Source organism: Cebidichthys violaceus, unplaced genomic scaffold, assembly GCF_023349555.1.
Source record: "Cebidichthys violaceus isolate CVI_PGR_0920_01 unplaced genomic scaffold, fCebVio1.0.p SCAF_144, whole genome shotgun sequence".
Lineage (NCBI taxonomy): Eukaryota > Metazoa > Chordata > Actinopteri > Perciformes > Stichaeidae > Cebidichthys > Cebidichthys violaceus.
In genome coordinates, this window is record NW_027176312.1 from 218,884 (window position 1) to 290,972 (window position 72,089).

Below are 72,089 nucleotides of genomic sequence, written 5' to 3' on the forward strand. Positions count from 1 at the left end.
ACGGCCGCTCCGTAGGTCTGATAACGTCGCTCGACACGCCGCTCGCTAATCGCTCCATTAACAGCTGCTTCCTCCGCAGACATGCAGACTTTAACTGGACAACAGCTGCTAGTAAAGACAACAAGGTCAGCACCACCTGTTATCAGTTCTCCATGTTAAATTAAACTCGTAGTCAATCGGTAATCAATGTTGTTGTTTATGATTTCCGGGAAATGGTGACGTGATAGGGGTGTGACAAATCAGGGAAGTATATGTCATTTCAGTGCTCGAAAACGCCGGCGTAGTGTGGATGCTCAGTGTAAACGTAGCAAAACATATGCGTTTTCAAATGGAAACGGAGTAGTGTGGACATGGCCTGAGCCACATAGGGTGATCAAGGGGTATTGTGGTGCTCAAATACAAAAAACGGCAGGGAGAGTCCTTACAACATCCTCCTGTTCAGGCCAATGCAACTTCAACTTCATAGCTGGTACAGGTATGCAACTTTTCAATACATCACCAACAGTAGTGGCTGTCAAGTTTTTCCAGTTCATCCGAAACTTTAGCGTGACTATTAAAACACTCCTATTACAGTCAATGTTCTGGTAGGTAGGTAAGTCACCTTTCATATAATCAATCATCCAACACAATTTAGAAGTCCAGTGAAGTGGCAAACCTTTCAAACCCTTAATTCCCCCCTGAAATAGACCAGGCCAAAGTTTCCTTTTTCAATTTCCTTATACTGAAGCACCCTGTTGACTTCCTGAAGCCCTTCTAGTTCTTCATGTGTTTTGGTGTCGACAATTTGCAGATTAATTTTAGACAAGCAGTAATTATATTCTTCTGTAAGAAAGAAAAATGAATAACAGCCAATAAACGGTTTATTTTATAATGCATACCCAACATCACAATAATACACAAAAATCCACGGACCAATCAGAGTCCTGTGAGGAGCTACTGGCAGCTAGGGGCGTGGTTTATGTGTGTGTGGGAGGACACGGAGAGGAAAAACAGGTTAGTGTAGATGCTGCAATCAGTTATATATTTAGCATTTTTCATTGAAAGAAAAGCAAAGAACGAAAGTGAAACCAAGAGTTTGATTGACAGACAATCACCTCCTTTCATTTTTTCCAAAAGTGTCACAAACTGTTTGGTGAGTGAGGTTACACTACTATGGAGGATAAAGACAAACAGGTAAAACAAACAAAATGGATACTATTAACTACTTTGCAAAACAGGTAAATTAGTATGTAACTATTCAATTTGTAAGCACCTCAGCTAACTAGTGTCTTTAGTGGTGAACTCCATTACTGTGCAATGCCATGTCCTCTCCAGGTGATACTTTCTTGCAGATACTGATATCGTGGTAGTCAAGGTTGATTGAAGAGACATAATCTGGATCATTAGGATCCAGACTTGCTCCTCCTGCAAAGTACTAATTTTGCCTAACATTGGACCGTATTTTTGTCCCGTTCCCAATAGGCAAGACATGACATGGTTGGTACAAATAGATTACTTTGGTCTTTTTATTTCATAAATTACCAATAATGGAGAATATTTTTGGTCATAATTACAATTTAAAGTCCAAATAGAAAATGAAAATAGATAATATTGAAAAGATTATTATTTTACCACACCACTAGGAACAATCAGGTCCTAATTAAAATTGAAAAAGCTAATTCAAAATGTAGAAGAGCCCTCCTCTCGCACCAGGGATTAACGCTCTATACCGCTCTTTGCACCAGCACAAGCTCCTGACCCCGTTCTCTCCATCCTTCCCCTTCCACTCCATCACTAATGCTTAAGTCTCCACCACCTCCGTCCAGGCTCATTACGTGCACAGTGATATCTTCTCGCCCACACTCAACATCTCATCGTTTCCTCTTCTCCTTGACTAAACTGATAGTTGGGGATTCCATAATCAGAAACATCCATTTCTTCAATGCAGTCACACACTTTTTCCCCGAAGCCACGGCCTCCGACATCCGGTTAAAATTGCCATGCCTGTTTCATGCGCTCTCAACCTCTATTCGGAGAATTATAGTTCAACTTCCACACTTGGCCGTAGACTGCAACAGTTCAGCAGAGTCCTCAGCCTCCACATTGGCTCAGTCCATTCGCAGGGCCCACAGCGTGGGCTTCATTGACAATTTTAATTTGTTTTAAGACCACTCTTACTTTTTAAGACAGATGGTATCCGTACCCACATGCTTGCAGCTAATGTGCAGCACGCTGTGGGATCCTGACCACCTGATTTACACTCCACTCGCTCACCCCTTCCTTTTCCTCTCCTCTAAACTGCCAACTCAGAGCCGAGTTTCCCATGACTGCTCCCCCTACTGGCCCAGCCTGTCATTAACCCCCTCAGATGTAGTTCTCCCCATTCAGACTATCGTGACACACAGGCTGCCCTGTTCACACCGCACTCTCAAAGCCATATACAAAAACAAGCTCTCTTACATCCATCCCAGTGATGTTCACATAAGCTCTCAGCGCCAGTTTATCGTTTACAACTCCACTTCTGTCAACTCCATGCCGTCTCTGTGGACTCAGCACCACCGTACAACCACTCCGTCATTACGTCATCATAACAAACAGAAACACAAAACATTGTATGTTCAATACCCGGTCACTAAACAACAACTAAAGTCTAATCATCAATTCATTAATTGCTGACATTAACTATGATATCCTCTGTCAAACTAAAACACTTGGACTAGTATGCACTCAACCAAACCACCCCTACTGGATATCATTACCTGGACAAACCATGCCCTGATGGCCGCGGTGGAGGAATTGCCACTCTTTACCGCCAACACATAAAAACCAGTCTGACCACCCAAAGTCTGTGTTCATTTGAACAGCTGACATTCAAACTCTCTGGTCCTGAACCCCTGGTCATTTCAAATATCTGCCTTCCCCCCAACCTGAATCTGAATTCCTTACCCAGCTCTGCTCTATTTCACCTTCCATCCTGCTGCTGGGCGATTTCAACATCCACATCCACTCTACCAACTGTAAAATAGCCACAGAATTTAAGGACATGCCTGGAAGCCTCAACTTCACTCAACACATCAACTTCTCCACTTATACCCAAGGTCACATATTTTACCTAGTCTGTTCCACTGGAATCACCATCCACCACCTCTCTGGCTCTGACCTCACCATCTGCGACCACTCAGCCATCATCATGGAGATCAACATCCCAGAACCCAAACACACACGCACCATCACTCTCAGTAATACGAAGTCCATCTGTCCCTCATCACTGTCCACCGTCACCTCCTCTGCCACAGACCTTGTCAACCTTTACAATAACACACTATTGTCCTGCCTCCATCAGCTCTTCTCAAAACCAGAACTGTCTTTTTCACGCACAAGCTGAGGTAACCCAACTAGGAAGGACCTAAGGCTACTTCTACTCCTGGCTGTCTGATGTCCGGTCACAGGAAAATAAGATGGATGAAATAAGACTTCAGGCGAACCCAGCGACAGGAGGTTGGAGGAAAAATAATTGCACGAATAATAAAAAGGTTATTACACCTTGTAAGTATGTGAAGTTGCACCTTGAATCCCTCTGAAATGTAGAGTAGAAATATAAAGTGTCAGAAAATGGAAGAACTCAATCAACATGTACATCAAAACATCACTGATCAAAAGTATAGATATTTCATTAGTACAACTAGCCTATAAATGATAAAATAATGATATGTGGGGAAACCTGACCAAAATGACGAGGAAGATGACTCAGAGACATTGTCGTTGTCAGAGACTAAAGAAAAGTGATTTATTTACACCATGCAACCATGATGCATGTGGAACTCATAGTTAACTTGGCTGAACTGAGAAACTCAGAAATCAACATTACATGCTAACAGCTACACACATATCCATCCCCCCTACCTGACAAACAGAAACTCTTTAAATAAACACTACAATTATCAGCGTAAAATAAACCTGAGAAGTGCTTATTTCTCATTTGTACTGAAGTTAAAATCTTCAGTACAAATGAGCCAACATTCAGCTAAACCTAAACAAACCAACTGCTGCTATGCAAACCAAATATTATGTGACAGCCCCCAAATGTTCGGAATATTTGGTTCAAACATGATTAACGGGGGAGGGAACCTTATCTGAAAGCAATGAAGACCATAAACACACCATGTTATTACAACATCGGATGACTTTAATCCACAACTCCAGTCATATTATAACACAAGTCTATTTTACACTGCTCAGTTAGCAGCTAAGAAAAAAACAAACAGTGAATTGGATGGGAAGCCAGAATGTGCAGGGAAGAACTGAGTTTAGCTGCTGGTAACATCTTGAACTACTGAGAATAAATGATGCAGGACTCCGTTTACACCTGATGATGATTTAGTTGAAAGTTGAGCATTTAAGTACAAGTGGATGTATCTAACCCCCCCCCCCTGTCTGCTGATGAATGTCCCCCAAACACAGTGCTTTTCAACCATGTGTCAAGACAAAAGTGTGCAGTTTTTCATTCAAAACAATATAGGCAAGAAGCAATCGCGATAAACCAGCGTCTCTCGTGGTTTACTGGAATGAAAGCAGATGCTTGGTCCTCCATCACACCACACTGAAAACCTCTGTTCTACACTAGGTCATTTTTGGTCAGGAAACAGGAAAGGTTTGGTTGGTAGAAGCTGTGTCCCACTTCAGAGGCTGCCTGCAGAAGTATGTCCTTCAGAGGACTAAAGCTAAATCACAAGTTACAATACTTGACCTCACAGAGACCACCATTAACGATGCATTCAGGCAGTCCTTGTCAGCTCGTAAAAGTGGACATTTCAGAGTTGATTTGCCATATCCGTATAACGTCCATTTCACTGATGATACACACGACAATATTCCGACTTGACAAGTTGACAAAAAGTAACCAGTGCAACAGATTTGGGGATATTGAGGACTACAAACAATGTACCTGTTGTGTTCTTCAAATGTATACAAAAAGAGGCTGCATCTCAATGGGACTTCGGAACAGGACAGTCAATATACCTAATCATGAAGTGTGGACTTCACAGGCCTCTGGACTTCACTAGTCTCTGGAGTGGGACACAGCTAGAGGAAATGTTAACTTGTGTTTTATGATGAGAAACTCTTGAACGTACATTATCTCAGGAGAGGCACTAATTTCCTCCCTCGACACTGACAACACATGGAGAGCAGTGTTTCCAAACAAAGAAGATCACATCAGGCAGGTTATGCATCTGATGTTCTGTTCCTGAGTAAATGCAACCTTTGAGTGAGAGAGAGCAGAATTCTAAAAAAGCCCAAACCAGAGAGTGGCTCCCCGGCTGACTGGAGATCAGTGGTAATGTATTTACAGTGGAAAAGTCTGGAGGGGGATAAGCAGAGAGAGATGATGTCGGAACAGAGGACACAGCAGAGTGCTCTCTCCTTTTCTCACCTCTTCTCCCAAGGTCTAGAGGAAGTTTTCAGGTCAACACAAAACAAGAGAACAACCAAACACAAAGCTCACTTCACTGACTTGTGGGACCACAGCTGGGTTTCATCCAAATGTAATGATCCCAAGTCAGCAATGAGCCGTTTACTGCTGCAAATCGTAGCTAACCGTGGTAATTTATAGACCTTGGCAGGACATCAGCATTTTGGAGGGTAGAGTCAGGGGGTCAGAGGTCAGACGTAGAAAAGTCGTACCCTGGAGGTGCTGACATGGAGGTCGTCATCGTAGAACTTGGTCTCAATGATCACATTACCACTGGAAAACAAAGACACAGTCTGAGGCATTCACGTCCACTACTGTGTCATGTACACTTTATAACATTATAAATTCATGAATGTGACTGCAGAATCAACAAAAGGTTTTCAGGAACATTTCAGCTGATTACAACGTGGGTCCTAAAACTGTAGTTTTCATTCCTGTCTGTTACAAACACTACACTTATCAAGTCAATAAAGAGGTCTGGTAATAAATAAAAAGTCTGACAGAAGAAACTCTCGCGGGGACAGGTTGATTGTCCAGATGATTTAAGCCACAGTTTCTATTTAAAAATGACCATCGTAATTCAATTTACAAAAAGCCTATCAATAAATCATGAGTAGAGCAAATTAGTGCATAAATAAGGCTTCCTGAGACCAAATAAATGCATTTAGGCAGAGTTAACAGGTTATCTCATTCTATTCATTTCCTTTTACCAGTTTAACAATATATAGGTCATTGACAAATAGGGCTTCTAAAAAGGTAAGTTTAAAAAATATAAAAAAATGGATGTAATGCATATTTTTGTGTCTGGAACAATGTGGTGAAACAAGTCTAAGTTGTGAACCACTTTTTCATAGTGTTTTAAGTAGTTTTTAACAGTATTTTTTAACTTCACAGACTAAAAAAGGTCAGGTGGCGCATTAAGGTGGAATCAATATGCTCTTGTTTTTTTCCTCTCATCAGTAACAGAAACTGAATGTAAGCTAACTTTTCTTATTAGATTCAATGTTAGAAGTAGACTACAATTATCAGAAAAAAGCGAACATTCAGGCTCTCTCATGTGGCTCAAAGGTGTACTGCACATATAAATGTTAAAGAAAAGACTGGAAGAATTTCTGCAAATTTATTTGGCAACCATAATAAAATCTCCTGAGACCCACCTGTGGGTCAGGACCCAGTCTTTAGGAATAACTGATCTAAACCACTTTAAGTTTATTAATTTAAATTCAACATGCTTTATTGGCATGAATGTAACAAGGACAATATTGCCAAAGTGTAAAGTAATAATAACATTATAAAGAAAAAGAAAAATGTATAATTAATAAAATCTGCCCATAAAAGCTGGCCATTTTGATGCTTTTGTAGCTCGTACTGTGAACATAGCACAGGAAATAACACTACAGCAAGAATAGATGGTAAAAGTTGAAGTGGGTCAGGACACTGTTAACCTTTGTTTTCTCTTTTCTAACCAGTGGCTTGTATTTCTAACCCATCAGACTTTACTGTGGTGATGTTACTGTGTTCCCAGATCTGAACTATTAACTTGGTGTATACAATGTTATCAGAACCGATAAAAAATGATGGACAAAACTATGAAAATAAAACCCACACTGTGAAAAGTTTCCTTTTAACATTCCCTGCTCATTTGTAAGATTGTACAAATTCGCCCAATCCTCCAATCTTCAGGTCATTAGAAATCTGAATACATTGCCAGAGACTGGTGCTGGAAGTTTACACTACACAGGTTGTTTCTAACGTGCACACATTTTAAAAATAACCTGTAAGTCACACGTACACTGGTTTTTGTTTCCTTTTGTGTTGGTTAGACGTCTCACAGCTGTACAAAGTTAAAAAGAAGATTTGAGAAAATAATATCTACTACATGCGTCAGCAGTACGGGAACCTCGAACAGAGAAATGAGCTGTTTGGAGACTCACGTTAAAACATTGGCTGGCATCATCTGGGACTCTGGAGCTGCTTCTATCAGAGACTGCCATGTGTTGGTGGAGTTGGGTATAACAAAACCAAACTCAAAGAACCATTCTGGACAGAGACACAGAAAGACACAGAGTCAGTGTTGCCCTTACAATATACGATATCATTACTAAAAATCCTGATTATAAAGTAGTTAGTGTACCATGATGACCTAAAGACATTGTCAGACTTAGAAACTAGCAACATAAACATGTTATGCTGGTGTGTATTGTGTGTTGTCTCCTGGGGCTTCCTGTAACCTCACCTCTGTACAGCAGGGCCCCAGGGAGAGCACTGCAAACACACAGTAACAAGGAAATGACAACAGCTAACAGTTCTCTGTTTTTTTAAGATATATTTTGCCATTTCGGCTTTATTTGATAGAGACAAACAGGAGAGGCAGAGCAGAGGGAGGGGATGACATGCTGGGCCAGATCGAAACCAGGCTGCAGCGGGAAAGACTCAGTCTTAACCTAACCAGTATGCCCCCCACAGCTGTCTGTTGAGGACCTGAGGTTGTTATAAAGCAACTGCTGTATCTTATGACACATTTTAGGGAACAAAGTATTTTTGACTGCCTGTGTCCAAATATTTGAGTTTTCACACTTTGGAGTGAAACATGCTACTGAATTTAAAAAACACAACAAGCCATTTCTCACTAGACACGTTTGGTAGAAACTCCCCCGCTTAGTCTTTGGGTGGGTAGTATATCGGTTTCATCACCGTCACCAGTGTCACGTTCTATTTATTTATTTATTAATACTGTCTTTACCGTGATAAATACACACACGTTTTGGTTTTAGTACACACACACACACACACCCATTGAACTACGTCACTCCCGCTAGAGCAGCAAGGCTGCAGCCGCTGCTATTCTGCCACTGCCAGGCCTCAACAAATAATTTTCACTGTATTTTTTGCAGAGAAAATATAGGCGACACACACGGTTAATTTATTGTCATTGTACAACATGGTCGAGCAATGAAACCCCCGGACTACACTGCCTGTGTGAGCAGCACGGAACCTCTTGCTTTTTATTGCGGCCCCCATAAACAGGTTAGAGCAGTCACACCGCCCACGTGAGAAACGTGGCTCAGGTGTGGCTCGGCTGCGTGCATCTTTGAGAGATTCAAGGTCTCGCCTATTTTTTCTCTGTGCCTTGGGGTTCACAGCAAAAAAAGACAGTGAAAAGGAACTTTTGTAAATTTATTGACATCATATCAGCAATAATACTACAGTTTTGATGTATATATCTGTACAATTTGTCATTGACATGGAAAAAGTAAAAACCTAATTTTAACTTAACATTTCCTGTAAATAAAATCCCCCACACCTTTTCTGTGGACAGAGTACCTTCAGTTGTTTAAACAATATTTGCAGGCGTGTTGTATAAAATGCAGTGACTTGCACGGCTCCATGCATTAATAGAGTAGCGTTTTTTAATTGTGGATTGCTATTATTATATACAAATGAGCATACACTTTTAAATCTTTTTCTGTCGAACTGGAAGAGACCCCTATAGACCCATTTTTAACTTTTTTTAGGGGGGACAGGGGATCTTTAGGGGAGGTATCAGGTCAACAGTAAGTGCCACATAGAAGTGTTGGACATAATCTGAAAGCTGGGAACCAGATGATTAATTTATTTATGCAGCTCAGCAGTGTGTGTCAAAAATGAATGAATGAATGAATTAAAATAACTTAAAACATTATGATGAAAGTATATGATGGTCATTCCCATGCTTTATTATGTCTCATCAGTAGTTACAGCAATTGTTTGGGTTGATACCATTTGTTACATAGATTTGGTGCTCAATTTAACAATTTGTTACCACTCGAGAATTGATATAAATTATCAGAAATGCTTCCAAAATACCACATGAAGGACCATCATATAAAAGTCATGAACTTTTGACATTTGGAGATTTCTGTAAGAATTAAATTTTTTGGTGATTGGATGACGAGCGTTTCTGTTCTGGAAACTGCTCAGAAATCCCCTAATTGTCAATGTCCCTAGGAAAGCCATACATCCTCTGAATGCCATAGGTCTGTAGTTTGTGGCTGTAAACCTTCACAAGGCTGTGATTGTCCTAGAGGTCACAACAGCTCATTTTATACAGTGACATCAACTTTAAAAAAAATGGTCTCACTATGTGAAATGGCCACTATCATCACAGATAAATATAATTTGGCTCATTGGATCAGAAAGAGTCTCAGCTTTCCAGAAATACCCAATTTAATTCAATTCAAGACTGTCACAGTCTGTATCATCAGCATATTTTGTAATGTGCCGATTTTCTTACAGAGATTGTGAGTCTTTTGCAGGAACAGGGTCATGGTGCTAGAGTTAAAGACTTTATATCGTGTTGCCAACAGTCATTTCTTCATCTTGATGTTAACAAGACAAAAGGACATGATTAGGGTTGTTAATTTATTTTCTGACGAATAGCTGACCCTCGTTAAGCAATCATTAACTGTTAACCAACAATATGTATGCCTTGCATGCAGGGTGCTGTGGTTGATGTGCCTATCAAGCCGCCCAGCTGTAAATATAACACAAACAGAAGGGCGACTGTGGCTAAGTGGAGAGCAGGGTCGTCTTTCAATTAGAGGATCGCGACTTGATGTCGATGTGCAAGACACTTAACCCCAAAATTGCTCCTCAGTGTGTGAATGATGACTTGTAGTGTAAAGAGTGGTCGAAAAGACTAAAAAAACTCTATAGTACAGTTATTTTACGATTTATGGATTAAATCCATCATTTATCGACTGCATTCACCAGCTGCAGTGAATGTGCAAAACAGGTAACTGAGCCTCCAGTTCCCCTGTCTGGGAACCCTAACCCTAGCCTTCTGGGAGAGTTGTCAGCTCTGTGTCTGCCTGCATACTCTGTCCAGTGTATTGCACGCTTGGCAGAATGTTAGCGAGTGTCCAGTCGAGAGAGAGACTGTGTGTGTGATTATGAGTGTGAAGTCAGCAGTAATATAGCTGTGAACGTAGCAGTGTATTGTGTGTACAGTTTGTCATGAATAAATGCTACAACTCCTCAAGGCCCGTAAGGAGACCCAAGTTAAGTTTCTGTGTCGTGTTGCCACCTGCTGTTTAAAGTGAAGGGGGTTAGCCCCCTAGAAACAGGTCAGGTTCAGGCACATTTTTGGTGCGCTGACCTTTAAGGTGGACGTAATTCCTCTTTCAGCTTTTTTAAACTCTTTTTATTTTTTATATTTCTTCTAAATGGAAGACTTGTACCATCCTTGCAGTTCTTTCACAGTGTACTACTGCAGATCATTTGGCTATGGCAGGAAGTGGACCAAAATGTAAGGCTCTGCATTGTGTTGCTTCAAGTACTGGTGAGAAGTTGAAATACAATCCAGGAACTCCAGTTTGAGCAGTACATGAGTCATCAGATACCACAAAACAGCACTTTAGAATACTTTGAGACAGAATGCATTTCCATCCACCAGCTAGAACCGCTCATCCTAGAGGGTTGCAGTTGCAGGGGGGCGAGTAGTAGGGTACACTCTTGACAGGTCGTCAGTCAATTACGGGTTTTGCACATAGAGAGGGACAAGATCAGTGGAATAGTGTAAAACCATTGGGATTCATAGTGCCATTAATGGTCAAAACACCCGAAGGTACCTTTTACTGACTGACCTTCAGGTTCTGTACCTTTAAAAAGTTCAGATTACCTTCTAGACACTGTCCTTTGAAGAAAACTTTCTGTTCCAGTCTGAACTTTTCCAGTTTCTCTGAGGAGGAAAAGTTTAATTCTCTGGACACGGCTTTACACTTCAGGATCTTCTTCGGGACACGAGCTGCAGAGACAATGACACTAGAATTAATAATAATAATAAAAAAAAACCTGAGTCAAATTCCTTGTATGTGCAAGCATTCTTGGCAAAATAAAGATGATTCTGATTAACGGAGAGCTATAGATTCAAGACCTAAAACTTGTTGATGTAATAAATGTGACCCATAGCAACCAGATGTTTGAAAAGCAAACACGTTCTTTGTAGGTGACCTTTTGTAGGCTTCCATTGTAGGCTATCAACTGAAAGAGGCCTGTGACTGTATAGTATCAAAAAAATCACTTCTTTTACATGGAGAACAAAATGCTTTACAATGGCTCAACCAGACGGAATTCTAAGGGCAGAAAGAGACAAAGATCCCTCTGATCAAAAGTTCAATAAGAGTAGAAGAAATCCCAAGTCATCAAAATGTGTGCAGATGTTAACAGGACTAGCTTCCTGTTTTAGTGTCAAGTGTTTCACAATAATGCAGCCTGTAACAAGCTGGAATATACAGGCAACGTGTTGCTTTAGTATAGCTTTTCTTCAAACTTCACAACAGAAATAAGGGTCTAGGGTTGGCACTGTCGGAATATCAGATGGACATACTATGGATTGACAAATCACAGTTTAGACCTCTTTGATATAACCACTGAGTAGACTGCCCAACATATAATACTGTTTTGACTATTTTTCCCAGTTTGAATCATTTCATTCTTCTTCTTTTGGGGCATAAAACTATTTTAAATGTAAATAATACATTTGTTGTAACTTTCTTTGTGTCTTCATTTAGTCATAATTGAAGAAAAGAAGAAAAACTTAAATACAACAGGCAGTGTACATAGTTCAGTCAACCAAAAAGATCTGCATGCACTAAAAAGTGAATTGCATTGTAAAACTGTGTGCATGACCTCAGTATATTATGTGGCATAGTGTCCTCCATGAATCCTTTTTGCCTTTCTGAATATTTGCACTCTAGTGCATAAAAAATTGTTTTGTATGTCAAATGTCATTCTTATTTTTACACTAGCATATGCTACATTGCATGTCACAAATTACCATTTCTGTATGGGCCACGAGAACTTTTTGAATCCTAGTTTGTTTATAACTACGGTAAGAATGGTGGATAAAAGATAAACCAGAAAGTAGATCATACAAATCTGGTTTAAGTTCAAACAAAAAGGCTTCGGTAATAACACTTTTTAATGATTCTACATAATTGGGGTAAACTCAATCTCTGAACCCATCGGTCTAACAACAAATAAGCCTCTGAGGGGCAAGGGGCTGTACTTCAGGGGTTCCGGTGTAGCTAGCGGATATCCGGGCCAAGACTTCCTTCTCTGTGTGCTGCAAACTGTTTACAGTCCGATTAGTGACTTGAGACTGGAGTTAGAATTGAGAGACGACATGTACGACCAAGGTTGTTTCACAGTAGTCAGTTTACAAGCTAATTTTAACCCAATGAAAAGCTAAATCATGGTCAGACTATAGCCGGTGGGTTCCCAGATTGCATTTTGGTCAATGCTTTCCATCTCTTTTGCTCTCCACCCGGATGGTTTACCTGTATTTAACCAAAGCCTGCCTCCAACGTGATTTGGCAATACTACTCAGACTACAAATGGAAACAAGAATGCTGCTGATGCCATAATATTGTTCAATTGCCTACAGATCCATGCATATGAATGCAGAATCTGTTCATTGACATTAGGGTAACTGTCTCATCTACCTGTTCGATGGCTTGTTGCCCCCCGTGTCTCCACATCCACAGATCTTATGTAGTTGATGAGCAATGATTAACAAAAAAAAAAGGGTGGGGGCCAGGAAAACCATATCGACCAAGACAACTGGCTAACAAAAAATAGCCCCAAAAAACCAAGCTGTGCTACGATACATATACTGTATGTGTGTCTAATGTACCTTCATGTTCTACTCCTGGAACAGAGAGGTCCTCAGTTCCCTGCCACAGCACTTTGCCCGTCTCTGCATCTCGAAGGTTCATCCAGTTTCTGTCAGGAAAAGTTTAAGTGGCAACAACCAAACTAAAGAATAGACTAAATAAACTGAACTGAACAGTCTTTGAACATTTACTAGCACTCATGTTATCAACCTTCAGACATCCATCATTTGACATTTTAAGTTAGTAGAGTTTACATCAAATAAATGAGAAAAGAGAGCCAGAAGGAGTGAGACGGTGCCTGGATGCGGGCAAGTGATGTGACCCATGACCAGATTATCATCTGGGTTATAAAAAGGCAGCGCAGTGAGAAAACAGACACTTCATACATTGATGTATGTAACGTGGACCTACCGATGAGCATTCAACCCGTGTTGAACCCGTTCATATGAGACAGCTGTCCCTATGTTTGTCTCTGTTAGTAATGACTTCAGTCTGCAGTGCAGTTCATAAACTTCACTGATAAACCAGAGAATTGCAGAAAATTTTTGTATCATGTCTCTCTCTCCCTTCAACTTTTTTCAATTCAATGGCTTTATTGGCATGCAGTCCCATATTGTGCAGCTAAGTGCTGCATGTCATGTAGCTCTGTGAAGCTCTGTGTCGTATGAGTAGGAACCGAATAATCTACTCAGTAACCATCCCTCCAATTACATTTCAACAGATCACATCACACTGTGTGTGTGCATGTCTTTAGGTAATTCACTGTCCCTCAATTTGTGGCATGTTAACATATGAAGCTCTAGTATAAGTTCAGTCAGGAAGACTATACTTTGCATGCTTAGGCCTGTAGTTTATTTCTCATACATCTGCCATTCACCCTTCTCACTCATACTCATTCATTATTTCATTGCTGTCATTGTTCAGGGCTGTCAATCATGATATCAGCTGTTCTGATCAGCTGGTCTTCTCTATCCAAAAGCACAGTTATCCTGCTGCTGTCTCTTTTTAAATATGACTGTCTCTCTACCTTCAGTACGTTCATGCTGCTGTTACACACCCCTCCACCTCCCCATCTCCACCCAATCTTCACAGATTCATCCAGTTCATCAACTCATCATTCTATCAGCCTCATCAGCCACCACCACCAGTGTCTGGACTCCACAGGGGGATTTATCTTCTGCTGCTCAGGGCAGATGCCCCTCCATTACAAATCTCCCTGTAGAGTCCAAGCACTAAAGACTCTGTCAAGACTTTATCATCACATATCATCTGTTAATAATAAACTATTATCTTTTCTTCCTCTGACTTGTCTCTCCTGATTGAAATGCTGTGTAGGAAGATATGCCTTGTCTCCTTTTCCTTGGAGTGTTTTTTTTATGTTGAGAGGTCATTAGGCTCTTAAATCTAAAATTAGGGTTGTCAAAGTAAATGATGTGTCTGATAATATTCTAAACTACTTTGGCTTTTAGTTTCTTCTATCCAATGTTCCAAACAGGTTTCTTTACATTTGGTTTTCTCTGATTGGTGTTTGTAGAGCAGAGTTGTTGTGAGACTGGTCCCAGTTTTGTCTGAAAGGGGGCAGTTAGCCTCAGTACCAACTGACATAGGGGACTCTTTTCTGGGCTCAGCTGTTGGACTTGGAGGGCTTTGGAGTGTGGGTGTCTCAGGGATTTAAAGTGGTTTAAACGTATGAGTGCTCTCTTTTGAATTTTAACTATCAGTGTCGCTAATTCTGCTCTATGTGCATTTGTTGGTGTTTTTCTGTGTATGTGTAGAAGTTACCTTATGTACTTATGTATAGTTGACTGGATACAACTGGTGTACTACATATAACCTGTATCCCAGTAAAAAAGAGGAAAACACTGTAGATTTAACACTACATAGTTTTTATAATAGCTCAGGTGATATTCCAGCATATATACACATATATAATATCAGGCTTGTTGGTCTAAATTCATCTGAGGAAGCATAAAAAGAAGCTGTGTGGAGGTGAGTGAAGAAGTCTTTGTCTGGATGATTCAGGCTATAGCTGTCCCATCAGTCTGTCAGTTGGTCAGCTGTTGCTGACCTCCACATTCACTATAAACACAATACAGCCGTCAATCGAAGAGCCTGAAAGGACCCAGTATGTGACTGCACTGTACTTTACAGCTTCTCATACTGCGTCTTCACAATCATTTCAACAACAGTCTAAGGACGACCCAATGAATCACACTTTAAATGTATCCATCTACTTATCTACCTATCAATGTACCTTTTTAACTGCGAAAACATATACTTTTAGAGCAAAGAAATGGACTGTACTTTTATTTATCTTTTCCAGTCTTCCAACCACTCAAAGCTCTTTAATTCTACATGTCATCATTCTCCGATTCACACCCATTCATACACTGACGGCAGGGGCTACCATGCAAGGGGACACCTGCCCATCAGGGTTAAGTGTCTTGCCTAATATATGATGCTAGTGGAGCCGAGGATCGAACCGCCGATTCTCTGATTGAAGGACAACACCACTTAGCCACAGTCGCAACATGCAGGCAGGTAGGTAGACAGGTAGGTAGCCTGTCCAATCATTATATTGGGGCTGAATGAACTATTTGGGTAGCTTATTACAGTCCTGCGACAGCCACAGATACCAGATTTTCTTTCTTTTGATTCATTGATTGCTGTCAGGAAGTAATGAGAAATTCAACCAATATAACAGGAATGTTTTTGAAGAAGATTACCAACCCTAGCTTTAAGTGATTTCCCTTCAGGTGTGTAATGTACTTTACATTCACCAAGCAGAGATGCTGCTGCAGGAGCAGGAAAGAGTCATGTAAAGGCCAATCCATATATTTTCATTTTTCAGTCTTAAAATGGTTGTCCTGGTTTATCCTCACTAATATGCTATGCATTTTGAAATTCAAACATTGGCTTTGAGCCTGGCTTGGTATTCGAGACAGTCCTGTGCAGCACTGTTCGAAAGATCGAACCATGTTCTGGCTGAGATTCTAAGTTAATCAGTGTGTTGCCCGCTTATTTCGGTTAAATCAGAAAAATTCTCCAGAGGAACTGTTGAATGACACTGTGGCAGACACTGATGCCACCTCATTTTATTTTTGGATATCAGACTGACAGACAGCAGTAAAGAATTATCATCCCACAGCCTTCTGTTCTAGAAGATTCTCCACTCAGCATCCTGTTACACTCAGAAACTACTTAGTGTCACACACACTTGACTCCACGCCATCTGTGAAACTCCCCATCGTAACTGCCTCAAAACACACAGCTTCTGAAGCTCCGGGGCCTGCCATGTTAGCATATCGTTACATGAGTGATGAGAACAGAGTTTCATTACAAATGCACACAGCAATCTGAAAGGGCACCATTTCTCTGTAGCATTCAGAGATTCACCCTAATCTCATATGACAATTTGATCATATTGGTCATAAATCCAGTTGGTCAGGATGACATTTTAAAAAGATTCAGTAAAACACACGTATGTTTAAGAGGGTTTGTTCCACTGTAGTAATGACCAGCATTTTCACCAATGTGTCAGATATCTTACTAGTTAGGCTACAGATTTGATTATTTAATTTGGATTTATTAACCCTTTCTTTCTGCAAGACATACGTGTGTTAGGGTTCATTTTTATTTCCAACAATGAAGACATTTAATTGTTTTATGTCTCTAATTAATAACAAAGCCCTCAGAGTGTATAAAAGGGTATAAAAGTAGTCTACCAATAATCTGAAAAGGCCAGGGTGGACTGATCCTATATGGACTAAAGAAAAAACATAAAAAAAGATGATTTAATATCATTTGTGTTTTTTTATATAATATATACATCTAACTTTTAATCTCAATCAACAAAACACTCAATTCCACTTACATTTATTCAGTTGATGTTATTACAATTTCAAATCACATCTCAAATATCTTCACATTTATGTCAGTTAATACCAAATTCTGCAAATAGCAGAGATTCATGAAACCCCTGAAATGCTTGATTAGTGACTATACTGCTTAAAGGGCTTTTTGTAATATGTATTTATCTATTAGGGGTGTCCATGACTAAAAATCGACATAGTCAAAAGTGATTTGGTCGAGTTGTAGCTATAGTTGACTGATCGTCAAATCATGTTCTTTTTCTTATCTTGGTTATGGATACAAGATCTAGACACGGTTTCTTATCCTGCTTGCTTTTCCTGCTACGTCCCTCCTTTAAAAAATATGTAGCTCTGATAGTGCTACATTGTCCCATCGCTGTTGCTGGGACAATTTCACTGTGAGATTAGCAGTCGAATCAGGCTCCTTAATAGGACCCCTAATGTATGTATGTATGTATGTATGTATGTATGTATGTATGTATGTATGTATGTATGTATGTATGTATGTATGTATGTATGTATGTATGTATGTACGTACGCACGCACGCACGTACGTACGCACGCACGCACGCACGCACGCACACACACACACACACACACACACACACACACACGTTTAATCCTTGTCTATTAGTGCTGTACCACTTCCACCATCCCCCACCTCTCCTTCAGGCTTTCTAGTAAAGTGTGCTGAGTTGAATGGTTTCTCTAATCCTCTAAATCCAACTAAATCCAATCTCCTACATCAAACTCATCATCCTCCACACCTTCCAGAATAATCCAGGCCACACTGAAATGTCTTTCTCACTCTTTCACCAGGTGTCACGTCTCATTTCTAAACGTTTCACTGTAATCAAAAGAGAACCCATGCATCATTTTAGCAGGATGTCCACAATGAAAGTGGTCGAACAGGGATGGCAATGAAAGAAGTGGGCAACTTGTTCTGCTTTAGGAAGGAAAAACCATGATCCACATTTTACTGTTTGTATCTGATAATGTGTGCCCTTTTCATTTATTCTCTCTCAAATCACTTCCTCACAAACTGACCTAAAAAAATTGATTGAAGCTCCAACAACATCATATAAGGTTGTACCATTGCCTCCTCAGGGCCTGCTGCAGGTTGTGTGTGTGTAAACCACTAGGGTCCCTGCACATCAGAACACACACAAGCTAATGAGCCCCTAGTGAAAAGCTGCTGTCACTGATTAGTCTGCATTTATTTTAATAGTTCAAAGTATATGCAGTTTTCTAACCCCCAACCTCTATAACTGCACATCCTACTGCACAGATTCAAGTTTTCACGTCAGTCAATTAACACCAGTGGGACAGTGGGATATATTCTTGCCATCCATTTGTTTGAAGGCAACCCTGCCACAATACAGACAGGTAGTGTTTCACAACTCACACACAGTATCCGCATGTCCAATGGCATCACCTCTATGTACATGGCTGTGACAGCTCATTATTACTGTACCTCATGTTGGGCTGCAACAAGGAACTGAATAACTTATTTTTTTAAATCAAAGTTTTCTTATCAATTACTATAATGTTCTTTTTTTTTTTTTAACTTGACAAATGCTAATGATGTCAGTTTTGTTTGCTATTCGCAACAGAAGGTCAACCAAACATATCCTCAGTTAGACTTGATAAGATGGAAGCATGTTCTTTTAAAATTGATTAGGTTAACTTACATGCAGTAATCTAAAAAAAAAAAAATAGATGAAATATTGGTTGTTAACCAGAGGATGTTCCCAGTGCCATTCAGAACCAGATCAAAGGCCTGTTTCATGAAGAAGTTTCAAGGTTTACACAGCAGATTTATCTAAGTAACTTCTGTTCAGGGCACACAATCTACTACCAATAAGTTAGTGTGACTCAAGAGCAAAGTCAGATAAGCATCCTATGGCTCAACTATTGCAATTTAATTCCTTCTCTCCATTGTTATTGTTAATAAGATACAATAACAACAAACAATCATTTTATATAACAGGCTATATGCTAATGAGGGACATAAGGTTAAACTGTGCTTAAGGCATATAATTAGCCTTTTGAAGAAGTTCAGGGGAAAACTACTATTCTGTTCACTGTTGCAACAATCAGTATCTCAGGATGACAATAAGTTCAGTCAGTCTTTGGGTTTGAATATGTGAGACTACAAATAACTGATTACGGCAGGAGCTACTGCTTGTGTCAACATTTTGGTTGTTCTGCTCTTGAGAAACACTGACAAACAAAGTGAGAGAATTTCACAACTAGACCGTCTGCTATCTTTGCTGTAGGGCTAGTTATATATTCTTATTTGTGTTCTTCATAAGGATTTTAGATAGCACATGATGCCTTTCAAGTCTCGAAGAGAAAAAGAAAAAGATGTACTGTTTAGTCTCTGTGTTGGCTGTAATAAGGCAGTATAGACAGAAGGTAGTAAATCCTTGTGCCACTAAATCATGGATTACCACACTACAGCAAGAGGCCTGACCTTACCAAGAAACATACACAAGCTTGCACCTTCATCTTTTGTATGGACTGGGAGAGTATTATATAAATAGTTTAGGTATTTCAATATGCATACTAACTAATTTGATTATGTTTTCACTGGCTGGAACACTGGGTCTCCGTTGCAGTAAGGGTAGCATGCTGCAGTGCTCTGCTGCTTATTCTAGAAGGAATTACTGGTACTAATTTGGTCTTACACAGTCCAGCCAGTAATATGGAAAGCATCAATTGTCACGTTGGCTCCACCCACACACACCCTCCCATCCTAGATACAAAACTACAGTTTGCATTCATAAAAAAAAAATTCAACAAATTTGGTATAGTGTAGCAGTGGGGAAGAGAAAACTTGCAAACATTGCAAATTAGTTGGTGATGCTGGATGTTATTTGGCACATATACTGGGAAACAAAAAAAATAGACGCGATGTAAGCAGGCAATCTCTTAAAGTTGTCATTTCAGACTAAATTAATCTCACAAAGCTGCCTGATCGCGTAGCGGTGGTTATATAGAGGTAGGCCACAGTGTGTGTATGGTAGATCCGTTAGCTGTTAGCCAAACAGACTGCAAACTGTTATCTCCTCATTGTAGGCACAGAGTAGCAGATGGGGGGGGGTTGCAGTCAACAATGTCATCACTAGCGGCCCAAACCGGTTAAACCGGAGAGTAGTGAGTGAGAAGTCAGAAGCAGTCAATGGATAAAAGAGGCAATAAAAGGTATTTTGAGAAAGTGTGAGTCACCACAACCACGAGACGTTCTTAAGCATGCAGTTACAACTGGGTAGCCAAAATATTAAGCAGTTTACTGCAGCAGAATGCGAGATTAGCCTTGGGCAGACACAGAGGTACACACTTACTCACTCACTCGTGTAAACCACACACGCAACCGATCGCATGATGCTCCTTGCAGAGATAAAAAGTTACAAAGAATACTGTTGATGAACTGACTTCAATCTCTTAAGACAACATTTTGCTTTTGGATTATATTTCCAGGAGGGTTCTAGTTAATGTGACCATCTGTCTGAGGTTACTGAAAAATGTAAATGATGTCAAACAATGATGTTTAGGTGCGATGGAGGTTTAAAACCAACAATATCTCAGCTTACAATCTGTATCATCCTCCTGCTTTCCTGTTTAACTTGGGTCCAAAACGGATGTGGACGCGGTTCTGTTTCTACTCCCTTAGGTGTTCATGTTTATGTTTACATAATAGTCTGCATATTCATACGTTTTGACTTAGACAATATGTCATGGAGACCCTTGTGGATCCATGCAGTCACGCAGAAGTGGAAAGTATCATTTGGGCTTAAATGCTTAAGGCAAAACTGAACTGCTGTCCAAAGTGTTGAACCTGGAATCTCCAAGCCATTAATTCTCTGACAGGCAGGGCTTCCGTTGCAAACTCTAACAGTAATAAAAACTAATAACAGGTTTAATGTTCCAGATGTCATTTTAGAAAGCTTGTCAGTAAATTCAGCTGGTTATTTTTTGGGTCGCACGCTTTTTGTATTATTTTGCAGAAAGAGGCTAGGCCCAGTCACTCTCTCACAAGATATATAGTAATAACTCAGTAAGTCATAAGGTGCCCAAAAAGTGGCTTCAGCCCACACTTTTATGTTTTGTTTTGCAATGCTAGTTTTGTTGTATTCAATTGATTTACATCTGGCAGCTGGTGTTAAGAAAGCCCTTCACTAAGAGTAGCCTACATGTTTTTGAATTATTATATTATCTTATCTAACCATTAACACACTTAAAAATATAAATCTACCAATGTACAACACATCACACGTCTCTATGAGCTAATATCTAATGAAACAGAGAAACTTGTGACTTATCTTAAGAGAACAATTTCAACAATGCATAATTGCTTTTATAATTTAGTTATTTTTTAGATCATCTTTCCCTACGCAACCTATTTTCAAACAAAATCACACAAGTTAAATAGGTGCTGAAGCATTAATAATCGGCAGTAAATCATAATAATATCAGCCAACTAATGGTATAGTAAAAAAACAAGTTCCTGATACCATATAAACACATCCTTATTGGATGGCCACATTCTTCTCTCCCTCTTCCTATGTTTTCTGTTGGCGGCTCCTTAATATACTATCTATTCAAGGCAAATTACTAAAATTGAAAATAAAAATTGTCTATTGTATGTGTGTTGGAGAATATAACATAAATCCTGGTTCAGGTGCCAATGGGCTGCCATGAATTCACTTGTTTCCAAAGTCATTTCACTCGTTTTGAAAGTACTCATAAAACAAAGGACTATTTTCAAATGGCAGCAAAAACACAAATGTGACAGTAAGTAAGAGCACACGTTGATCTCACTGTGACACAAACACACATTCAGATCTCAAAACACTATCAGAATAAGTATACGTGACCTTCGGAGAACAGGATAACACACGAAATACCCTGGTCTGATTGTAAGAAGTGGCGCTTTGAAAGTGACTGATTTGTGATGAAGTTTGGCTTCACTTCCATAACGTCACACAGCTTCCCAAATGTAAAGTTACGTTGCTGTCAAACAGCAAACAAGCTATAGTTAACGCGAGCAACATATAAGCTAATAGCTTATGTTACTATTGGTAAGTACAAATATGACAGAGATCAGTCGCTATCTATCAGCTACGTCAATGTAAATATTGCTGCTGCAGGACGTTACGTTAGAGCAGCGTACAGCTGCACACCGAGCAGCTAGTCTGCTAATTAGCCACAGCCCAAAGACACTCAATGTAGCCAGCAGGCCGTCATTCAAATGGAAACTAGCTGGTTCGTAACTACAAGAACATTTTCATTTTGTCACATAGCATAGAGACAGAGAAACGTTAGCTGACGGCAGGTTAGCCACAGGAGCTAACCTTACTGTACAATCCTACTCAGTCACATGTCACTAGCATCTTGCTTATTAGATGACGTTATATTGTACCAAACAGGACAGACAGTACTAACTTACGTGTCTAACCTTCACAGAACATCAGCAAAAAAAGGATACAGTTTGAAGCCCTTCAAAATTTCCTTGGCCCTGTCTTCGTCTGAAGACATTTCTCAAATCGTCTGTTTTCGGTTCTTACAGAAAATCCAGGATCTGCTGAAATAACAAAGCTGCTCTTGAAATAAGCTTCCCTAGTTAACTAACTAGTCTTCCAGGTAATGATTGCATGAAACCAGCATAAACTATGTGTACTTAACTCTATATTGTTGGACTGCAGGTTAAATCTGATCCGATAAGGCAATCAGCTAAATATATCCAGCTAACTAACAGACAGCTAGCCTAGCCAGTCAACGGCACAGGGTAGGTCCTAGCAGCCAATCATAGGCCGAGAATGAGAAGCATGGGTGGGGCAACACTGGATAGAGACGCGTCACCAGGGGCAACGCCGCACACACTAAAGACTGATCGGGGCCACGGTGACAGGGTTCGTGCGTGAAGCACCACTTATTTCTCACTTAAAATGGAGGGGAGACTTGAGTTGCAATACTTCTTCCATTTCTTTCAGTTACTCAGAGACTATTTGTGCTAGCAACCAAATCTTATATCTTGCTGCTAATTACGCAATGCAATTTAAATATGGTTATGTGACCACAATCCGAATCAGGTTTATTGGCCAAATATGCGTCCACGTACAATGACTTTGTATCCGTTTATCTCTCTCAAACTAATTACACAGAAATAGATACTAGGGACATTGAGAACAAAGCTGGACAGATAAGGGTAAAGAATAGACATGACTAATGTGCAAAAAAGTAGTGGAAAATAGGCCTATAGTAATTTAATTTTTCACTACTTTTTTGCACATTAGTCATGTCTATTCTTTACCCTTATATATGTATACACATATATATGTATATATACGTATATATAACAATTACCAATAATAAAAAAGCAACAAAACGTTGATATACAAGTAAAGTATTATGTAAGGTGTAAACAAAACAAATAGTGCATTGGTTATAGAGGATTGTCGCCAGTGTATAACTGGTGTTAAGTATTCATAAGAGTCAAACCCTGTGGGAAGAAACTGTTATTGTGTCTGCATTGTCTTTGCGTTTAGTGTTCCATAGCGCCTCCAAGAGGGGAGAAGCTGAAAAACTTTGTGTCCAGGGTATGAAGGATCTACAGTGTTGTTTCCTGCCCCTCTCCTGACTCTGAAGGTGTATAAGTCCTGAATGGAGGGCAGGCAGACAGCAATGATTTTCTCTGCAGTCTGTCCGTTACAAGGTTACAAGGTTATCTTATTGTCATTGTACAACAAGATTGGACAATGAAATGCAGATATTGCTACACAACAAAACACAAAAACACATGAAAAGGTGGAGAATTAATTAAGGAGTTTCACAGAGAAAAGAAGCTGCTTTGAAGTCTGGTGGTTCGACAGCTGATTCTTCTGTATCTCTTTTCAGACAACAGGGAACAGGGTGTGGCTGGGGTGGGTTTTGTCTTTTAATATCCTTTTAGCATTTCACAGGCTCCTCTTCTCACCAATATCACTGATGCTTGGTAGATGGGTACCAATGATGTTCTGGAGATGCACTCTGTTCCTGTCCTGTTTGGTGGCTGTTCTAAACCACACAGTAATGTGTTCAGAGAACAGACTGGATTATTGTGATGTAGAATTGTGTCAGCAGCCCCTGAGGCAGGTGAATCTTCCTAAACTGATGTAGGACATACATCCTCTGCTGGGCCTTTTTATATGATTGAGAGGAGGGAAGCTTACTTCAACAGCAGCTGTGGTATAGGTCCTGAAGTTGTTTCTAATCACTCTGACAAGCTGGACTGTTGATGGAGAATATGTGGTAACAAATGGAAGATTAGAGGACACCACTGTAGGCTTGTAATGTTTATATGTCTTGATACACTTTCTAAGAAAAGACCTAGATTACCACCTGCTGGCCAAATCAAAGAATAGCATCTTTGTGGCGTGTTTAAAATCCTCCTGTCTGGTACATATTCTATGAAACCTCAACAGTTGTGATTTAACTAAGCCAGCATAAGCGTGCTTCGGGTGGTAGCTCGTTTTGTAGCGCAAAGCATGAGTGTCTGTCTCTTTAAAGAAGACTTTAATGTCCAGTGTGTGGGTTTCCTGGAAACATGCACCTTTAAATGTGGTGGTATCCAAAAAATCCACAGAGGTCAAACTACTAGTAGATTTGAGTAGATTAGAGGTATTATGGTTATTCAGAGTGTTTAGAACCACATCAAAAATCCTCTCTCACCTCCAGATGTCATCTAAAACCTGTAGTAACATAGGGTTTTTTTTGGACATGATGCTAAGACTGAGGTTTCCCATTTCAGCCATGAAGATGTTGGCATATGCAGGGGCCAATTTCTTAGCTGTGGCTTTAATTTGTAGGAAACATCCCTCATTAAATTGAAAGTCATCCAAATATTCTGGGTTAGGGTTAGGGGGTCAGGGGATTGAATTCTGGCGCCATGTAACTGCATACATGAATACTTTGAAGGCAAATCACGTCAAAATCCGAGAGAGCAAATGAGATCCACGTGCGCACGTGTCCTGTGCATGCAAATCAAACAGCCACGCACATACATTACTTTGGTGCTTTAAGGTGGTTAGGTGGAAGGTTTCTTCCTTTTTTCTCCCCGTTAAAGGTTTTTTTTTTTTTGGGGGGGGGGGGGGGGGGGCTGATTCACCCCCGGTGTGTGAAGGAGTGATACCACAGGTCCTTCCTGCTGCTGTCAGGCTGCACAACCAGCTCCCAGTAGACCACACAACACCAACAACACTAAAAATCTGTGCAATAGAAACACACTGTGCAATAAAAATACCCTGTCTGTATATATATTTCTTAGTATTTTTGTATTTTTAGTTATACTTACTGTGGATCTTGAACATTTTGTACTTTTACCTATTACTTATTTACTTATTTATATTACTTGCTGCGGTTGTTTTTTACTCTGTATCTTGTGTGCACTGTCCACTTTGCTGCTGTGATCCTGTGAATTTCCCCACTGCGGGACGAATAAAGGATTATCTTATCTTATCTTATCTTATCTTACAACTCAGAGGTAATTTGTTCTGTAAACTTTTCAGAATGTAGAGGCTGATGAAATACAAAGTATGTTAATAGTGTTTTGAAATACAATAATTAAAAATGTGTTTCTCTTGTAAATAAACTGGAGTCAAGTTGCTCAGATTGATTTAAATTCCTTCCATCATTCTATACATACAATGTGTGTTTGATAGTCAAACCTCTTGTGACAAACAGCTCAAAGAAGCTCTTTGATCTTAATTGATTAAAACATGATGTGATCATATGTAATCATACTGTTGTGTTTACAGAAGTTAACAGATAAAATGTAGTTGTATAAACTATGAGCAAGAATTTGGACCCGGTCAAGGATCTGGAGCCAAGGTTAGGAACCACTGTTTGTATATTAACTGTTTGCGAAGTGAGTTCCCAAACTTAAATCAAGGTCGAGCAGGTTAAAGTTTTGCAAGCAGAAGAGCAGTGATAGTAGTCGTGCACCAGGGAATGCCCTTCGCGCTCACAGCATGTTTTTCTCCTCGCAGGCTGCAATTTTGCTCGCACGAGCATAGATATTCTGCGCGGAGTGATGTAAAAGCGCTCGCCAAAGTAAAATGCATGCGCTGCTGTTTAATTTGCACGCGCGAGACCTCTACACACGTGTAGATCTTATTTGCGCTCTCGGATTTGACAGCCTTCATATCAGAGTGTTTTACGTTTTTGTTCTGGGCGTTTTTTCAGCGGACAAAAGAAATACTTTTGTGAAAAGACAGCAGGCAGAATGGGCGGATTAGAGTTGGGATCCGGCTCTGGGAGGGGCATGAGCATTGCCATCGGTTGTTTATGTTCCTGGGTCACGGCGACTTGTCTGTCTGGATCTGAAGGGTGCACAGACCCTGCGCCTGAACCGTCAGAGTCGTCTGACTCTCCATAGTCGTTAAAGTTGCCATAACTGTGAGGACGACTTACCTCCCTTCATGTGGGGGAGGAAGTCAGTCCATTCCAGGTGCAGGCATGAACTATGCAGGATGTATCGCTTGGGAGTATTCACCCCTCCTGTTTGGGGAATTGGAGAATGAGACACCTGGGTCAAGCTAGCGAGCAGACTGGGGTGCTCTGTAGCTGTCCCTGGTGAAAGACTGCATCACTAGAGGCTGCTATGTTCCTAGCAGTGGTCTTTGAGTTGAATGGAGTGGCGTGTCCAGAGAGTAGTATGGGTGTAGTCTGAGGGTTAGTATGGATTAGTATGGATGTAGTCTAGACTACATCCATACTACATCCATACTACTCCGTTTTCGTTTGGAAACGGAGTTTTCAAATGAAAACGATCTCCGTCCATACAGCGTTTCAGCCATCGTTTCCGAAATGATCTCCGTCCACACCACACGCCTGGAAACGAATATCACGTGACTCTTCACGTACACTGGGCATGCGCCGATGTAAACAGGAAGTAGATTGTCGTATTTTGTAACTAAGCAACCAGAGTAGTAGTCTTTAATGATCGTTAGTATGTAAGTAGTAGTAGTATAAGTACGTGTTTGATACTTAAGATCTTCTCTCAAATCTTCCTCTATAAACTCAAACAGATACAGTTCGTGGAAAGTTTAATACGTTTTATTTTTCAGACTTAACGTTAGTTACAGTGCTGTGGGTCTCTCTCTCCCTCTCTCCGCTCACTGATCTCTCTCCCTCTCTCCGCTCACTGATCTCTCTCTCTCATGCCGCTCACTGATCGCTACAATAACAGCTGTTTCCTGACTTTAGCGTTTTTGAGCACTGTAAACGGAGGACTTTAGAAACGATCCCAAAGCCGGATAACTTTGAAAACTCCGGGTAGCGTATTCGTGTGGACGGACGGAAACGCATAAGTTTGGAAACGATGATGTAGACACCCGCGATCGACTACCAGGTTAATTTAAAGCGGACAACTGATTACAGGCATTGCTGACCTTGTTGTCTTTACTAGCAGCTGTTGTCCAGTTAAAGTCTGCATGTCTGGGAGGAAACAGCTGTTATTGTAGCGATCAGTGAGCGGTGTGAGAGAGAGAGAGAGAGAGATCAGTGAGCAGAGAGAGAGAGAGACCCGCAGCGCTGTAACTAACGTTAAGTCTGAAAAATAAAATGTATTAAACTTTCCACGAACTGTATCTGTTTGAGTTTATAGAGGAAGATTTGAGAGAAGATCTTAAGTATCAAACACGTACTTACGATCATTAAAGACTACTTTATTACTCTGGTTGCTTGGTTACAAAATACAACAATCTACTTCCTGTTTACATAGGCGCATGCCCAGTGTACGTGAAGAGTCACGTGATATTCGTTTTCAGGCGTGTGGTGTGGACGGAGATCATTTCGGAAACGATGGCTGAAACGCCGTGTGGACGGAGATCGTTTTCGTTTGGAAACAGAGTTTTCAAACGAAAACGGAGTAGTATGGATGTAGTATGGATGTAGTCTAGACTACATCCATACTAAAGGAAGTCGGCCATTTTGAATTTTATGACGTTTTTGGACCGTTTCATGGCATCGTACTTTCACGAACTCCTCCTAGAGAATAAACCCGATTGCCTTCAGATTTGGTCAGTATGCTCTTGAGACCTTGGCAGTGAAACGATACTCAAAGATCAAAAAGTTATCGAACTATGTGTCCGTGGCGTGGCGGCAAAAAAACACCATTCGCCATGAAACAGGAAGTTGTTGTAACTCGGCTGTACATTGCCTAATCTGCTCCAAATTTCTCAGATGTCATAACATCCTGACCCTGAACACATGTATATGACAATTTTGAATCATAGTAATAGCGCCACCTAGTGGCAACTGGAAGTTGTACGTTTTGTACTTTGACATCCTGCTCCTCACTGATTATTCCGATCCCTCTAAAGTTTCGTCAGAAAAGCCTTAAGATGTTGATAATGGTTCATTGTGAAGATTGTAAGAAGTTGTTGAAGGGCGGCGACATGGCGGCTCGGCGAATTTCGATCCTTCGCCATGAACGAATAAACTGATGTAACTCGACTCCGCATCATCAGATCTTTACCAGATTTCACATGTTTGATTAGACTCCAGGCCTGAAGACATCTGCAAGCCAATTTTGAATCATAGTCATAGCGCCACCTACTGGCAACAGTAAGTTAAAGTCTTTATACTTTGGCTTGTTTCTCTTAGTTGGAAAATCAGATCAACATCAAATTTGTTCCACACAAATGTAAGAAGTTCATAATGCCAGTTCTCTAAGCTTTTGATGTTTCGTCGAACGCCGTTGCCGTGGTAACGCAGTCTTCGCCGTGAAAAACGATGGTCATTTGGAGAGGTTAAAAAAGCTCGAAACACAAGCAAACTTGACACACAGATCACAAGGCCAAAATGTAGTTCTATAATATGATTTTATTCAATCAGAGTGTTAAATCGGCTCAATAGCGCCCCCTACAAAATTTCGACGAAGCAGCCCTCGCAGTACGTTTCACATAGATTAACAAAATTTGGTAGGCACATGTATCACATGTGGACTTAAATAAAAGTCTCTTGGGGCCATGCCCTAAACCCAACCGGAAGTCAGCCATTTTGAATTTAGTCTGAATTTCTAGTGTCGTTTTTTCAATTTCCAGGCGCTCTACTTTAACGAACTCCTCCCAGGGAATTAATCAGATCAACTTAGAATTTGGTCAGAACAATCTAAAGACCTTTGTGATGAAAAGTTACTCAAAGCTTGTTGTTTCGTGAAATGCCGTTGCCGTGGCGACGCATTCCTCGCCATGAAAAACAAAGGTGTTTTTGAGGGGCTAATAATACTCAAAACAAAATCAAACTTGTCACACACATTTAAAATCCTGACTGTAGTTATCTGATGTGATTTTAATGCTTCAGAGTGGCAACTCGGCTCGATAGCGCCCCCTACAATATTTTGACGATGCAGCCCTCGCAATACGGTTCACCTAGATGTATAACATTTGGTAAGCAGATATATCACATGTGGATTTGAAAAAAAGTCTTAGGGGTCCATGCTCTAAACCCAACCGGAAGTCAGCCATTTCTAATTTTGTATGAATTTCTCGTGTATTTTTCCCATTTCCAGGTGCTGTACTACGAACTAGTCCTAGGTAATTAATCAGATCAGCTTAGAATTTGGTCAGAACAATCTAAAGACCTTTGTGATTAAAAGTTTAGAATTCATCAAACATGGACTTGGTGTAGCAGCCATTTTACATGGTTCGCCATCATCCATCAAGCTGTTGTAACTCAACTGTACTTTGTCAAAACTGTCCCAAAGTTGACATGCTTGATTACTGTCATGATTTTAGGACATCTGCATGTCAATATTAACTCATAGTCATAGCGCCACCTACTGGCAACCACGGACGTAAGCAGGATTCTATAATTACAGCGGCCCAAACACTGAACTTAATAAAAGGGTTTGTGGTCACACCATGAGAAAAAGACTTCTCTGATCTAAATATGTGCAAACTAAGATGCTTGGAGAGCAAAAGTTAGACAAAAGTGGTTCTCAAACCATGTCAGCGGGCATTAGTATAAATGATCTGTCCAGAGCTTCTACATGAGAATCAAGTTAAATGTTATAATGAATGCTTCACACTACAATCTAAAGTTACAGAAGAGCTTAAAATGAAAACAGTGTTAAATTGAAGTGTTCAAGTAAAAGCAAATGACACTACTGTTCTGTTAACTTTCATGTAAGTCCAAATACAATCAGCAGGACACTGCAGGGAGTTGAACCCCATCCCAGTAAACTGACAGTTTGTTATGTTTCAAACATTGAAGCGCATTCACGCACATTCATTTTCTTAATGATCTTAACAGGCTTACATCTATGATTTTATTGGGGGTACACTTAAAAACATTTGAGGCTTAAGACCTGGCAACATGATCTTGCCACGCTGCTTGTCGACGCATTAAAAATCATCTAACTCGTGCACACGGTGTATGACGGTCACAGAAATGCATGGCCGCGTCAACCAGAGTCCTGCCAGTACCCTCGACGTGCGCGTAGTTGCGAGGGCCCGATCAATGCTGCTTGCAGCTTTAATTGATTTTGTTATCACATTTTAGCAGAAATTTAGTTCCACCCAAAAAAAACTTTTAATGTTTCATAAAATATCCTTCCTTAATTAATTTGTGGACAAGATCTTGATTTTTTTTGTTTATTTCAGTCGGTATTTTCAATTATGAGGACAAATAGACAGATCTAGAATTCCCTAGGCCTTAGATGGCATAACTGTACCATTTAATGAAAGATCTCTCACCACATGCTGAATTTTTTTGTTATTTGTTCAAAGTTAGTGTTTTTCATTGCGATGTCCCTGTGGTCTTCACACGACTACCATTCACTTCTGACAGGTCACATTCCTGTGGTGGGTAATAGAACCGATTTTATCCAAGTTCATTCCCAAAACAGACACAGTCACATTTTTCAATACATCTAGTTGCTTTGATCACCTCGTGTCTGCATCATCTGCCAGTTGGGATAATCTAAGTTCTCTACCCAAGGACACTATGCCTTGAAATTGACCGTTTTTAATAAGTACAACCATAATTTGTGTATCAAATCCTGGAGGTGCATTCAAAGGATTGGAAGATCCTCCATGATGGTGGACCAGGAACGATTTCCACGTCAAGCGAGGAGAGAGGACATTACATTACATTATGGTCATTTAGCAGACGCTTTTATCCAAAGCGACTTAGAATTCAGTATCTATCTACCGTAGACGCAGCTACGGGAGCAATTTTGGGGTTAAGTGTCTTGCTCAAGGACACATTGACATGAGACTAGCGGAGCAGGAGCCGGGGATCGAACCGCTGACCCTCTGATTGAAAGGCGGCCCTGCTCTCCACTTAACCACGGTCACCCACACACAGGACGCAAGGAATATATTGAAATGTGCCAAACCTATGCTTGTATTCACGCACAGTTGAGGGAGCCAAAATGGCACCAGTGTCAGACACTCTTTTTAGAAGTGGGCCATCACTTAGTTCAGAACTTGGATTTAATTGTCCCTTGAAGTAAAAATTACTGAAAAGAGCTGCTTGATTAAGTCATTTTATTTCAAACGTATAAACAAGCTTCTGACCCATTTCTTTGCTATTTTATGTTAGCTTACACAGCGTAATATTGCTAGCTTGGCTTTGGCTCAATGTTGTGTCCCATGTAAATGAAGAGGAAGAAATGAAGACAGTAGTGGAGAGGGTGAAAGGTGTGCAGGACTACACAAAACATCATGTGACAACAAGACACATGAAAATATTACATAGATTCTACCTTTGTAATAAATTGTTACATCAATTTAAAGCAGATATTTCTGCAGCTTGTTCTTTCTGTGAAACATAAAATTTAAATTTTTCACTCATTTTATGAATGTCACTCAAAAATTCTGGATTGAAGTTACTTTACTGTTTTATCTAAGTTTTAAGATTGACACCAATATTAGAAAACATGGTCTTGTTTCTGAATTGTAATATAGGTTCACAATCTATGAACAATGCCCTCAAGCTTATTGGTCTTGTCGGAAAATACTTCATACATACAGCTATGTTATGTATTTTTGTTTTGTTTCATAATTACCAGGTCTTGAAATGGTAATTTGTCCATATGACAAATTTTCTTTATACAATGGTAAATGGACTGTACTTGTATCTTTTTTCTAGTCTACCGATCACTCAAAGCTCTTTAACTCTACATGCCACCATTCACCCATTCATACACTGATGACAGGGGCTACCATGCAAGGTGCCACCTGCCCATCAGGACTATCTAATCATTCATACACCACAGAAACAGCCTATGGGAGCAACTTGGGGTTAAGTGTCTTGCCCAAGGATACATCGACATGGACTAGCGAAGCCGGGGATTGAACCGCCGATTGTTCGATTGAAGGACGACCCTGCTCTACCACTGAGCCACTGTCAGTACGATGTACTGTAATATTTGAAATATTTGAAATTTCTGAAATATCAGAAAAATCTGATTCGGGACACTGAAGGGAGTATGAAGACTATATTTCTTCAAAGAAGGGGTGAGAAAAGACAGCGAGAGAATACTGTTAGAGTTTGAGGAAGATATTCACCCAAAGATATCACTGGGATACATAATCTACATTGGGAGTTTGTACCAAAACCTATAAGATGCTTTAACTGTCAAAGCTTGGCCATACACTGCCCTGACATGTAAAGTAAAAAGGTGTGCAAGATGTGTCGAGGATCATGGGTATGAGCACTGTGGGAAAGAGGCAAAGAGGCAACCAAAATGTTACAATTGCGGACGCAACCAGCGTGTTGGTATATGGTGGATGTGAAGTAAATAAAAGGGAAGTAGAGATTCAACAGGTCAGAATGCAAAACCTGACCACATGTTCCTCCTCCTTCAATTGAGTGTTAAAAAAACAAAGTTACACCAAGCAAAACACTAAAAATGTCATGTCAATGTCATAACTTCTTACATATCTTTCAACTTGAACTCTTACTAATGAAGCTCTAGCGTAAGTTCAGACAGGAAGACTATACTCATGCATGCCTAAGCTTATTTACCATACATCTGCCGTCACTCCTCATGCATGCACACATTATTTCCTTGTTGTTATTGTTTGGGGCTGTCAATCATGATATCAGCTGTCTAGATCAGCTGGTCTCTAGCCAATAGCACAACGACACAAGGACATCATTAGCCTATCATCTTGCCGCTGTCTGTCTTTAAATATGACCGTCTTTCTACCTTCAGTAGTTCATGCTACTGTTGCGCAACCCTCCACCTCCCCATCTCCGCCCAATCTTCGCAGATTCATCAGCCTCATCATCCTATCAACCTCATCAGCCACCATCACCACCAGTGTCTGGACTCCACGGGGGGATTAATATTGTTGCCGCTCAGGGCAATCACAACTCGATCACAAATTTCCTAGTCGAGTTCAAGCGCCAAATAATTTCTGTGTAACTCATTAATGCATCATCTGTCATAATAAATGTTAACTACTAATCATTCACTCGTCTCTCCTGATTGAACTACTAATTTCTGCTAGCTAGCTTCAGCTTCACAACAGTGATGCTAGCCCACTGACCAATCACACCGCACGCTAATGCTGACGTACTTGTAGGCCACCGAGACAGCTCTGACAGGTCAAAGAATACGCCCAACATGTCAAACATGCTGGTCAGTCACCACTGGTCAGACTACATCATGTAGAGACAGCAATCAGGTTAATGTGGATCCCAGCTCATACCGGCATTGATGAGAATGAACTGGCTCATTCCCTAGCTCAGCAAGCTCTGAAACAGGATACAATCATGGATTTAGCTTTCAGTTAAGTCGAAGCTAAAGCAGTAATATGGAGCAATATCATGTCTGCTTGGCAAAAGCATTGGGATGAATTAAATAAAGGGTGTCATATACTATGAAATAAAGCAAAAAGTGGGAAGGATGAAAACAATTGGAAAAAAACTCCAGAGAGCAAACAATCATATCAAGACTGGGGTTATGGGACAGGACTAAATAAAACAATGCAATCATTGGCAAAACCCAATGATTGCATTGTTTTATTTAGTCCTAATCCATCAGATCTGTGTGGCTGAAGAAATGGTTGAACATTATCTGTCACTGCCAGAAGAATGAAACACAAAAGCTGAAGAATGAATTCAAGAAATGTGGGGTGAATATATTTATCATTTCAAAAGGAAAATATAAAGCCTTGTTTGATTGTTTTTAAGAAACTGGATTATTGAATAGATCATTTCGTTTGTTTGTTCTAAAAAATGGAATATGAACTCTGGCGCCCTCCAGTATAGTAGATGGCGGTAATGCGATTTTAACGACAGTTGCCACCCGCCAGTAAATAATTAAGAAGAAGAAGAAGAAGAAGAAGAAGAAGAAGAAGAAGAAGAAGAAGAAGAAGAAGAAGAAGAAGAAGAAGAAGAAGAAGAACTAGCGTAACGAGTACTAGCCAATCAGAAGCGGAGTAGGGCGGTTCATGATAGCGTCATCCTAATGATTAAAGTTGGTTTCCGGCCTACGTTACAGGGGTAATGCTTTTTTTTTGGTCAATTGTATAAACCAAGTAGTAACATATAAATCGAATGGTCTGATATATTAAGGTTCAGCGGATCTGCTGTAACTGAAACAAATCATGGATATCCCCAATCCCCCCGAAGGTGAGCAGTAACGTTACGCTGCAACGTTTTGTTATTGTCATTGTACGTTAGCTAGCTAACATGCTACCTCGAGCTAACGTTATTCAACACAATACATTACCGCTACATTTAGCCTTTCGGACAACTTCGTAACGTCAGTAGGTGTGTGTAACGTTACACTGTGCCCCAATAAACAAGGGCAGTATGAACAATGATGAACATTAGCATTGGAGCGCAACAGCTAGGCTTTCTTAACGCTAACGGTAGTTTGGAAGCATTTTTTAAGTTAACGTTAGCTTACTCCCACGGCTAAATTCATTTAACTTATTTTTCGACCGATTTCCTTCTTTTCCCTTTAATTTTCGAATACGTAACACTATGTGGCATGGTGAGCAGTAAAACGGACTAAGACACATGGGTTTGTAGTGCGGACTGTTTGTGGATTAGGATGCCCTCTCCTCAGGCAAACGTTAATTTAAATTTAGTTTTTTTTAACGTTAGTCTTTAAACTGGTGGAGACCAGTTTAAAAACTCAGGTCTCATTAACATCGTTAGATGCCTGTACACAGTTAAATATGTCCATCTTTAGCAGGCATTTTGGTGTTAAAGATAAAAAGCACAAGATCAGCAGAAATGTTCACCCCTTGTTAAGATGTTAACAACAATCATGGTTTGTGCCTCTTCGGTTTTTCGGAAAGATTAATACTTGGGCAGCAATCTTCGAAAACCCAGAAGATCGTTAAACTCCACTCCCACTGGTTTAATAGTTATAGACTCTTCTAACCATGTGGGTGTGTACAAACCATGTACAAATATTCTGTCTGCTGCACAGTGACCGTTTTTTAAACAGTTTCCTAATCGATACATGGATGATACTGTTGCCTCAAGTAACTTATTCTTTTGCTCAGTTTTGAATGACATGAACCAAAATTTATAACGATTTCAGTTACATTTGGGCATATACATGGTGCTTCATATTGTCACACATTTTCATATACAATTGTGTTTATTATATTCAACTGGTGTATAAAACAAGCAAGGAGATAGTCCACGTCAGGAAAGTTCCTAAATAGGAAACAGAGATTCATTTTTAATCTTGCAGTAGATGGGATTCTTCTTTCATTCAAATTGGTACAAAACAGGTGAATGTTGTCAGAAAAGCACAAGTTATTGTCATTTCTTGCAGTCTTTTTGGTTTGTCTGTTTGTCACCACTTTGAGACAGATCCCCAGCTGCCTCAGCTCTGTATGTGTTCCCTCTCCTTTTTTTTTGGTGCAGATCAAGAACTGAGGAATGTCATCGACAAGCTGGCCCAGTTTGTCGCTCGGAACGGGCCAGAGTTTGAAAAGATGACGATGGAGAAACAGAAGGACAACCCTAAGTTCTCCTTCCTCTTTGGGGGAGAATACTTCAGCTACTACAAGTGCAAGCTTGCAATGGAGCACCAACAGCGTATGTAGTTAAAAGGACAGTTTAGCATAAAACCAGAATTTGCACATAGATATTTTTGTGATGTTGGAATGTTATAGTAGTCTTCGCAATGACTCAAAGCTCTTTACAACACAAACCAGCATTCACTCATTCACAAACGCATTCATACACTGGTGGCAGAGGCTACCATTCAAGGGGCCAACCTGCCCATCACGAGCAATCACCATTCACATGCACACTCTCACGCGGATGGCACAGACATTGGGAGCAATTTTAATTCACTTTAATTCAGCTCACAGAATGCTGTACACATTCTGGTAATACTGACCTGAAACATCTCTGTGAGTCAAGTAAGCAAAGTATCTTTTACTAACAACATTGTCAACTTCAGCCAATAATCATTTTCACCGAACAGAGCCTGAACGCATCATAATGTAAATGAATGGAATCTTCGTTCGTTGTCCATTAGCCATGTTACCAGCTCTCCTCCGGTCATTTTCAACACATTTTGGTTGTTTACATTGTAACATTATAAGAGATCAGCCAACAGAAAGCATGAATGTCCTGATGGCATATTTTACTGAATATCTGCGGATAACGATTGTCAGTAAAACTTTATTTCACACTATGATTGTTAAAATAATTAATCATTAGTCATTAATCCGTGGTTCACATATGTGCCGAACCGTGAGGGGGATCGTTACGGATCACAGATCAATCCGTTACACCACTACATATTTCAGATGGCTTTTAGTGGCTGAATCCAAATAGAAAATATACTGTACTCGTTCTGCCAGTACTTAAAACTGTAAAAATAATAATAATCTCTGGACATAATCTCTACACCCTGCTGCTGTGAAATGATCAGCAAAGTTATTTAACTGTAGTATTATGTACTTACTCATAGTTTTGACTCAGCAGACTATTAATACCACTTGTTTAAGTAGAGGAAGTTAAAGCTCCTTACTACACCTACAGTTTTTTTTGGTCACATTAGGATGATCAGATTATCAACAGCCTGGTAATAATAGCACCGTGTAGTGGAGGGTTGCATGGAGTTTTTCCGTCAGCAATGTAATACCACTGAAATCCATTACTGTATTAACGTTTGCTTTTCTCCACTTAGATCCTTCTGCCCACGATGGGGAGGAGTATAAATCTGAAGGTATGTATTGGGAACCAGATTTGTTAGACAAATTCAAATTCTAGTTTGTTTTCAGTTACATTTTTCTGGTTGGTATGTTTTTCTTTTTGAGTATGTGCTGTATTGTTTTGTAGTTAGAGTGAAGATATCTCTATCTTGTTGATGGTGCTCATCAAATTGTGCTTAATCCTCCATTTTCAGTCAAGTTTGATTAGATAAACAGAAGGAGACTAGACAGTTTAACAGACAAATGCAGAAAGGACAGCTGGCAAGAAATCGACAACTGTGTGGGTGTGTAAATTAACATCATCTAGTAACTACATGTGTGTATTCCATTAAATTAATGTGCTGCTTAGATGTTGTATTATTCTTTCATCTGCAACCTGAAAGCTGTGAAACGGACTTTTGGGCAAATAAAAAAAAATATGAAAGCATAATTCAAAGCGGGAAAACCTCAGCAAAGTAACACTGCATCCAGTCTGTGACTGTAAGACAGGACTCCAACATGTTGCACTGCAACACACAGCTCAAGAAGCTGTCACACAATGAATATATGAATAGAATATCTATAGATTTTTTTTTCTATTCGCTCCCAAATCCGTTTTACACCTCCGGGGTTGCAGCTGAAACAATAAGGCTGAAATATTGTCACACGCTATAAGAATAGCTTTGCAAAACATTAATTAATTATAGTCTATCATGCTCTCGATGAAGCAGTGATATTATAAATCTGTTAATTTTCGCATACACACTGTTGTTGATTTCTTGCTAGCTGTCCTTTCTGCATGTGTCTGTTAAACTGTATTGCTTTTAGTCTGGATTATAACTTTAACTTATTTGTATTTGTGTAATATTATATATTGTTATATATTATTATATAATGATCCATGAACAGAGCTCTGTTAATCTCTTATCTCAAATGTCAACACTCCAGAGCAGGTTAGGTGTTCAGCATAAGTTACCATGGTGATCTATCCCGGTAAGAGGTAAACCTCCCTCAAAGGACTCAAAACCCAGTTAACCCTGAAATGACCTTGCTAACACCAAATCCTGCTTCGAGGTACAGGGCCCAGAGGCCTGAAATAGGCCGCTCTGCTGATGGCGTACTTGTCCATGTTTGTGATTGGTCAGATGCTGCAAACACCGCCCCTTTAAGTGAACATACTCACAGCCAGATTGAGATACCGTGGGTGGATGATCACCATTGTAGGTGTATTTAGCGGGAATTGAAAGTGGATGATGTGGATCCACTGGCTCTCACTACTGGGCTGGTGTGTGCATGGCTGATGTGTGCATCCTGATATGGATGTGTCATGATATTCTGCCTGCTCTTTTATCTGGAGAGCTCCTGGATAGAATGACAAATGCACAGTTCCTGTTATATTATACTGATATCATTTGGGGAAAATGTCATAAGCCGCCATTTGCCATTGAGTAGCTGCAAGAGAACGTTACAGTAACAACAAATCACAAGGGATAATTCCAATTCTGATGATGGGGAAATGGATTTCATGAGATTTTAAAATATTAAGTAAAGTCAAAAATGATAGGTCAGAATATATCGTATGTCAAGCTCACTGAAGTCATAACACCTTACCATACATACGCTATCTGGTGTCTAACTGAGGGCAGTGGGGCATTGACAGCTTGCATAGCCTTAATGAATCACATTAAACAAATCCTTAGAAATTGACATTTACATGACCAATATAACTGAACCCTAAAGCAGCCTACTATTTATTGGCTCAGGACATCAGGACACAGTTAGAATTCTATATGATTATTTTTAATAATGCATTTTTGACTTGCATCTTGATTTGTAGGCCAGGGATTCTGTGTAACATCAAATAGTTGTATTGGTTTTAAAATATTGCCACATTGTGGGAATGGGATGTCATCTCATTGCAGTAGTTGAGTAACATATTGTAGCTATGTTTGCAAATCTTGGTGCCTGTGATTGTTGGAGGTTCTAACATATTTCCTTTCAGCAGTCGTTTCTGCAGAGGTTCAGGGCTCAAGGAATGGTTAATGCTGATTGCATGTCATTTAAATTATGTTCACTCTTCTGCTCGTACTTCAAATGTTTCATCAGCTTGCTATATGTAAGCCGATGCATCTTATTTGACCTTTTTAGATGTCACTTTGATTTAAATACTTTTATGTATATGATTTATGGACTGCATCCTTCTCTTTGGGCATCTGCATCACATTAGCAGTGGCACAGCATCAACCCTCCCAGCCTCGGCCCCGAAATCAGAGCTTTACCAAACTTCCAGACTTAAAATTTTCATATTTTTTTGCAGAAATGTACAACCCAGGCACCAAAGACGTGGTTGATATCCCTCCTCCAACAATGCCGATGATTGCTCCGCCTCCGATTCCTCCGCCTGCAGCACCGGCTCTGGATGAGCTCATCCAACAGAGCCAATGGAATCTGCAGCAGCAAGAGCAGCATCTGCACACACTCAGACAGGTACAGAGCAAGAAAGAAATGAATAAATCTGGCACAGTGTACATCTTCAGTTATCTTTTTTTTTTACTCAAGTGCTAGTAACCAGAAGCCAGCTAAGGGATTTTTGCAGTCGCAAAAGAAATAATTTTGGTGAGGTAATTTTGGTATTGCATTAGCATACAGCCTGCAACATACAGCGCAATTCTTCACAAGTTATGGTGTTTTTTTGTTTATTCATGAAGAAGAACTGAGTTTTGATAAGAGTAGTGACCCAAAGGCCACCGTAGTTCTCTGACATGCTTGGAAAGGCAGGGGTGAGTGGAGGGTTATTTAGTTGGTTGCAATCTGCAACATACCTCTAGATACCACTAAATATTACACACTGTTCTTTTAAGTGAGGGAATAAGGGAGTAACAATCCTGGAACTTAAAAATAACTTATACTGTGGCTGTTTTTTTAACTAACACGTACCTATTCAAATATTACGGGCTTCGTATTAATATTACTGAACAACAAAGCTGGAAGTTTGGGAAAAGATAAGTTCTGTTGTTCTTAATGAATCGGCTGTAATTTATTTCAAAATGACGATATACCACTTAGCAAAACTGGAGGGATACAGACAAACAAATTCCCAAAAGAGGATAGGCAAACTGCGTAGTCTGTTTGTATTAGGTATTGGTCACCTATTTATTAACTGTGCAACAATACATTTGTGTTTTCACCAGATAAGAGTATTGTAAGGAACATACTGTAGGCCTATTGTAGGCCTATGTATGTTACATAATCTTTACCAAATTAATAAAATCAGCTTAAAAATTGTAATAGGATGAATGAATGTTTTGTTAAAGGTGTAATGAATAAATTGAAATGCATACAAAAGAATAAAACTGACGAAACGCCTTTCAATTAGCCTTTTATTCACCCATTTGCGCATGCACACACACGCATATACATACACACACGCATACACACACACACACACACACACACACACACACACACACACACACACACACACACACACACACACACACACACACACACACCAATGGCAGCGGAGCATGCAATGCGCTGGTCTGCCTTTTGGATGCAACTTGGGGTTCAGTTTTTTGCTCAAGGACACTTGGACAACCGTGTGATTAATGGGCCTGGTTCTACATCCTGAGCCACAGCACCTGGTCTTCCTTGATGCGAACCAACTTTGGTTTGGCGTCTTACTATTTTGTATCCAACCTGTTAGCTCCTGTTCCACTTCATGACAGGTGGCAAGCTGAAGAAGAATGGTTTAGCATTTTCTGATGCTTTTTTTCTCTGTCCCTCACAATAAAGGAACAAGTGACTGCAGCCATAGCTTTGGCTATGGAGCAGCAGACCCAAAAAATGTTGCTAGAAACTCAGTTGGACATCACAGAGTTTGACAACCTGCTGCAGCCCATTATAGACACCTGCACCAAAGACGCCATCTCTGTAAGCCTGCCATAATAGATTCTTTTAGGGATGCTTATGTTCGTAGATTCCTAAAATATTGATAACAATAACAAAATATTGATATCTCACTCATGTGTTTGTCTTCCTGTCAGGCTGGTAAGAACTGGATGTTCAACAATGCCAAGACTCCACAGCACTGTGAACTGATGACATCACATCTTCGCAACCGCATCACTGCTGATGGAGCGCATTTTGAGCTCCGCCTACATCTCATCTATTTAACTAATGACGTTCTCCATCACTGGTACACAAACCAAAATACATTGATCAATATGTCAATCACTTTACTCCTACAGAAAATAAATAGTTTAGCAGCTTTCAGTATAGTCCTCTTTGTAATGCGTGTTTAAATGTGTCTTCACAGCCAGCGGAAGCAGCAGAAGGATTTGTTGGCAGCACTGCAGAAAGTTGTGGTTCCCATCTACTGCACCAGCTTTCTGGCCGTAGAGGAAGAGAAGCAGCAGAAGATAACTAGGGTAAACACTTTCAACATATTTACCTCTTCTCAGATTACAGTACTATTAGTCTAAGTAGTAACAGTAACATCATGGGACACTACTCTCCCCTTTATCCCAGAATAATTATGATATACCATGATAAAATAACATTCATATAAACCTGAATGGAATTTAATCAGTTCTTAATTTGAGTCGGTTCAGTTTTAGGGCTTGCTATTGTCAGTTAAAGTGGTATAATATATTTGACATATGACCATATAGTATAATGAATTACTGTAAGTACCATTGTGTCAGTTGCACTGACTTGAGTGTGTCTTGTTTTTAATAGGACAGTGTCAACCTTTTAATGTATTGAATTGGAAAGCTAGAACGAATCTGTTCCTCTTTTTAGTGAAATTGTTGTCCTTGAGTCTGTTAGTTTTCTCTGATTATCCCTTTCCTTCCCAGTTGTTGCAGCTGTGGGAGAAGAATGGGTACTTTGACGAGGAGACCATTCAGCAGCTCCAGAATCCAGCCCTGGGCCTTGGCCAGTACCAAGTGAGTTTAATGAAACTTAAGGTTTTACTTATTTCTCAAGACAATATTTACCTCAGGTTTTCAAAGTCCTTTAATTGTCCCTTTACTGTAAGGGAATAGAATGTTGTTATACCCTTTTCCAGGATTTAAATCTATGATCTGTTTAATTTGGCTTGTTCCCGGGACCATAAGCACAGCATTAAAGTATTTGTAGTTTATGATCTAGTTTATATTATCCTCTTATCATGTTCCAGATTTTTAATTGGAATTTGATCCATGGATTTTGCAAATTGTCTCCCTAATTTTTTGTGAGCCAATACTGCATGAATTGGGGGATCTTTCATAATGGAGAGTTAGATGTCTTTCCACCTTGCACAATAAATTGGGGTACACAATTAATTAAGGGTTTAATCTGGGCAGCATAGAAGTAATCATTAAAATTGGGTAGAGCCATTCCTCCTTTGGGAGTTGTAGAGTTTAAAATTTAACCCTGGTTATTTTTCCCTGCCAAATAAATCTTGAAATGATTTTTATTCAACTGAGAAAATTGTTTTGAGGGAATTTTCTACAAGAAGTGCTTGAAATAGGAAGAGATATCGTGGGAGACTGTTCATTTTTACAGAGTTTACGAAATGTGTTTATATCCTGCATATCTACCAAATGTTTCTAGCAGGTTCATTAATTAAAAAAAGAGTCAGAGGGGGTACTTAAATAGATCAAGATATCATCGTCGTACAAGGCCACCTTGTGGTCTGATCCATTTATACAAATGCCTTTGATGCTTTTTTGTCTGTCTTATCCACTGTGCAAGAGGCTCTATATAAAGTGCAAAAAGCAATGGAGAAATTGGGCATCCCTGTCTTGTTCCACGCTTTGTCAATATATGAAAAGTTAGACTTGACAATACAAATCTCCATGGTCGAAATTATGAGTTAGAAAGTCATATGTCATAATTATGAGATATAAAGTTGAAATTATAAGATACTTAAACACAACAGTCATAGAAGCAGCTCTTTGGCATAGGTTACCCTACATTTGACATAGAAATGGATTGTGAGTACATTGAAGACTACTTTAAACATGGCTTTACAACAGATGAAATATTTCACTTTATGGGATTGTACTAAGCAAACGCACCCTTGAAAGGATTTTAAGCAAGAAGCAGCTCTGGAGTAGAAAGAATAAAACCGATGTGGCTGAGGTGGCAACCTTCATTGAACAGCGACTGGAAACATCTGGTCAGTGTTATGGATACTGACGGATGCACCAAAAGTGCCATTGGAATATTTTTTGTCTATCTTTTCATCTTTTCTTGTAATTTTTTGCTGCTGGATATGGGCTTCCATATAAAAGGCATATGATTGTCTTAAAATTAAAGTCTATGCTGCTTTACAGTGACCATAAACTATATCTCCCACAATGCGTCAGCGTTTTTGTGACCGTGAAATGACGGCACCCTGCTGCTTGACAGCAGTTTTTCCACATCGGAGTTTAACTTTGTCAGTTACATTTTATTTCACACTGTTATGGTGAAGGTAAACTGTGTAATTAATACATGGTTCACATGTGTGCCGAACCGTGATGGGGGATCCGCTACACCACTATTATTCACTCACGGCAACAACATGTTGTCTGTGTGCCGACATTAAAACTATCACAACAGATGGACAGGAGAGGCAACAGCCCGTAAAGTGGTTTTCCAACAAGTGATTGAGTTGAAAAAGATCGACAAATAATCCCAAAATGTCCAAGAAGAGAAAAATGTATGTAGAGGGAAGAAAATGTAATGAAAAATGGTAAAGTGAATACATGTTTGTGCTTCAAAGAGAGAAACCTGTCTGTCTTCTGTGTTATGAGGCAGTGTCGGTGATGAAGGAATATAATTTACGTCGGCATTCTGACACCAAACACGGAGTCAAGTATGCTAAATTTAGCCTCCAAGAAAAACATCAAATTGTCCAAGAAGTAAAAGGCAGACTGCAATCGCAACAGAATATATTTACAAAAGTTACAGCCAAAAATGATGCCGCAAAGTGTTTTTCAGAGGGTGCATTGAAGCAGTGCATGCTAAAGGTATGTGAGCAGGTGAGCTCCAACCAGATACAGACTTTTAAAAATGTCAGTTTGTGAAGAAACACCATCGCAGACCGAGTTCAGGAACTAGCAGGCAATCTGACAACATAGCTAGCCGGAAAGATGAGCAGGTACTTGTCTTTTTCATTAGCTGTTGATGAAAGCACAGACAACACGGATACAGCGCATCTATCAATGTTTATATGAGGCTGAAGGCAGACTTCACTGTTGGTGAGGAGCTCTTGGATGTTGGTTTAGTATGTGCAGCGATCGCCTGATGTTATTGTGGGTTTATCTTTGTCAGATATTGCCATTATGTGTAAATTGAGGAAGGATCTTTTCCAGTCTTTTGGCCAGGATGACTTTGTTTACTTCTGTCTCAGTTCAGCTTCACTGATAGCGACAGCTCTTTGGACTTCATATTGAGAGTTGACAGCAACAGATTCCAAATGCAAATCCCACACTTGAAATTAACTCTAGACCTTTTATCTGCTCCTTGTTAATTAAATAATGATGGAATAACACACACCTGGCCATGGAACAGCCAATCATCCAATTACTTTTGGTCCCTTCAAAAGGGAGGGAACACGTATAAAATGTCTTGTAATTCCTACACCGTTCACCTGATTTGGATGTAAATACCCTCAAATTGAAGCTGAAAGTCTGTACTCAAAGCACATCTTGATTGTGTCATTTCAAATCCACTGTGGTTGTGTACAGAGCCAAAATGATGAAAATTGTGTCAATGTCCAAATATTTATGGACCTGGCTGTACTTCGGCTGTCATATTGGAACAGTCCATTTCAGCAAGTTGACTTAGTGGTAAAGGAAAGAGTTTCTCATCTTGGACATTAGAAACATGAACATTTACAAACAAAACATTTCCACCATATAATTTTACTAAAACGACTCCTCCTTCAGTATCTTTGTATGAGCCTGCAACAGAAAATGACAGATTTTTTATGTAATAATATAATCACATCACACCCTTCTTTTTTGTTGAATACAATTAATAGTAAACCAGACCAACCCACTCCCAAAAGTATTTCTTGTGTTACTCATTGTCTAAATGCGTTTTCTGTAAGAATTCTATTTGAATTTTGTATTTTTTTTTAAGAGTGTAGGGCATGTTCCATGTACATTCCTCAATACTCATTTACAACTAATTAAGATTGTATGCTGCATTACACCAATTGCTGTTTCATATGACCTGGACCAATCTATGACTTTGAACTTAAGCTGAACTCCAAAAAACAACAAAAATAGAAATAAAACTACCAAAATGAAAATGAGAGGGAAAAAAAGAAAGAGAAGACAACCAAGCATTGCAAAAGTACAGCTAAAGGGGGTCAAGGAAAAAAAGCATTACAACTACCTTCCCCATCTGAATTGAAGCAGTAACGCACCAGTAAATGTACAGTACTAGGTTTACTACAATGAAACAGAAGTGGTAATGATAATGATAATAATACATAAAATATTGTATGTAGCTGGTAGAGTGTCCCATCCCAGTGTTGGTTAAATAATAAGGACTCTGTTGTGTTAACTCACCAAGAAAAGCCAGGTCAGAACATGACATTAAGCCCAAAAAATTGGGGTAATCTGAGGAGTCTGAAATTTGGAACATTTTCTGTGCAGGCGATTTAAATACCTGCAGTCTCATTTGAGAGAGGGACTGTGTGTAATTTTACAGTATGACACAGCACTAGCAATGTCATTCATTATTTAAATCACCAGACGCGGTGACAGGATTTCACCCTGCGGTCCCTCTGCCTCACTTCCTGCCACTGGGAGACTACTTTGCCCAGAGGAGAGAGTGCGGTTTCAGAGACGGACCGTTGTGGCTGTAGCAACTCAAATTCTGCCAGCACAAACCCAAGAGCCTCCGTCTCTGGAGCGCACGTCTGTTCTCCTCCAGTCTGCTGTTCTGCTCATTTTCTGTAACGTTAGCATGAAAACATGGTGGAATTAGCAAGATAACATTAGCTAACTAACTAGCCAGCCGCTTAATCAGAAAAATAAACAATTTAATGCTTCATCTGCACACCCTTGTCACAGTGTAGGAAAACACATTGCATTCGCCAGATAACCACTCGTAGATTAATGCCCTCTGATTAGAGCGCATTAACATTCTTTTCTTTTATGATGTAGATTAGTCCCGATCGGTCGACTCTTATCTCAGAATTTGCCTTGTAAGATTACGGCTGATTAAAATCAGTAGATTGTGTTTTGAGCCGTTTTCAACCATGAAATGTTGATTTTTATAGATTTGGTAAGGAACGTTGATAACACAAGCATTGATGTGTTTCATCAATTTACAAACAGTTACTCTTTAATTTACCATAGATTATTGTTGTTGATTGGGTGGCTCCAACAACGGGCTTTTCTCTTTAGCTGATCAAAAATAAATCCCTGTAGTCTTTGTTTCTTCTAATTGAAACACAGCGTAGCGTATTCCTGACAATTCTTGTCCAGGCTGATCATCAGGACTTTAAGCCCCATAGTCCCTTCAATGCTCTTGGTGTTGTGTCGAAGTCTGTTCGCCCCTCAAAATGTGTTTTCCCCTATCTAATTCTGAACCAACCATTACCAACCTCCTGATTTTGTTGGATGCAATTTTACACATTTTTAAAGCACTTATCCCTTTAACGAGTGTTTCCTTTCCACTGTTGTATGGTTTTACTTTTCCTTCCCACCCCAGTTTTAAAGCACTTACCTTTTAGATGTGGCGTCTGTGTATTTATACTCTTGCTATATTCTATTATTTATTTTATTATATATTGTGTTATATTTATGTTTTTATTTATATATTTATTAAGGAAGCACTGTGTATTATTTTGTTTTTGTTCTTTTATCCCCTGCTGTCCATTTTTATGAATTTTACTTCCAGTCTTTTAAAGCGAGGGTTTCTTTCAGTGGATGGACCTGTACCCCCCCCCCGGGGTGAACATGGAGCTTTTATCTGGTTTTAACTTTTAACCTCCTCTCCCTTAAACATTCCCTCTCTGACTGCCCTGCTGGCGGTTGCTCTGCTGCGAAGCTGTTTTAACCATTTTTTTTTTACAGCTTTTCTTTCTTTCTTTTTTCTTTCTTAATTGTTTTAAAACTGTTATTGTTATTTTATTAAAAAACATTTCATTTTAACAGGATTGAAACTGTGACGGGGGAACAGACTTTGACATAACACTGTTTCTTGCCTTTTCTAGCCCTTTGATTTCTCAGTAACTTCATCATGTCTCCTTTTGTTTTTTGTCTTCCTCTTCTATTCTGTCCATCTCTTCACACCACTTACCCACATTTCGTCCACCCAGTAAAACAAAACTCACAACAAAGTCTGCCATTTTGTAACATTGTTTGGCACAGTAATACTATTGTAATCCAATAGTCACAGCTGTGTGTTTGTAGAGTATTTTACATGTATATATTTTATGTTTTATTTATGTTGTAGTTTGATGTTTGATTTTTCTTACAGGGACCTCAGGCTCTCTACTTCTGTTTCATCTGCTGGTCCTTTTTAAAGGGAATGAGAGGAGCTCATCTGATTGGTCATTACCAAATCTTGCCCTAACTCCACTTGCTGATTCACATACATACATACATACATACATATCCAGTCTCTTTTCCATATTGTGCAAGCTGTGCCTGATTCGCGCCAATTCCGGTGGCAATTACAAAAATGTGCTGGTCACGCCCATTTATACATGCACCTGGTGATTTTGCTTGCGTTTGTGACCCATTTCAGGAAAGAGTGGTTTTAATTCACTGATAACCCTGGATCAATCTCAGATAATCTCAATCTCTTGCCCTCTCTCTCAGGCGTCTCTGATAACAGAGTATGCTGCTGTGGTGCAACCAATCCAGCTGGCCTTCCAGCAGCAGATCCAGGCTTTAAATACCCAGCACGAAGAGTTTGTAACCAGCCTGAAGCAGCAGCCGCAGCCTGCCCCTGTAGCACAGCTAGCTCCCCTGGTTGAGCCTGAAAAGGCCCCACCTATGACCACAAAAGCTGGTGAGAACACACACAGATACTTAAAGAAATTAGAGACACAGCCTGATGTATGAAGCCAGATTTATTGTTGCCATTACAGCAAAAGCAAAATGTTACCATTTTATCTTAGAATAAACGTAACAGTTATGTACAACATCAACAACAATTCTTACTCAACAGTTTTTATTTTTTATATTGTTAAGAAGTTGGTGGTTTGTGATCTGCTCTACAATAGGCAGGTACATGTATGTTTGTGCTGTAATGTGTTGGTGTGTGTTTTGTGTGCAGGGGATGTGAAGCCGACCATGTCAGTACTTCCTCCAGGGGAGTTTGATGCGGCTTCATCCAGACCACAGGACCCCAGCAACCCCAGTGGACCTTCAGATATCACTTCTAACAAACCTGCGTGGTATGACACCCAGCACGTGGGCCCCTGGAATCCCAACCAGCCGGTAAAGACCTGTGTATGTCTGTTGAACTAATGTTTTGATGAATCTTTTTCACGACAGAACAGTAAACAAATGGGCAATCACAATAGCAATGGTGAACATTCAGACAGATAGTCTGTACATGCTTTGTACATCCATCGCCCACATTTATTTGGTTGGCAGAGGCTTGTGTTCAAAGCAACATATGAATGAGATACAATCCAACCTACAGTAGTTAATGGCAACGCCTTGCAGTGTCTCAACACTCAGTTTCATGTTTCACCTTGCACAAGTGCCAAAAGGCTCCAGGTGCATATTTGTCCAGTGGCTTTTGAAAATGGAAAATTATTTCCAACTTGTATGCTGGATGCAAAGAATGAAACACTCCTACCTAGCCTAGACGTTTCAAATCAGCCAGCTCCACAGTCAGTTATACAATGTGTGTGATGTGATGTCTAATGTGCTATATCCTTGGCTATTGACGAGTCCACTGACAATAGTTTTGCATGTCAACTTTTTTTAAAACATTAATTTAACAGGCTTTTCTTCCTGCCTTCTGCAAGTGTTTTACACCAATCATGACACATGACATGATCGTCATAGTTTTAATGCTAGTCATGGTCTCTTTATAGTTACAGTACAGTCCAGCACACCTGCAGAACAGCTTCTCTTCATGTTTTAATGCCTTTGTTAATCTGTGATATGAAAACATATTTTCAAAGACATAAAAAAACGTTCAGTCATAAAATTCTAGCATACCACGGAGTGTCTCTCCTGAGTAGCTGCTGACCACACGGTCAGCCCAAGGGTCAAACTGAACAGTAGTAGAGAAGAGTAGAGGGTTGTGCTGCCCTGGATTTCCATCTCTGTTTCTATCACAGTTCTATAGTAAGGTCAGACAAGGTTTGTAAAAGTCTATTGCCTGCCATGCTAATGCTACAACGATGCCGCTAAAACTCAAAGAACAGTGATTCGACAGACAAAATGCAAGTCGGCTGGGGGAGCTTCTCGACCGATGATTCAAATCGTCATCGTTTAGGGGGAAGCCCTGTCCTCCGCAGCAGATTTCGCGTCAGTGGTGGGTCCAGGCCCAGCAGTGGTTCTATCCCCGTCCCCCAGCCGTGCCAGGTCCCACCTTCTTCTTATAGTGCTTGCCCAGCCTTCAGAATTCCTTGCTTTGGGTTTGTGCAGTGTATGTGTGACCTCAGGCAGCAGACAATGTTCAGGCCCTTTCTCATACTTGTCCTTCCCTAGCCTCCTTTTGACCCAAACCAGCCTCCCCCTCCCTGCCCTCCTTGGAACAGCCATGAGGGGATGTGGAATGAGCAGAGGGACCCAGGAAATTGGAGTGGAGGTCCACCCAGAGAAGGAGGCTCCTGGAGCGGTCCTGGTGGGTCTGACCAAGGCCCTCCATCTTGGAACTCATATGACCAGCAGCCGCCATGGGGGAACCAGTCTGACCAGCCTCCATGGGGCCAGAGGGAGCCCCCATTTCCTCCACGCATGCAGGCATGTGGTAGATGATCATTGTTGTTTGACTGGCTTTGCTTTGATTTATTTGATTAGAATTGTATTGTATTGCATTGTATACTCTACATTTGCAATTTGTCTATCCTTGTTGACCTTTTCTATTGCATCAAAGATTTTGCTGCTCATTTACATGAATTACAGTGTCCCCTGTGTCCAACTTACATTTCTACAGAGACCTCCCCATTTCAGGGGGCCCTTCCCTCCACACCAGCAGCCACCTCCTTTCAACCAGCCCCCACCACCACCACCACCACACAGTTTTGGACGCTTTCCGCCACGCTTTATGCAGGATGACTTTCCTCCCAGACACCACTATGACAGGCCGCCGTACACCCCACACCACTTTGACTATGCTCAGGGAGATTATCCTGCAGGTGAGTGCAGAGGCAGGCAGTGATTAACAGCCACCTATTTTTACACCTGTAATTGTATGTACCTCTGTTTGCCAGACATGCCAGGTCCACCCCACCACCATCCCAGTCAGAGACTCCCTCCCCCAGGTATGGGGGCCGATCATCCTCCCTGGGGTGGAGGCCAGCACCCGGATTTTGGCCCACCCCCACACGGCTTCAATGGCCATTCCCCCCACATGCGTCATCGTCAGCAGCCAGTGCAAGATGACCCCAGTCTGGTGCCTAACGTACCCTACTTTGACCTGCCAGCTGGTCTCATGGCTCCGCTAGTCAAAGTACGTCACCTTCTTCTGATTAGAGCAGCAGTTATTAAAAGTGTAAGGCACGCCCCCCTTGTGCATTTCAGGGGTAAAATGTAATGCAGAAGTAATTTGATGAGTAAGTTAAACAAATCAACAATCACAACAGCAATGGTGAACATTCAGACAGACAGTCTGTAGGTTTACATAACGGACAGACATTTGACAGAGACGAAAAGGAAAAACAGACCAAGCGTCTGAGATGTAAAAGACAGAAAATATGATGTACCTAAAAGTTTGAAGCTTTGTTCATAATGCTGACAATAACATTATTGTTATTAATAACTTACAGAAACATTACCTTGTTGGGGACCTGCTGGTATAACTTTTCAGCTGACAAAGGTAGAGGAGAAAAGAACAGTGGTAAAGTCTGATGAAGCATTGCCACAGTGGCTTACAGAATGGTCAAGGTCCAAGACAGGACAGTGGAAGTAACAGAGTAGTCAGAATAGCTAAATGGATTATAATAATGGAAAAGGCAAATCCAAATCTGCCATAAAACTGTAATTTTCAAAATAGAAAAGACCAGTACAGTTTTAGAATTGACTCATTACACCCATTTACCCACAACAGTCAAACCTGCATCTCTCATGATCCTCCTTGTTATGTTTATTGCTTAGCTAGAGGACTGTGATTATAAACCTCTGGACCCTAAAGACATCCGGCTGCCTCCTCCCATGCCACCTAGTGATCGCCTGCTAGCTGCTGTGGAAGCTTTCTACAGCCCTCCATCCCATGATCGGCCCAGGAACAGGTACACACACACACACACACACACACACACACACACACACACACACACACACACACACACACACACACACTTAAACTCTGTCTGCAAGACAAATCAGATGGAAATTAAAATTCCAACATTTCCAATACATGGTCTACTCCTTTAACTGGCTGTTGATAGCCCATTGAAATATAAGGATGAAGAAGACCATTATTCTTTACTTTCACTGTGGGCTGCTGAAAACGCTAGCATTTACAGAACCCTGTTTGCCACATAAATACTGCTCTTATTCACAAATAAATAATATAGACAAACAGCCCTGTTATAGGCAATGAGCATTCAGTTCTCATACAGAAATAACTCTTTCTGGAACATATGGTGAAACTATACATACAGTGATAAAGTGCACAGTTACGGTGACACAAGATTCTGTGGTAACAGATGTCACTCATAGCGTGTTACATTTATCCTACCCGCTTTCCTCAGTGATTCCATGAGAGTGCGAGTATCAGTTTGTCCGCAAAATCATTGTATCTCGGTTCCAAAGTGTGCAACAAAGCGCGAAAGCTCTGATTCTCAATGACTGAGTCGGGGCGCAAATCCATGGCAAAAATGAGTGAATCTACCTTGGGATTCACTTCACCCTTTTCGAGTTGAATGGAAGATGCAAAATGCTTCCATAGGGTTAGCTTTTAAGTTAGGTGGTACTGGATCGTATCTATATTCAGCTGCTCAAGCTCAGCCGCCCTCACCAACTGTGGGAGTGTAGGGGGCGTCCACTGTCACTTCCACAGTTTTAAGATCGTTCAGCTCCAGGTTGTTCTAACCATACCAGAGGACCAGCTGTTCAAACTCCCGTCTGTTTGCAGACTCGTCACCTTCTCAGATGAGACCGTTGTTTAGTCATGAGTTTAAAGAGGGGTGCAGTCTTTGGTGTAGAGTGAGAGGAGCACACATCCCTGGGGGGGCGCCAGTCTTTCAGTTGTTGGACGTCTTAGTCAGAGCGGAGGAGGGATGTGAATGTTGTCTCATGACTGCAGTAAAACATTTTCAGCTCGTTGGTTTGTTAGTGACAGATTTGATCAACATTGAACCAGATCTAAAGTTCTTCAGTCTGTAGTTCCATTGCTTGTAGTTATGCCCAATTGGAAATCTGCATCTTTTTCAGCTGTGTATTTTAGGATTTAATTATAAAGTAGCTGTGTATGTGTATATTTAATGTATATAATACACCAATTGTTAGCAACAGAGCACCATGGAACCATGAGATTATTTTCAGTAGTTGTGCAGAGCAGCAGTTACCACAAGCAGCACCTGTGTAGTGCTGCTATCTTTTGTTAGAAATTGCTGTAGTTCCTAGTCTACAGATGGCTGTGGTTTGTTCCTCCACCAGTGAAGGCTGGGAGCAGAATGGCCTGTATGAGTTCTTCAGGGCTAAGATGAGAGCCAGGAGAAAAAAGGGACAGGAGAAACGCAACAGGTGAGCTTCCTCTTCACTATCTTTCTCTTTTTGTTTGTTTCTCTTGTTTGGACTTTGTTTTTGTCTGTCAAAATGAGCTTTCAAATTGCTGTCTGTGTGTTCATTCTCATCAAAGTTCTGGTTGACATCCGTTGTGGGGAGGATGTCACTGTTGGATAAATAAGGGCCCACCTAACCAACAATTTTATACTCTCTTTTCCCCACCCTCTGTTGTTCACCTCCTTCCAGTGGTCGTGGAGGCAGTCGCTCCAGTAGTCACTCTCGCAGCAGAGGGAGATCTTCATCTCGCTCAAGCTCTCGCTCCTCAAAGTCCTCCAGGTCACAGTCTCGCTCATCCCGCTCCCAGTCCCGCAGCCGCTCTCGCTCCTACTCACGATCCAGGTCTACACACACACACACACACACACACACACACACACACACACACACACACACACACATATATATCAGAATGTAATGCTGCTTACACTATGGAAGAAGCAGAGCTGATACGTTTATCTATTTTTCTTACGGTCATGCTTAACCTACCTCATATTAGGTCTAGGAGTGGATCCAGATCATCTCGGAGTCACTCTCGCTCCAGATCCAGATCACGTTCACGTTCGCCTGCAAAGAAACGCCATGTCCCTAAAACTCAGAGCTCGTCTCCTCTGTAAGTCCCCTTTGCTGTTCTTTTACAAGATGTTTTCCTGAAAGACCGTTCTTATGCTTACTGTAGTATAGATGACCACATCTCCTGCTCTCAACAGCTCCACATCAGTGTTGGTTGCCCCTCCCTCCAAACCATCTGCAGATATCAGGCTAGGGGAAGAGAACAAGGGCCATCAGCTGCTAATGAAGATGGGTATGCTTTAGAATATTTGAGATGTTTGTAAATCGATTCCGTCCTGAAATCTACAAGCTGCATTTGGGAACTTAATGTCATGGTAAAATGAACCACATGCAGTATATACTGATTTCTAGCTGTTCTTGTGTTGGTCTACTCTAGGCTGGAGTGGTTCAGGTGGTTTGGGGGCCAAAGAACAGGGCATCCAGGATCCAATCAAAGGAGGAGACGTCAGGGATAAGTGGGACCAATTTAAAGGTGTGGGGGTGTCACTAGACGACCCTTATGAGAACTATCGCAGGAACAAGAGCTACAACTTTGTCGCCCGTATGAAGGCACGAGAGGAAGGTACATACACAGAGTGTTATGTTGAATTTGAAATGTAATGGAATGCTGCTTACACTTAACAGCCAAGATTAGCCATTTCTGTTATGGTACTGGCCCAAATAAAAGACTATTGTCCTCATGCAAGAACCACTAGTACGAACACATTTTTTCTTCAGTGGTTTGTATGAGTGATATAGGAGAACTTGCCGCATTCTCCAATTTTCTCGAAAACTAAAATTTCTCTTATGGGTTGTCAATGCCTGACATTGTAACATCACCTATAATGGCAAGTATTCTTTCGTCCATCTCCCTGATGGAGACTTCCCTTTGACTCCTTTCTGATACAGTCTTCAATCACCTTGCTATGGCAAGACTTTAAAAAAACAACAACAAAAAAAAACATTTTCATATCAAACCATTTCTTCAGTGTTTCAGTACGACCCTCAGGTTTTTTCCTATTCCTTGGCTCTAGAATCTCCCTTAATCCACTGCTGACGGTGTTAAAAAGTATAGATTTTCCTTTATGATAGCATGACTCAAATGTCTAAAAATGTAAAGTTCTTCTTTTTTATTCATTGGTGCCACTTTCATGAATGAAAACTTCCAGACATATGGGGCAGGACGCTTAGCCTAATATGGTATTATTGGGAGTTAATTATGCTAATTTCAAATTTTCAACGAGTGCTCATTTACAGTTATCTGAAGTTAGGAGCGTTTGATGAAAACGACGTGGCCCACCCTTATGGGCCTACCGTACGAAAAAAGGAAGAGAAAGTTAATATAAATACGAATACGAAAATGTTCTTGCATGATAAATGCCCTTTTGGGGGTTGTATTATATAACAACTGTACTTTTATAATTTCACAAGAGTACATGTTTATGAAGCGCAAACCAAGAAACTTATTCGGTTGCACCTTATCTTTATATTAGAATTGAATGAAATACGGTTAGATTACCATGCTCTGTAGATAACAATAAGTCTGTTCTTATTTCTTTTCTTGATTCAGTCAATCGGGAACCCCAGGAGCCCCCTCCAACTGATTGATGTCATCAAATAACGTTGAACAAGTCCTCCTTCCCCGTTGCCACCTCTACCATGGATTCGAATTTCTGTCACTTTTCAATCCAGGATTTTAGTCAGCAGTCCCAAATCCATCATCTCTCCTCAGAAACCAGAGTGACGATACAAAGCATCACCACATTTGTGAAACCTGTAAAAAAGTATTTTTGCTCTCTGCTTAATCAAGAGCTTGGATTGATTTGTCCAATCACATTTGCAGATGGACCAATCAGCAATAACACTAGTAACACTGCAGAACTCAACAAGGATTTTTAAATCAGCAGACTTTGCAGGGACACTGGAACTACATTCTAATGAAAAAGGGGGTCGCAGAACTAACTAGTTCACTCCCAATGTTTCGGATTTGACAATTATCAGTTTCTAAAAAGAGCGTCAGTCCTCCTAAAATATGTAGGCTGATAACAGAGGGCTGACTCAGACTTTGACTTGCCATTTAAGATAGATGCAGAAAAATATGTGATGGTTTAACATTGAGAATATAAAGAAACAAAATGTTCTGATTATCAAGGCAGTGATTTTGGAAGTGGACACGCTTTAACTTATGCATACATACAAATCATTTTAATCTTGGATTTTCTCCCGAAAGATTCTTAGTTAAAAGAATAGTTAAGCCAAATCAGAAAAAAAAAAATGTCATTCACCCCTCATAGTATTTCCAATAAAATGCAACAGTTTTATTTGCATACACTTCAAAAAATATATATATTTTTGAAACATTCAACCCCAATGTTTTGTTTTGTTTCCAGAAATAATGCATACTTATTTCATTTCATTCATTTCTGCTGAATAAGTAGTTCTAATGAAAACTGCTCGCTAGTTGGTGTCAGAAATGTCAATGTTGGAAACCTCAAAACTTTGGCAAATAAGACTGAAGTATTTTTTCTCCACAAAAATAACTACAGACATGACCTAAATAAACAGAACTCTGACTCACAAATGTGCCTTTTTTATTATGTATACAGTTGTGTTCAAAATAATAGCAGTCCAACATAACTATCCAGATCAATCACTGTTTTGGTAGAAATTATATTTCTACATGGTAAATAATGTACTAGTAGGTGTAGTAGAGTAATGGAAAACCAACAGACCAAACAGTCATGACATGCATGCTGCTAAATATGTGAAATTGAATCATTAATTGAAAGGGGCGTGTTCTAAATAATAGCAGTGTGGAGTTCAATTAGTGAGGTCATTCATTCTGTGAAATAACAGGTGTCAAACAGATAGCCCTTATTTGAGGACGAAGGCAGCAAATGTCGTACATGCTGGTTATAGTGCATTTTTCTCTGACAATCTGAGTAAAATGGGTCATTCCAGACATTCTTCAGAAGAACAGCGTACTTTGATAAAGAAGTTGATTGGAGAGGGGAAAACATAAAGAAGTGCAGAAAATGATAGACTGCTCAGCTAAAATTTCAACCAAAACTAGAAAGCCGTGGAAGAAAACGGAAAACTACAATTCGAATGGATCGAAGAAATGCCAAAATGGCAAAGACTCAGTCAATGATCAGCTCCAGGGAGATCAAAGAATGTCTAAAGTTAACTGTGAGTACTGTAACAATTAGAAGACGCCTATGTGAAGCCAAGCTACCGAAGTACCATTGTTGCGAAAGCGACGTGCTGAAGAGGTTACAATTTGCCAAAGACAACATTGACTGGCCTACAGAGAAATGGCGCAACATTTTGTGGACTAATGAAAGCAAGATTGTTCTTTTTGGGTCTAGGGGCCTCGGACAGTTTGTCAGACGACCCCCCAAACTGAATTCAAGCCACAGTACACACAGTGAAGCATGGTGGCGCAAGCATCATGATATGGGGATGTTTCTCATACCATGGTGTCGGGCCTATTTATCGCATTCCAGGGATCATGGATCAGTTTGAATACATCAAAATACTTGAAGAAGGCATGTTACCTCATGTCAAAGAGGAAATGCCATTGAAATGGGTGTTTCAACAAGACAACGACCCCAAACACACTAGTAAGCGGGCAGCATCTTGGTTCCAGACAAACAAGATTAACGTTATGGAGTGGCCAGCCCTAATCCCCAGACCTTAATCCAATAGAAAACTTGTGGGGTGACATCAAAAATGCTGAACCAAGAAATGCAGAGGAATTGTGGAATGTAGTCCAATTGTCCTCAGCTGGAATACCTGTCCACAGGTGCCAGAAGTTGGTCGACTCCATGCAAAACAGATGTGAAACAGTTCTCAGATACAGTGGATATACAACTAAATAGTGATTCACTCAGTTTATACAGTAAATGTTTGCGTTGTATTGAAAATAATTAGAAATGTTTACTTTTTGTAATGTGTGAATTTCACTGCATATGTGTTGTTTTGCAAAAAACATAATTGTCATAATTGACACTTATCTCATAATTATGACTTTCTATTTCATAATTATTACCTTTATCCCATTAAGACTTTCTGTCTCATAATTATGACTTTTTATCTCATAATTATGACTTTCTATCTCATAATTATTACTTTTATCCCATTAAGACTTTCTATCTCATAATTGACATTTTATCTCATAACTATGACTTTCTGTCTCATAATTATTACTTTTATCCCATTAAGACTGTCACATGATTATGACTTTCTATCTCATAATTATTACTTTTATCCCATTAAGACTTTCTATCTCATAATTATTACTTTTATCCCATTAAGACTTTCTATCTCTTAATTGACATTTTATCTCATAATTATGACTTTCTAGCTCATAATTATTACTTTTATCCCATTAAGACTTTTTATCTCTTAATTGACATTTTATCTCATAATTATGACTTTTATCCCATTAAGACTTTGTCTCATGATTATGACTTTCTATCTCATAATTATTACTTTTATCCCATTAAGACTTTCTATCTCATAATTATTACTTTTATCCCATTAAGACTTTTTATCTCTTAATTGACATTTTATCTCATAATTATGACTTTTATCCCATTAAGACTTTGTCTCATGATTATGACTTTCTATCTCATAATTATTACTTTTATCCCATTAAGACTTTGTCTCATGATTATGACTTTCTATCTAATAATTATTACTTTTATCCCATTAAGACTTTCTATCTCATAATTATTACTTTTATCCCATTAAGACTTTCTATCTCATAATTATTACTTTTATCCCATTAAGACTTTATATATCTTAATTGACATTTTATCTCATAATTATGACTTTCTATCTCATAATTATTACTTTTATTCCATTAAGACTTTATGTCTCATAACTATAACTTTTTGTCAAAATTATAACTTTTTATGTCAAAATTATGACTTTTTATCTCTACTATTTCACAATAGTTTTACAAATAGTTTAACGTTATAAACCACATCCTGCAAGTTTTGACTTTGAAGTGTAAATTTTATTGAAACTTTCAGGGAATATATAAGGCACTGTTGTCACAGCTCTGCCTCTTCTCTCCTGTCACTCTATCTCTTGCTCACCTAATCAGCTCATTCAGTGCACCTGTTAGTCACACCCACCTAATCAGCTCTATCACTCTCACCTGCTCACTCTGCTGCACCTACTATTTAGACCCCAGTCTCACACACTCTCACTGCCAGATCGTTCTCCGCATTATGCCAGACTTTCCCGCGTCCCTCAATGAGGACACCCAGTTCTGGTCAACACAAGCCTTTTCACCAGGCTCTGACCAGCCTCCTGCAGCCTCTCCCAGTGCCTCATCGTCCGTAGTCCCACATCTCCCTGGACTTTGTCACTGGGCTACCACCATCTGAGGGCCACACTGCCATCCTGACAGTGTTCAACAGATTTAGCAAGCTGGCCCATTTTATTCCTCTGCCCAAACTCCCGTCTGCTAAAGAGACGGCAGAACTCATCTCCCTGCACATCTTCCGCCTGCATGGAATTCCAGTTGACGTAGTCTCCGACCGAGGTCCTCAGTTCACCTTCATTCCCTTTGGAGTTAGTTGGGGGTTTTAATAGTGTGGTGACGAAAGTGGTTGGGGCAGTTGTCTTGGGGGCACAACCGAAGCTGCAGGTGGGTGGCGACTTCATAACTTTTGATGATGTAGATCCAATTATGATCCAGAGCAAATTTGGTAGCAATGGGACTCAGCGTGTAAGAGGAGTTTGCAAAAATGTGTTTTTCACAAGATTAAAAATGGCGGAAAATCTAAGTCGGCAGAGTTTAGGGGTCTGAGAGGCTTTTTTGTAGAGCTAGCGGAGCTGGACATGTGTGTTGAATTTCAAGTAAATCGGACATACTGGTCCAACTTCTAGGGGGCGTTAGAGAGCCATTCTTTTACACACACATTTGCAACCTATATCAGATGGCTATATTCACCAGGCCTGACAAGTGTGCAAAATTTGGTGAGTTTTTGAGTATGGCAAGTCCCCCAAATATGCGCCCGGTGTACTATTTATATTCAAATTTCAATAGGTCCTCCGCTCTAAGTCTGTGCTTGGGCCCTAAATATAATCAAACTTAGTTTAAATACATTATATTATTAGGGCCCGAGCAACCGACAACGTCGGGCCAGCGAAAGCCTTATTGAAATTCTAATGTTTATTAGGGCCTGAGCACCGACGAAGTCGGGTCGAAGGTCCTATTGAAATGCAACAAATTATTATTTTATTGCCTCTAAAATCACAATTTTTCAGGGCTTTATCATACTCAAAAACTCCCCAAATTTGGCAGGCGCATCAGGACTGCGTGTAAATTTGAGCTTTTATGGGTCGCATGCTCATTTATGACAAAATGGCTCACTAGCGCCCCCTACAGTTTCACAGACCACGACCATCACCCAACATGTCCGATTAATGTGAAATTTGACACACATATTCAGCTCCATCTGCTCTACAATCAACGCACTCTAACTTTGAAGCTCCGCCCATTTAGATTTCCACCATTTAAACTTTTGTGAAAAACACATTTTTGCAAACTGCTCCAAAACGCTGGGTCAGATTGCTACCAAATTTGATGTGTAACATTATTCATGTGATTTCATCAAAAGCCCCTTCAAATCTTGTTGATAACTTATCTTGTTAAGAAGATATGGACCAATGAACTTATAAGGGGCGTGGCTCTGTACATTAATCAACCTAACTTTAAAACCATTGTGCCTATCATCACGAAATTTGAGACACATGTCCACATTGCAGCCTGTAACATACCCACAGATTTTCACTAGGTGGGCGCTACAGTAGTTAGCCCTTTTTTGGCAATTTTTTCCATTTTCAGTCTTTGTCTCTTCACAAACTCCTCCTACAGTATTTATGCGATCGGCTTCAAATTTGGTCAGCACGATCTTAAGACTTCTATAATGAAAAGTTATCAAAATCATGAGTTTTCATGCAACAACCTTGGCGTTGCATGGCATCCATTTAGTGCAATTTTTCATGACAATTTAAGTTGTTGTAACTTCAAGGTACATGGACAAATCTGGCCAAAATGCCTTATGCAGGATGCTAGTCCAGTCCTGAAAACATTCCAATGCCTCAATTTTGACAGTCATAGCGCCATCTACTGGCAAAGGGAAATTACAAGTTTTACACTTTGATATACTCCTCCTAGCCATTTCACCAGATCAACCTCAAATTTTTGAAAGAAAGCCTTAAGACATTGATGATAGTTAACCATGATTATTGTAAGTTTTTGGATAACTGTTGCCGTGGCAACGCTTTGTTCGCTGTGAAAAAGCAAGCTGATTTTTTTGTGACTTGGGATACTCAAAAACTCATGGAACTTTGTACGTATGTCGTAGGTGATGAAATTAAAGATACCATGTAGATTTTTGGCTTGGTCGTAATAAATTGTTTCGATAGCGCCCCCTGCAGATTTTCAACAATGCAGCCCCAGCGCCTAGTTTAACCTACATGTATGAAATTTGGTCGGCACGTATCATATAAAGACTTAAAAAAAGTCTCTTGGGACCATGCCCTAAAATCAACCAAAAGTCTTCAATTTTGATTTTTGTGTGAATTTTCCTTTGATTTCTAGTCGCTATACTTTAACGAACTCCTCCTAGGGACTTTGTCAGAGCCACTTCAAATTTGGACAGTACAATCCAAAGACCTTTGTGATTAAAAGTTATCAAAAGCTTTATGTTTGATGGAATGGCGTAGCTGTGGCGTAGTGGTCATTTTATGTGACTCCCATTATTTTCAGGCTTTGTATTTTAACAAACTCCTCATACAGAGTTTATGCGATCAATATCGAATTTGGTCAGGACAATTTAAAGACCTTTATGATGAAAATGTATCAAAATGATGAGTTTTCATTGAACAACCTTGACGTGGCGTGCGCCCACTTTGTGCCATTCGCTATGAAAGAGGGAGTTGTTGTAACTCCAAGGTACATTGTCAAATCTGCCCAAAATTTCTTATGCATAATGCTAGTTCAGGCTTGAGTACATTTCCATGCCAAAATGTTCTCAAAGTCATAGTGCCACCTACTGGCAAAGGGAAATGACACGTTTTCTACTTTGATGTACTCCTCCTAGCCAGTTGATCTGATGGACCTCAAATCTTCTGTGGAAAGCCTTAAGACATTGATGATACTTCTTCATGAATCTTGTGAGTTTTCGTTAAAATATGTTGTCATGGCAATGCATTATTCACCATGAAATGGAAGCTGAGTTTTCTGTGGCTTAGGATGATCATATAGTCATGGAACTTTGCATATGTGTCATAGGTAATAAACATAAATAACTCATATGGGGTGTTGCCTTTTTTTTTTAGAAATTGCCTTGACAGCGCCCCCTACTAATATTCAAAAGAGCAGCCCCAGCAGTACATTTCACCTAGATGTATGAAATTTTGTACGCACATGTATCACATAGAGACTTAAAAAAAAGTGTCTTGAAACTATGCTCTAAATTACACTGAAAGTCTGCAATTTTGATTTTTGTTTGAATTTTCCATTCATTTTTGACCATTTCTAGGCGCTATACTTTAACAAACTCCTCCTAGGGAATTTTGCGGCTTCACTTCAAATTTGGTCAGTACAATCTAAAGACCTTTGTGATTAAAACTATCAAATTCTTTACGTTTGATTGAATGGTGTAGCCGTGGCGTGGCGGCCATTTTACCTGACTCCCCATAAAACAGCAAGCTGATGTATGTCCACTGGACTTGTTCAAATCTGTCCCAAACTTGCCATGCTTGATAACCGTCATGGCCTGAGGATGTCTACAATTTTCCATCTAAGTCAAAGTGCCAACTCATGGTGAAAGGAAATCTGCGTTATTTGACAAAGAATATCCGATTCACAGGACATTTACATGATGTTGTCTACACTTGATATAGAGCAACATAATGCATGTTGACGTGCATTGACCACACACAGTGGTTACAGGAAGTGGTGTACTATTTGCAAAGCATAATTTCCAGGGTCAAAGCCTCCAAGCAGGATAAAAACGTCTAACTCGTGGTCGCTTGTCCAATGGTCGCAGATATTCTCGGCCGCTTAAGCTGAGGTCTCGCAAGTACCCCCGACGTACGCAAAGGTGCGAGGGCCCGTTCATCACTACTTGCAGCTTTAATTATTGTTATCGTGCATGTTTCGTTGCAAAAAAGAGGTGCTTGGGATACTGGGAATTTTTGGAAATTTGGCATACAAGCCAGAATTTGCGAAAATTGCAGTCTGATTGGGGTGTCCAAGTATGAAATATTTGCTCGATAGCGCCCCCAATTGAGTAGCCGCAACATTGGGTTTCACCTAGCTGTATGAAATTTGGTAGGTATGGGGAAAGTGATGGGACAAACAAAAAATCCTCTTGGAGTTTTTCACTAAACCAAACAGGAAGTCGGCCATTTTGCATTTTATGACGTTACTCAAAGATCAAAAAGTTATCTAACTATGTATCCGTGGTGGCAAATCAACACCATTCGCCATGAAAAAGGAAGTTGTTGTAACTCAGCCGTACATTGTCTAATCTGCTCCAAATCTCTTATGTCACAACATCCTGACTCTGAACACATCTATATGACAAATTAGAATCATAGTAATAGCGCCACCTAGTGGCAACAGGAAGTTATAGGTTTTGTACTTTGACACCCTGCTCCTCACAGATTATTCAGATCCCTCTCAAATGTTGTCAGAAAAGGCTTAAGACCTTGATAATGCATCATTGTGAAGATTGTAAGAAGTTGTTGAAGGGCGGCAACGTGGTGGCTCGGCGAATTTCAATCCTTCGCCATGAACGAATAAACTGATGTAACTCGACTCCACATCATCAGATCTTTACCAGATCTCACATGTTTGATTAGACTCCAGGCCTGAAGACATCTGCGGGCCAATTTTGAATCATAGTCATAGCGCCGCCTACTGGCAACAGTAAGTTAAAGTCTTTATACGTTGGCTTGTTTCTCTTACGGGGTGTGGAGAGCAGGGCCGCCTTTCAATCAGAGGGTCGGTGGTTCTCAATGCGTCCTTGAGCAAGACACTTAACCCCAAAAATTGCTCCCATAGCTGCGTCTACGGTGTGTAGATAGATAATGAATTGTAAGTCGCTTTGGATAAAAGCACCTGCTAAATGACTGTAATGTAATGTCTTAGTAGGTAAATCAGATCAACATCAAATTAGTACCACACAAATGTAAGAAGTTCATAATGCCAGTTCATGAAGCTTTTTGATGTTTCGTCGAATGCCCCTACAAAATTTCGACGAAGCAGCCCTCGCAGTATGTTTCACATAGATTAACAAAATTTGGTAGGCACATGTATCACATGTGGACTTAAATAAAAGTCTCTTGGGGCCATGCCCTAAACCCAGTCAGCCTTTTTGAATTTTGTATGAATTTCTAGCGTCGTTTTTGCAATTTCCAGGCGCTCTACTTTAACAAACTCCTCCTAGGGAATTAATCAGATGAACTTGGAATTTGGTCAGAACTTTAGAAGCAAAAATGAAGAGAAGAGACAGAGTTCTTGGAGTAGCAACCAGCGGGAAGTTTTAATGAGCACAAGGCAACATTCAGCAAAAATCCAACGTATCAGTTATTACAGCTTACACTTATAGTCTAATTCACCCCCCTTAAGTCACCTTCCACCAATCAGATCAGTCGGTCGAATCACATAAACAAAGCATCCCTGATTTCTAATACGGGGCCTTTCTGAGAAACATTCGTTTATTCAACTAGATTGAGATATCAGAATCAGGCCATGGCTTTAGTTTAATTCTAAGTTATATGATGATTTTCTTCAACAGAACAATCTAAAGACCTTAGTGATTAAAACTTACTCAAAGCTTGTTGTTTCGCGAAAGGCTGTTGCCAAGGTGACGCATTCTTTGCCATGAAAAACAGGTGTTTTTGAGGGGCTAAAAATACTCAAAACATAATCAAGCTTGTCACACACATTTAAAATCCTGAATGTAGTTATCTGATGTGATTGTAATGCTTCAGAGTGGCAAGTTGGCTTGATAGCGCCCCCTACAATATTTTGATTAATCCAATCGTCTTAGAATTTGGTCAGATGAATCTAAAGACTTTAGCTATTAAATGTTACTAAACGCTTGAGGTTTCATTGAACAACATGGATGTGGTGTAGTGGCCATTTTACATGGTTCGCCATCATCCATCAAGCTGTTGTAACTCAACTGTACTTTGTCAAAACTGTCCCAAACTTGACATGCTTGATTGCTGTCGTGATTTTAGGACTTCTGCATGCCAATATTAACTCATAGTCATAGCGCCACCTACTGGCAACCATGGACGTAAGCAGGATTCAATAGTCACAGCGGTCCAAACACTGAACTTATTAAAAGGGTTTGTGGGCACACCATGAGAAAAATACTTCGCTGATCTAAATATGTGCAAACAAAGATGCTTGGAGAGCAAAGTTAGACAAAAGTGGTTCTCAAACCATGTCAGTGGGCATTAGTATAAATGATCTGTCCAGAACTTCTACATGAGAATCAGGCTAAATGTTACAATGAATGCTTCACACTACAATCTAAAGTTACCGAAGAGCTTAAAATGAAAACAGTGTTAAATTAAAGTGTTCAAGTAAAAGCAAATGACACTACTGTTCTGTTAACTTTCATCTAAGTCCAACTACAATCAGCAGGACACTGCAGGGAGTTGAACCCCATCCCAGTAAATTGACAGTCTGTTATGTTACAAACACTGAAGCGCATTCACGCACATTCATTTTCTTAATGATCTTAACAGGCTTACATTTATGATTGTATCGGAGGTACACTCAAAACATTTGAGGCTAAAGACCTGGCAACATGATCTTGCTACGCTGCTGGTTGACGCAGGAAATATCATCTAACTTGTGCACGCAGAGTATGATGTTCACAGAAATGCATTTCCACGTCACCCAGAGTCCTGCCAGTACCAGGAAATAGCGTTTAACTTGTGCACGCAGTGTATGATGGTCACAGAAATGCATGGCCGAGTCAATCAGAGTCCTGCCAGTATCTTCGACATGCGTGAAGTTGCGAGGGCCCGATCAATGCTGCTTGCAGCTTTAATTTGTTTTAAACCTTTAAATTAATAACTGAAATTTGAATACATCAACAACAACAACTCTCCAGGTATATTCTACTTAATTTCTCTAGTATTTCTAAATTAATGCAGGTTAAATCTGAAATTCGTGCAAGGAGGAACCCAGGACCAAGTGAAAGATACTGACCATCATCCATCTACCAGCAGTTCAGGGCCAGTGGCGGGCCATGCATTTTATACCTAGGCCTTCAGTGCAGTCCGACTACAGTTGAAGGTGTGGAGAGGAGAAAGATCAGCTGGAGGGAACTATGGGAAATGGAAGCAACAAAAAATAGCTTTATCATCAGAGCTACTTATGACGTGCTTCCATCACCAAAGATTCTCCATCAGTGGTATGGCGAAGATCCAACCTGTGCCCCCTGCCCAACTCCAGCGACTCTCAAACACATCATGGTAAGCTGCAAGACCAGTCTCACGCAAGGCAGATATACCTGGCGGCACAACCAGGTCCTCAAAAGCCTGGCATCAGCGATTGACATCAAGCGGTGAGTAGCCAATCCCCTGAAGGCAACAGCATTTGTCCGAGAAGGACAAAAAGCCCCCAAACATCCTTCCACCAAGCGAGAAACGGGACACTTGGACCCTCGGCCTATTTTTAGGCCTGTGTTCGAAAATTGCATAGCCATACTAAAATGAGCATAGTTTTGCAACTAAGAGCTGTGTTTTTATAGTTTTGGTGTTATAATAAAGGGAACACTTGTGAGATTTGTTCAGATGTGTAATTATCAGTATATATGTTCCTGGTAAAGAGCAACTTAAGATGGCACACAGCACAAATTGAAAATTAAAATTTTCGCCTTAAAAAAAGCAATTTCAGGATATTTTTTTTAGGAATGATGTAGCTGCAAGCTTTAAACCTCTCCCAGAACATAGCACAATATGTTAAGAGTATCTCTCTTTGACAAAGTGAAGCATTCAAAAATTAGAGGGGTTTTAGTACAGAGAGGTCAGGCGAGGTCAGCCAAAATGTAAATTTGTTCCAGCTGTTCCATTGTAATTTTATATCCTATATAATTCTATATTTCACTTATTTTAACACTAATAGTGTTCAATCTACAGCAGTTTAGCATCATTTTGAGAGCCTAATCCCTATCTGAGCTTGTTTATATGGGACTTTGTCATCTGAATTCCAGTTTTTTTCTCTTCCAGAGGCCTTCAAGGGCCTATGATTGGCCAATTTTACTCAATGAACCTTCCTAGATGCGTCAGAGCCCTTGCTATTGAGACAACACAGCGTAACTTTGATTGACAGAATCGTTAGCCAGAATAAGAAAACTCCCCGAGCATCAAATTTCAAAAATCCGATTTGCTGAAACGTATAACCATCCTTCTTTAGCTAGCATGCACAGATAGAGACAAGACCTCTCTATCCTAACAGAGGGGCGTCTGCTGCGCACATGGACGGCAAAATTGAACGGATTAATTCGACTTTTGCTGTGAAACATAAAGTAAGAAGCTGGTTATGATGTAAATCGATAATGTGGATTGTGATGATGGCTTTGTTTTGTAAGTAATTCAGCGATGCTGTGGCGTAGCGGAATATGATTAATATGGCTGCAATCGTCAGGTTGCTAGCAATCTTTTAAGCTAACGGGTGTTAGCATTGAATTAATTATCAAAAAGTTAGAGGCATAAATGTGGCGAGTGGGTCTGCCTAGGTGGCGCTATATGGATTTTGATATTTGGTAATATATATAGCTTTGTCTGAATTGTGTTTGGAGTTTGTACAAACAGCTGAGATGACTTTGTAGCCCAGGAGCTGCAGTTTGAGCAGGTATGCGACATCATTATATTCGTTACTGATGAGTGCACTTGTTTGGCATTATGAGTGGGTGAATTTTTGGATGAACGCGTGTGCCCCCACCGGTGGGGTCTCTCGGGTCCAAAATCATGGCCCTGGGAGATGCTTTCCTCCAGAGATTGCTTCCACCAACCTCAGGCCAGACCTGGTACTCTGGTCCCCTTCACTGAAGACTGTGTACATCATAGAACTCACAGTCCCATGGGAGAACGCACTTGAAGAGGCCTATGAGCGTAAGAAGCTACGCTATGCAGAGCTTGCAGCAGAAGCAAAGCAGCATGGCTGGAACACAAAAAACTGTCCAGTGGAAGTGGGATGCAGAGGATTTGTGGCTTCTTCGACCATCAGACTGTTGAAAGAGCTGGGAAGCCACGGTCAGGCCCTGCGGCAGACCATCAAGGCAATCTCAGAGGCGGCTGAAAGAAGCAGCCAGTGGATTTGGATCAAGTGTGACCCATGCTGGGCTCCAAATATATCAGCATAACCGACTTGAGAATCCCCACCTGTTAACCATTCAATCGTCTACCATTCTCAATGTTGTCAATTTCGAGACAGTTGGGCACGGCACACAAGCTGAGGGCTGATCATCCTGCAGCTGGCCGCCCTTGGGGAGGGTGTATAGTGTTGAAAGGCCGAAACACCCAATGACACAAGGGAACAATACTGATGATGTGATGATGTGTTCTTGGCCCAACTGTCCCAAAATTGTACAACCTAAACCAGACCAAGATACACCCCACACAAGCTGGAAACCCCCCACTTGTCGATCAGCAATCACTCAAAATAAGGTTAATTTCCTGGAAGTGCTCACCACCTTGGCACAAAGGATAGACAAACATCATGTCCTGTGTGTTTTTTGATTCTGACTAGTACGTTTGGAAAATGCAGAAGCTCAAATTGTGGGAAATGTAATGTTTTCGGTGGACTGCGCTCACAGAGGAGACAGGGGGATATGTGACCTCTGAACCTGGAACAAAAAAAACAAAAACAGCTGACGCACCGCACGTGTGTTCTGGGCTAAGCTAATCTAGTTTAGCAGGAAATCCAAACAAGCTACGAACTCTCCCCGCAGCGTTGAGCTGTTCCCCACTGATTCAAACAGAGCTGAAGCAATCACCACACAATCCCCATTTCTCCAGACCATAATTCTTGCTTTGTTAAAGAAAACAGATTAAATTGTCCGGACAATAACTCCACGCATGACGGTATGCTTCGGACAATGCATATAGTCAAAATCAATATAATTAACACATCAACAACAAACTCACAAGAACCAGTCACATATATTCATATGACAACAAAGCATGACAAATCAATCCAGCAGTCCTGCAGCGGAACATGCATTCTGCTACACATTCAAGGGCCATTCAGATATTAGATGTAAAAAAACAAACGGTTCACTTACAAAATGCTGTTCACTTAAAGACAAACTCCATCCTCCTTTCTTTGATTACAAAGAGTTTAATCCCACGGTGGTACAGTACATTGTTTCAGTTTGGCCCGCGGGCGCCCAGACCGGGTGGACCGGCTTTCAAAAGCAACTCACAAATCCGTTTCTCCTCCTCCTTCAGCCATTGAGTGTTAAAAAAAACAAAGCTAGGTAAAAAAAAATAAAAAATCTACACCAAGCAAAATGCTAAAAATGTCATAATTTCTTCCATATCTTTCAATTTGAACTCTTACTACTCCAACTAAGTTCTGCTAGCTATCTTAAGGTTCACACTAGTCACATGCTCGCCCACTGACCAATCACAGCGTACGCTGCACCTTACTGCAGAGCACATTACTGCTGACGTACTCGTAGGCCAGCTAGAAGGCTCTGATAGGTCAAAGAATACGCCCAACATGTCAAAATAAAGATCTGATTGGTTGAAGACTATGACAATCAACAATATCGTCCCCATTTACTTAAACTGCAAAGGCTTCACTTGTGAGTCTGAAGGCCTCTGGCCTCTCTTCTTTCCTAGAGACATAGAGGTGAAATCTGATTGGATAAAAGCTCTATTTAAAACAAGCTGTGCTGGAAGCAGAGCTGCAGGCTGGAAGCAGAGCAACTGAGGAAGACAGTAGCTGTGCAATGAGAAAATAAGCTAATGGGGAAAATATTTTTATAAATTATAATGCATGTAGTGTATTTATGAGAAATTATAAAATAGCTGTAACTTTGTGATTCTGTTTAGGCCAGCAGAGAAGGCTTTGCCTTATTAGTAGAGATTATATAGTAATATTTCTAAGTGTGCAGGTTCGTGGTGAAGCAGTTTTAACATTTAAGTGATGGTATTCAACTTTGTTACTTTATTATTTGTTGAAGTAGCTGAAATAAAGAGAATGTGTAACATTTAAAATACACTGTAATTAAACCTTTAAATTACCCAAAACATTATTACTGGATCAGATTGTGAGTTTACAATCATGTCTCTTATGTCTATTGCTCGTGTGTTTTGTTAAAGCAGAAAAAATATATTAATGAATAGACAATACAGAATAAACCTTCATTTTTTAATTGTTAACTTGTTGACTCTTTTACCCTCTCTACATGCATTAATATAATCTACTTTCACTGGATTAAAATGGAGGCCTGCCTGTTTACCTGTTGCCATGGTGAATCATGGAAGCCCCATTGATGATTTTTTTCATTCACTGCACACAAGCCTAACTCCATCTCAGGGTTAATGAACTCAGAGTTCAGGGTTAGGCTCAAAGTTTGTTAAACCTGCTTTCTGAAACAGGACCCAGTTAAACAAGATAAGCCATACACAACTAGCAGGTCTGAAAAGAAGGCCTGAGTCATGGCTGTGTACCATATAATATATATTGTTTCTGGGGGTGGGGCACCACAAAGAAATTATGTTTATAGGGCAGTCAAATGGCCAGCTGTATTGTCCCTCATTTCTACATTACTTTGGACCGACGTGTCTGCCAAATTAATACCTGTAAATTATAGAAACAAACTCTACTGTCAAACATGTGGGCATAACTGATCAAGTATGGTTCCTATTTACATTTGGAAAACAAATAATTTCTTTCAGAGTGAAATCATACTATTATAGCCCTATTCGTCTTGTTTCTCTAGTACTGCATCACTGTGCAGCTGTGGCTCCATTTGAAAGATCTAGGGAATTTGTTAGTGTCATTTAATTGTCAGTCAATAATGAACTTACTTTTTGATTAATTTTATTTGATTTAATTTAGCAAGGTACATTTCATGTAAAGCTGAAATGTTGTTTTTAACCCCTTCATTCTTACATTGCTTCAAATGCATGTTGCTATAAGACTCCACAGATGAGGGTAACAAAAAACTTTTTTTAAAGCTATTGACGTGTTGTTGTGGGTTTTTTCAAACAATTTATAGTAATCCACTAGAGGGCAATGTTTATCTATGAAAGCCACAGCTCCGCCAAAGCAGGGAGAGCAGGGAATATCTGTCGTTGAGTTAGTCTGAGCCATGTGGGTCACAGGAGCTCTGCTTTTTAAATAAATGAACTGAGAACAGTGATGGGTAGGTTGGGAATTATTTCTGTGAATAACTGAGAAAATCAGCAATCAAAATTAAAAACAGTTCTTCTGGAAATCAGTAGAATAAAGGAAGATTTAATGGAGAGGGAAGGCCTGAGCTAGGGAGCTTTTACAATTCAAAGGTGTTTATAAATAATTACATATTCAGTACAAAAGCTGTTAATTGTACACATTCACACAGTTCTTTGCTAATGTCTCATCACTGTCACCTTTGGGCGCCAACAGAATGGCATATTATACAATTGTGATGACAAAAATCTGGTGCTGTTTTATTATCTCAGAATGGTCGATCATAAGTATACTTTTACGCAACTGTCAACCTACTGGTGTGCTAGAGTTTGCTCTTATGTCAAATTGGGAAAGTTCGTGGGCACACCACCAGAAAAATATTTCTCTGATCTAAATATGTGCAAGCTAAGATGTTTGGAGAGCAGAAATTGGATAAAAACGGTTTCCAAATCGCACTTGTATGTTGAGTTTTCATTAATGGTAATGTAATTGTTTTTATTCATTTTGGAACAGGCCGTAATGTAAAGTAATTTAATGCAATGTGAAGTTTGTTTAATAAAATCAAACTGGACCCAGACTAATTTGTATGATAGATTATTCTACATTGGCTCACCTTTTGGCTTAAACTTATTTCTTTATAAAAAGATGTTTTTTTCCACATGGAACTATACATTCTCCTACTTCTCCCCAACTCTTCCAGCTTTGAGTCACTCAGCAGTGATTGTCAGAGCTACCTGCACAAACAAACAACCTGCATTTACTTTGACAGTCTGTTATGTTACTAACACTGAAGAGCGTTCACACACATTCAGTTTTTTGTAGATTTTTACACTCGTTATTTTCTCCCATTCTGTGGCTTAAGCAGGTCTCTTAACTCCACTGCTGATGCAGTTAAAATGTGTGGATTTTCTATTATGGATACCTGAAAGCAGGACTAAAATCTCCAGGAAACTTATCATTGTTATCTTTCGTGCCTTGTTGATGAATGAACTTAAAGACAAAAGGGGAAGGA

General features: G+C 40.1%; 2 protein-coding genes across 3 annotated transcripts; one reads left to right on the forward strand and one right to left on the reverse strand.

Moving 5' to 3' along the window:
* Positions 1–4,142: 4,142 nt before the first annotated feature.
* Positions 4,143–22,710, reverse strand: pde6d (phosphodiesterase 6D, cGMP-specific, rod, delta). The gene is made up of 5 exons (XM_068709356.1): positions 22,468–22,710; positions 13,125–13,213; positions 11,109–11,234; positions 7,384–7,489; positions 4,143–5,722 (listed from the first exon to the last, which is right to left on the reverse strand). The coding sequence occupies exons 1-5, from the start codon at positions 22,515–22,517 to the stop codon at positions 5,641–5,643; spliced, it is 453 nt and encodes a 150-aa protein (XP_068565457.1). The 5' UTR covers positions 22,518–22,710; the 3' UTR covers positions 4,143–5,640.
* Positions 22,711–34,314: 11,604 nt separating this feature from the next.
* Positions 34,315–56,194, forward strand: cherp (calcium homeostasis endoplasmic reticulum protein). 2 transcript variants are annotated; one of them, XM_068709357.1, is made up of 20 exons: positions 34,315–34,610; positions 35,868–36,041; positions 37,147–37,185; positions 39,468–39,637; positions 40,946–41,083; positions 41,197–41,348; positions 41,469–41,580; positions 42,010–42,099; positions 47,968–48,160; positions 48,428–48,591; positions 49,822–50,076; positions 50,270–50,471; positions 50,547–50,785; positions 51,430–51,563; positions 52,936–53,022; positions 53,251–53,403; positions 53,561–53,674; positions 53,772–53,866; positions 54,011–54,196; positions 55,184–56,194. In XM_068709357.1, exons 1-20 carry the CDS (start codon positions 34,586–34,588, stop codon positions 55,219–55,221), a joined length of 2,760 nt encoding a protein of 919 aa, XP_068565458.1. In that variant the 5' UTR covers positions 34,315–34,585; the 3' UTR covers positions 55,222–56,194. The 2 variants fall into 2 exon arrangements, with proteins under 2 accessions (XP_068565458.1, XP_068565459.1); XM_068709358.1 differs by having other exon boundaries at positions 34,315–34,481.
* Positions 56,195–72,089: the final 15,895 nt, after the last annotated feature.

Coding starts and splice junctions, on each gene's coding strand:
- cherp (XM_068709357.1), top strand. CDS start 34,586: ATGGATATCCCCAATCCCCCCGAAG. Junction 42,100..47,967: donor TGGGCCTTGGCCAGTACCAA/GTGAGTTTAATG, acceptor CCTCTCTCTCAG/GCGTCTCTGATAACAGAGTA. Junction 53,023..53,250: donor GGACAGGAGAAACGCAACAG/GTGAGCTTCCTC, acceptor ACCTCCTTCCAG/TGGTCGTGGAGGCAGTCGCT.
- pde6d (XM_068709356.1), bottom strand. CDS start 22,517: ATGTCTTCAGACGAAGACAGGGCCAAGGAAATTTTGAAGGGCTTCAAA. Junction 11,235..13,124: donor TCCAGGAGTAGAACATGAAG/GTACATTAGACA, acceptor TTGTCTCTGCAG/CTCGTGTCCCGAAGAAGATC. Junction 7,490..11,108: donor CAAAGGACAGTGTCTAGAAG/GTAATCTGAACT, acceptor GTCTCTGTCCAG/AATGGTTCTTTGAGTTTGGT.